The 72089-nt window shown below is 34.4% G+C and overlaps 2 protein-coding genes and 1 pseudogene across 2 annotated transcripts; 1 reads left to right on the top strand and 2 right to left on the bottom strand.

Annotated features, from left to right (window-relative positions):
* Nucleotides 1-15362: 15362 nt before the first annotated feature.
* Nucleotides 15363-16527, bottom strand: LOC131170649 (G-type lectin S-receptor-like serine/threonine-protein kinase SD2-5). The gene has a single exon (XM_058130208.1). It carries the CDS (start codon nt 16514-16516, stop codon nt 15530-15532), a length of 987 nt encoding a protein of 328 aa, XP_057986191.1. The 5' UTR covers nt 16517-16527; the 3' UTR covers nt 15363-15529.
* Nucleotides 16528-20540: 4013 nt separating this feature from the next.
* Nucleotides 20541-21215, top strand: LOC131170330 (uncharacterized). Its single transcript, XM_058129382.1, has 2 exons — nt 20541-20673; nt 20758-21215. Exons 1-2 carry the CDS (start codon nt 20541-20543, stop codon nt 21213-21215), a joined length of 591 nt encoding a protein of 196 aa, XP_057985365.1.
* Nucleotides 21216-45573: 24358 nt separating this feature from the next.
* Nucleotides 45574-46900, bottom strand: LOC110664550 (G-type lectin S-receptor-like serine/threonine-protein kinase SD2-5; annotated as a pseudogene).
* Nucleotides 46901-72089: the final 25189 nt, after the last annotated feature.

Genomic DNA, 72089 nt, shown 5'->3' with positions numbered 1-72089 from the left:
ATATATTTGAGTTAGCTAGCCTTGTGATGTGATTTCTCTTTAGCTTCTGGCTATTGAGATTCTATTTGTTTCGAATGGCATGAACTAACTGTGGGTTTTATGAAATGTGATTTGATACTTCAAAATGAAATTGTTTGGGATTAAAATCTCATAATGCATGATTTGTATTTAATTCTCATGTTCAGTCAAATTTTTGAATAAATGTGATTTAAGTTCTGCATAAAGATTATTTTAGTATGTTGTGCACCACTGAGTCCTAGTACTCAGCGATAGCTTTTATTGCTGTCGCAGATATAGAGACTAGAGGAGCAGCAGACTGAGCTGCTGAGGATTGAGGATTTATCAGATTGAAGTTATCGGGTATAATTTATACCCTGCCTGTAAATATTTATTTTGATGTATGTATTGCACATAAATGTATGGACATGTAAATTCGGTCTTGAGCAGTTTGTACAAAATTTGTATAAAGTTGTAATAAAATTTAGTGGAATTTTCATACTATAGATTTTGGTATGATGTATATATATATATATATAGTTTGTTGTCTTTAATGAATGAAAATGTTTTATTTTAATTTGAATGAGATTGATAGATATTATTTTGCTGATGATTGAATTTTGGAAATTGAGAAATGTTGACTATTGAATTTTGAGATTTGAGAAATTGTTGAGATTGATTGTGAAATTTAAGTAGTGGTTGAGAAAATTTTTGGAAGTGCTTTTTACAGGTATTTGAAGAACCATTTTCTCAAAATATAAACGGAACTTTATCAAAATTTTTATAAAATTTGTGGAAAAATAAAATGGGCCAAAAGTCTTAACTAGTTTTTAATTTCAATTAAATATTTTAAATACCTATTAGAAAATGCTCACCACTTATCAAAAATAAGAAAATTGTTTTAAAATCTCTTGTAAGGTACTTAATGAGTTATCGGTAGGTGAAGTGCAGTAGTTCATTAGGTATTCTACGGGATCATGTTATGCCTTACAGAGGGGTAAGGTGTGATAATGAAACTAGACACATAATGGCACAACTTTGATGAAGAAACCTTGCCCAGAAAACAAACTTAGGATGACCTAAAAATTGGGCAAATCCGGGTAACCAATTCTGGACCTGGTAAAAGTGACTAAATGAACAGTGTTTGTTCATTTGGTCATAACTCACTGTAGAAATGTCCAATTGACCTGAAATTTATATCAATGGAAAGCTTAGACAATTTGGAAAAACTTTTATGAAGAACACAAACTTAAATTTTGAATCTAACCAACTGAAATTTCTAGCCAAAGTTAAGACACTAAATCTGGCAAAACCAAATTCTGTCCAGAATTTCTGGACAAGACCAATCCGGCCAATTATGGTATTTAGGCCATAACTTAAGCTACAAAATTCCAAATGGAGTGATTCAAAAAAGGAATTAAAGAAGACACGTAAAGGAACAACTTTGATGAAGAGAATTTTGTCAAATTTCCACTGTAACAATAATCAATTGAACAGTAAACTTAAGGTATGAAATCTGAAAATTTTAAATAATATAAAATAAGCTTTGAAATGGTATTAGAAATCAATACCAACAAAAATAAAATGCAAAATGTGGCATCTTGGTGAACTTAGGTTCAACAAATCTATTATGTATTAAAAAGTCAACTTTTGTGTAGGAATAGTTGAGTGAATAGTAACCTCAATGAAATGAATGCAAAGGACCAAAACTTAAATTTCTAATGATACCTCACTTAAATGATTTAAGGTTTGTTTAAATCATGTGATTAGTTTGATGGGATTTGTAGGCTCATCACAAATAGAACTCAGGAGAAATAGTTGATATAATTTGAAATGTGAATTATAAATTACTATAAATGAGATATTAAATATATAAATGATGTGTAAATAATATTTGAGGACTTTTCCTTTTTATTGAATAAAAATAAAAATTTGCTTGAACCTAGGTACATGTGAATTGGTGTGATAGATTAGAGATGAAATTGTAAATGAACTATACAAATGAAATTTATGAACATATGTATTAGATAAAAATAAATTTGGACATTGTGTTCCCACTATGAAATAAAATAAAACTTATTGACACTTAATGGTACATGAGTGAAATTAAGTGTAATCATAAATACTTAGTAAGCAAAAACATTTCTTGAATTTCAAATGATAAATTATATAAAGAGTGTAATGAATAAATGAACCACATTAATGTATGAATGAGACATGAGTTCTCATTATTGTAGAAAGGAAAAATATTTTGAGTATAATGGTACATGAGAACCATTGTTTTGAATTGTGATCATTATGGATAACATAATGAATATATAAATTACGATGAATGCATAAATTATGTAAATATTAGACTTAGAGATTTATGTTTCTATTATGAAAATGATTAAAATGCTAGAAATTATAATTAGAACCTATAATGAAATAATGAAACTTATGAACATTTAATGGTACTATGTGCCCATGTATTGCCTAGACACGTGTGTCAGATTGGATAGATTGGCATGCCAATAGGGTATTATTTTCGCATTACTGTGAAAGGCTTTATGCCTATATTCATGGCTTTTTGCCCACAATCATGGCTTTTATGCCCGATTATATGTTATCATGGCTTTTTAGCCACACTGACTGCATACGTAGTTGATGTTCCGCGTCCCATGGTATGACGGCCCGAGGCACCGCGGTGTCCAGTGCCAACGACCCGTTATCCAGTTTAGTCAGCCTGTCATAGGTTACCTGGGCAGTGTAAATTATTGAAATTATTTAAACATATTAGCAATTAAAAATATTAGAAAGTATTAAATAAAATGTGAAAAAGAGATTAGCAATAGAAACATAACAAAAATACAATTTGTAGAATCATAGAGAGACCTCAAATACAATACTCCTAGAATAAAATGTATATTGAATATTATTACTGTAAGGCTATAAACTCAGTACTTCCAAAGATGAACGAATTAGCATATAAGATAGTTAATACTAGAAATGTCATTTTAAATCAAATTGATACTTGAATATTTAGAATGCTTGATTCTTTCTTTATTTGTATACATTATTTCTTGTTATATTATTGCACCACTAAGCAGTAATGCTTAGCACGATGGATTGTTTCCTTCGCGCAGGTACTGAAGATAAAGCCCAGTGGATATTCAACAGGGATTTTAGAGTTCTGATCTGCAGAGTGTCCAAGATTGTCACCTCCTCAGCAATGCATGTAGATAGGGCCTATATAAGTCATATTTTGTATTTTGTATAAAATGCTTTGTTATAGTAGTGTAATGTAGATTATGAAAATGTAATTAATATGTATGTAATGTAATTTATGAATTGTATGTTGAAACATAGATTATGGAATTGTAATTAATTTGTAGATCATGTAAATTATGAGTTTATGTAATCAGTCTGTAAATCATGTAAATTAATGAAACTTAAGAATTTCTATATATAAATTATGCATGAATAAAAATGCATGGAAATGAATATGAAATTTGAAATATATGGATGATATTTGAAATATAAGATGATTATGAGAATTATTGATGAGATTTTTATTGTAAAATATTATTAAAAATTTCAAGTAGGTGAATAGTATTTCACGTCAAAAATAAATAAAATAGGAGAAACTCTATTAGTTTTTTCATAGAATATGAATTATTTTAAAATATAACGAGTTCAAAATTATTAAAGAAATAAAGTAAGATAAGTTAGGGTGCTCCGGTATAGAGTGTGACATGCCTTGCTCGGCTACACTATAGACAGGTGAGGGATGTTGCAGCTTGAGGTTTATTGTTAGCCATAGATGGCGTTGTGTGACCTTGGCACCGCATGAGCATTGTGGTATTAAAGTTAGATAAGGGGGCTCCCAGCCAGATGATATATCAAAGCTCCCACATTAAACTAGAAGATGCTAATATTGAATCATTGTTTTCAAAACAAAATGAAGCAAACCAGGATATAGTTTTTTGCTTTAGAAGATTTTCCCTCAACAAATGATGTTAGCTCTGATTCGTCCAGCATAGACGAATAAGGTGAACTCCACTTCTTCAGCATCAATGCCTTGTAATTATGCTCTTCAGCTCAGTCTGCATTATTTGTCCATAAATTTTGGAAAAATTCCGCAGAGTGTCGTCTGTACTTTAAGAAAACAGTTCTTCAAAAACCTATAAAAACACTTCCAATAATTCTTTTTCCATCAAACTCACTACTACTTCAACAATATTCAACATCATTTCTCATTTCAATTGTCATAAAAAATAATACTAAATAATTCCATTAAAATAAAATCAATTTACATTCATCAATTAAACTTTACATTATCAGATCCAAAATAATATTATTACAAGCTCTATACAACTGCTCATGACTATTTATCCATGTACATACATTTACATACATCAAAATAAATATTACAATCAGGGTATAAAATATACCCGACAAAACTTTAGGGATCTGGCTCCAAGATCTTCAGCAGCTCACTCTGCTGCTCCTCTAGTCTCTATATCTGCGACAGCAATAACAGCTATCGCTGAGCACTATGACTCAGTGGTGCACAACTTACTAAATAACATTTATGCATAATTCAAAACACATTTATTCAAATATAGTACTGAAAATGAAAGACAGATGCAAAATATGATTTACAAACTTTTAGTCCAAATAATTTCATTTAGGAAGTCTCAAAATAAAATTCATAAAAATACACAGTTATATCATGTCATTCGAAACAATAATCATTTCAATAGCCAGAGGCTTATGAGAAATCACATCACAAGGCTAGCTAGCTCAAATATATGGGTACCCATTCAATTTCTTCCTCTACTGGCACACACCTCAACACTTCAGCCAAAGAGGGAATCAAAATTCGAAACTAATTTCTCCCACTAGTAATGCTAGTGAGACATTCAAATATATGATCATGACATTGTAGTTTCAAAACTATCTTATCAATTTATCAAATATTTACTGATAATTAAATCATATACCATCAAATTTCCAATAAATTAGATTAAAAGCATAGTGTACATTTCAATCATTATTTTGCAATACAAATAAACCACAAATCATTTCATGCACTTTGCAAAGGAATTTCACATAATGTTTATGTTGTGCACAAACCTTATGCGAGTTGTCTTTTGGCCTTGACTCGATGCCTCGGGTTCTTTTTCGGTATTCTTTTCAACTGAAACACACAATTTTACAGTATTTCAGTATCAAAACTTATAATAAATTCAAAAATATTTTCACAAATACTTATGTCTAGCCTTAATATGTTTAATTTAACGTTCTTAAAATTTTATCTTTCGGGGTTACTATTCACGATACTATTCAAGTCAATTTGTTGACTTTCTAATGCTTAATAGGTATGAGAATTCTAATTTCACCCACATACCACATTTTGATTACCTAACTTATTTTTTGGTTAATTTCTCAAATCTTAATTCTTTTAGGCACAAATTTCAAATTTTCAGTTTTGGTATCTTGTTTTGTACTGTTCTATTGGTTATGTTGCTGTTAGAATTTGGCTAAGCTTTCTTCATAGAAGTTGTTCCTTATTGTCTTAACTTTATTTCTCTTTTTTAATCACTCCATTTAGAGTTTTGTAGCCCAAGTTATAGCCATTTGAATATGGCTGGCCGGATTGGTCTAACTCAGATTTTCTGGGCACCTAATTTGGTTCTGGTATTTTTGGGTCACTAAATTTGGGTGGCCAAATGACTTGGTTAAGTGCAGAATTTGGGTTAGTGTTCTTCATGAAAGTTGTAGTACTATGTTATATCTTTCTAATGCCACAAAAATCAGGTCATTTGGACCTGCCTAGCACAACTTATGGCCAAATGAACAAACACTGTTCATTTGGTCATTTTTGTACAGGTCAGTGTGCCCAATTCCGGATTTGGCCTAATTGTTCACTAACTTATGGTCATTTTCTAGGCATGATTCCTAAATGAAAAATGTGTCATTTTGTGTCTATTTTCATTCTCAATTAGCCTCACACCAATTGGGTTAGTAAATTTTTAGTTTTGGTCCCTGAAAAGGACCTAGGTCAAGCTGCTTACAGATTGACCATAACTAATCCGAATTTAAACTTAGTTCCAACACTTCATACACACCACAAATGGTCACAAATGACCATTTCTCAATTCAAATAAGGTTAAGTATATCATTTGGACAATTCTCAAATTTTTTTTTCCCAAACCCTAAGTGCCAAGAATCCTAATTCATAAAATTCAAATCTAATGCATTCCAAACACCTATCCATAGTCTACATACATAATTCAACTTAAACAACCATTCAAATATATCAAATTCACACATTTCAAACCCTAACCTACTGCTGGCCAAATTCCCACTTCCTCCCCCAATAATTGTTTTTTTTTTTTCATTTTAAGTTAAAATCTAAGTTAATTAGACTAAACATAAACATTAGATTACAAATTCCAAGTTTAGATGACTAACCTCAATCTTTGATGTCCAATTCTTCAATTCTCTTCTTTTTTTCCTTTTCTTTGCTTTTTTAATCTTCTTTTCTAGTTGAGATAGCAAGTTTTTATGGTTTAGTTTGGGGTCAAGTAGGGTTAAAAGGTTAGAAGAAAGTTTAAACCCAAGCTTCAATGGAGTTTTTCAATGGTGAATTTGGGAGAGAGGAGCCGGCCAAGCTAATGGAGAAGACAAAAATAATGTTTTTCTTTTCTTTTTTTTTGTATTTTAACTCTTTAATTATCCATTTGACTTAGTCCAAGTTGTAGGGAAAAATTAAATTAATTTTGACATCTTCCATGATGTCATCCAAGTGATGTAATAACAGTTTTTCCCCTTTTTTTTTTCTCTTTTTCATTTATTTTTTTCCATTAGTTCTTAAATTTAATTCTTGGTCTTGAAATTTCCTTTTCTCCAATTTTATTAGACAGTTAGAACAGGAGTCAGCTCTAAGGGTGAATTGACCAAATTGCCCCTCGCTGGTTCGATCCGGTTTATAAGTAATTCAATATTTCTTCTGGATCTCTAACCTAATTATTTGACCTACTTAACAATTATTTTTCATGATTTTCTCTTTTCCATTGTGTTCACAATAGTCCTAAGGACCGCGGCGTCACATTTTACGGTTCGAAATTTGAGTTTAGATCGACCTTGCAGTCCTTCCCGAGAAGGTCACCCATTGCTGTGACTCCCGACTCATTTAACCTCTTATGTTCTGTTTTTCTTATTTATACTTAACTATTTGACAATTACTAACTATTTGTATTCAGGGCTTAACTAGATGTCTTAGACATGGTTCTACTTCTCTTAATTGTCCGGACCGACACCGGTCAACGGAACATTGAAATATACTAGGTTATGCAAATAGAGGTGTTACACTTTTAATTCCTATTCTTGATAAATTAGACTTTCTTGTCAGAAATCCTTTTCTGACTAAATCTATCTACCTTGGCTAGGAACTTGAATCATTAAGAATAATTAAATGAACATAGAATTTTATCCCTATTTACTTAGGGTAACGGATTCCATCTTGATCAACACCTATCTCTCTATATAACTAGGAAGAGCCAACACATGCCCATATACCCATACACAGTACGAGTATGAAAGCAGTATCAAACTCAAACTACTTATATACAAGATAACTATGTTATCTCAGGTCTAAAGATTATACGCACTGATATGATAAATGACAATGCATTGACAAGAGTAAACTCTACGTGCTTGTCATAAGCATCACTGGTTCGGCCTACTTATCATGTATAAGTTCCTACCATGTTTGTTATGTGGCATGAGACTCACCACTCCAACTTATTTATATCTCATATTAATACTTTGGAAATAAACATGATTACAATCTTTCTGGATAAGTAATGTCCTTTGTGAAGTATCCTCGATTGCGAACTAATTTTATGATACTTTGTGCTAGAAATATTGTCACTCATATTCTTAACAACTTAATAATATAATTTCTAACAAAATATCAATGGACCTTTTTAATTACACATAAATGGATTATGTAAATAGAAAAGTGAAATTGCATTTTATTAAAAAAAATGTACAAGATACGCACAAAATGATATGCTCTAGGGCATACTACTAACACTTCCTTCATTAACTGAGAGTCCTCATTCATGAAGGGAACTCTCTAAGTCTTAATTAACACATCCCTTTTGAATTGGAGTTCTAATTAAAAGGAATGAAAATCTATACCCGTATTGTTTCATGTATATTCACTGCACATACTGCACCCTCAATTATTCGGATGCCAATGATGAGGTGCATGATGAGTAAGCCGAGAGTCCTCCTTACTCAATATGAATCTCTAGAGACCAAGTAATACCTCTTCGAAATTAGAGTCCTAATTCCAAGGAGGGGGGGGGGGGGGGGAGGAGAATTCAATAAATATATAACAAATTAAACTAACATAACCTTAACTCACCTTAGGGTCTCCCATTTACTCGTGTTCTTAGGAAACCCAGACTAGTGAAATATCAAATGTTCATTTAATAAATAACGAGACTCAACATCATAATTCTAACCCCAAAGCTTATCGGTCTTAAGTTATAAAGAGCACATCGTTTAAATCTATTTGCACTCATTGAGGGACTGTGACACCCCTCACCCGTCTATAGTGTAGCCAAACAAGGCATGTCACGCTCAGTGCCAGAGCGTCTTAACTTAACTTATTACATTTCTTGTTACACACATTTTATTTTATTAATTTAGGGTCAATTTATTAATCGGAAAAACTGATGGAGTTTCCCCTAATTTGTAAATATTTTGACATTTTCCCACCTTTTAAAAGTCTCAATAATATAATTCCAAACATATAGATTTTTCATAAATTCAACATCATCTCAAAATTTTCAATCAATTATTTCATCTCTATTCACATTCTGAACACAGAATATCATCTAATCACATTCATCCATGAATAATTCAAAAAGAAAATTTTCAAATATTATTAATTTACATCATATACAAAATTAATGTACAAACATATATAAGTTACATTACATGTCCAAAATTTAAGTGCAAAGTCCAAAAAAATAAAATACAAGACTAGTAGAGTCTATCCAAAATATGCACTGCTGGATGAGGTGACACTCGGACCCAATGCAGATCAAAACTCTATCTCCCAGTCTATGGTCTACTGGCTCTCTCTCTGTATCTCCAGTACCTACACGTAACAAAAAGCGACGCGCTAAGTATAAAGCTTAGTGGTGCCAATATAATATAAAAATAAATAAAATAAATAAATATAAAGAAATTATGCTATTACTTTTCACATACTATATTTTTTTATTATTTATAATATATTTAATTTAATGGTTTTTATATTCATTATTTAGTTCTAAAATTTTGAGACTTATTTAATTGCCCAAGTAACATATACCAGTTGACTAGACTAGATAAATGGGTAAATTAGCACTGGGTACCAAGTACGTCAGGTCGTCACACCATCGGTCACATAGTGTTTGCCAAGTGTGTAACAAAATGGCTAACAAGCCATAAAATCAGTCGGGCATAAAGCCGTGTATATCAAAGGATAGCAAAATGGCCAAAGGCCATAATATCACAAAATGGCAATAAGAGTCATAAATTACGAAATGGCACGAAGCTATAGGCATTATTGCAATCAAAACCCTATTAGCATGCCAACCTATCCAAACCAATCATACTAGGCATACAAGGGCATATTAGTAAAGTTAGGTTTTGGTTCTTTGCATTTGATGTTATGATGGTTACTATTCACATTACTATTCATTCAAATTTTTTACTTTTTCATAAATAATAGGTATATAAATTCTAATTTCATGCTAGTACCACATTCTGGGTTATAAATTTGTTGGCATTAGTTGCCAATTGCAATTAAAAGCTTCCTAGAAGAAATTTCAAATTTTCAGTTTTTGTCACCTAAGTTTACTGTTTCATTGGATCAATCTACAATGAGATTTTGGCTAAACTTTCTTCATCAAAGTTGTTCCTTAATGTCTCTACTTTAATTCCCTTTTTTGAATCACTCCATTTGGAGTTTTGTACCTCAAGTTATGACATTTTTACCATAACTGGCCAGATTGGTCCATGTCCAGAATTTCTAAGCAAATTTTGGTTTTGGTAGTTTTGATGAGCTAACTTTGGTTAGCAATTTGATTAGGTTATGATCAGAATTTGGGCTTCTATTCTTCATGAAAGTTATTCTACTATGTCTAAGCTTTCCATGAGTTCAAGAATCAGGTCATTTGGACCTCTCTACAATGGCCATTTAAACAATCACTGTTCATATGGTCATTTTTCCAGGTCCATATTTTAGTTACCCAGATTCAAGTAAATTTTAGGTCACTTTGTGTTGGTTTTTTGGGCAGGCTCTCTTCATAAAAAATGTGGAATTATGTCCCTAGTTTCACCTTTAATTGGTCTTATATCAATTGAAGCTATACAATTCAACTTATGGCTGCCCAAACTTACTGGACTCAAAGTCTAAAATTTCCAGAACATCTAATTCTACAAAACTCAACCAACAACCTCAATTCTTCATCAGCACACATAAATTGGTCATAATTGACATTAATATCACTAATTGTGCATCATAATACCAAAATCCCTAATCTCATCAAACTCTAATTGGTCATAATCCGAATCTCATGCAAACTCATACAACTTCTACTCTAATTCATGTATACACATCAATTAGCATTAGTACACAAGTTTAATTGCATCCAAACCATCAAAACCCTAACCCTCTCAAGTGAACCAAATTTCCTTTCCTCTCCATAAGCATGCATTTCTTTCATTTTATGTGCAATTTCAACTCCAATAAACTCACTTGTAAAAATTAAACAACAAATTTAAAGTTTAATGGCACTTACCTCACTTTCCACAATTGGGAGTTTGTCCAAACTTTACTTTCTCTTCAATTCTTGGCAGCCAATCACTTCTCCAAGGTGCTCAAGCAAATATTTATGAAGAAATCTAGTGATTTTATGGTGTGTTTATATGAAATTTGTAGTGAGAAGGAAGAGAAATTGAGGAAGGTTCTTGAGAGAGAGTGGTTCGGCCATATGTGGTTCTAGGAAGAAGATGAGCTAAATTTTATTTTTATTAATTTCTTTTTATCCTTTTATGAGTTCTTGTTAAGTTTTAATTGGGTAGAGGTTTTTAATTGCATCATGCTTAGGTAATAATTCTAATTTTAATTTCATTTTTGTTTGATTTTTCTTTCTTCTTTCTTTTACTCATTTTTTTTTAATTTTCATCAATATTTATTTATATTTTATGGTATAATCTCACCTACTTAAATGGACAAGTTGATCAAAAATCATCTCTGATTGTGAAATAATCAAAATGCCCTTCATTTTGTTTACCGAGTTAAAATTATGTGTATTGATTGACATAATTTTTCTTGTATTTTCTCAGCATTATATTGTCATCTAAACCTCAATAATCCTTCACTTAAGTCCCAAATAATTATTTCACAAGGTTTTTCATGGGCCTAGGGTCGGCAACTGTCTTCACAGTCACTTCCCGTTAGGTTACCCATCGCCGTAGCTCCAACTCGTTTAACCTTCTTGCATTTCATTTCTTAAACTTTTTCTTAATTTTTCTTAGTCATTATTTAGGTTATTTATAGCTCCTCACTCTAGTTTAAATATAGTTCCAGACATTCTGGCTATCCGGACAGACGTCAGTCATCGGAATAGTAGAATGTACGGACTACCTAAAGTGAGGGCATTACAGGGATGATGTGGGGTGTCTAACACCTTCCCCACAAGTATACTGACCCCGAACCTAGAATCTCTATTTTAGAAGTGGTCAAATTCTTTACAAAATAACAAGCGATTTTCTTTAATTTCTCTCAAAATTAAAGTAGCGACTCCTCACTTTTCCACTTCAGTGAGAATCGTCCGGCGACTGCAAAACTCTTGCGACAACTCTATTCCTTTATTTCATGTTCACCTACCCATTATTTGTGTCTCTTTTTTATCCACCCAATCCATCACCTTCTCTCTCACCTCTCTCCCTCTTTTAGACCCTCACTGAAATTCAATAACCAAACTCCACATATTCTGAATTCATGGTTTCAAGCAATGATGATCCTAGAAGGCTTTGATCACAAGGTTGGTCAAGTGTTGTGAAGGAGGCTATATGCAAGTGGTATGGAGATCTTATGATTGCTAAGGGGCTAAAATGGAGGTGTGACGGGGCTAGGTTGATGGCTGTTTGATGCAAGCAATAGGGTGATTTTGGGTACTAGTGTTTATGTCATATGGACAAAAGGAGGCTTGGAGTTGGACCCAGCTAGTATTTATGTCATGGGGTGCGTGATTAGAGTTAGGTTGATGGTGTGGGGATCTAGATTCTATGGAGTTAAGGAGTGAGCAAACGTGGGAAAATGGGGTTTGGAGAAGGAGTGGGTAGAGGGTTGTGTGAGGGAGAAGGGCAAGGGGTTTAACAGGAATCTATGGATTTGGGAAGTGAGCATGTCTTGAACATCATGTCTACAAGTGAGGGAAAAGGATTGGGCTAGTGGTTGTGTAGAAGACTGTGGAGTTCTATGATGGCTGAGAGATATTATGAGGGAAAATGGGTTTGGGGAGTTTTATAATGGCCGAGAGAGAGACAAGAGTTTCATATATGCTATGGGTAAAGAGACTTATGCTTGATGCGGTAGACCTTCATCATCAGCAGCATGTTTCCAAGATTGTAAATTGATTCTGATTGTCATTGTAAATTGATTCAATCTATTTCAAAATTATGCGTTTTGAGATTATGTGATAGTAGATTTGGAATTGATTTTGCTGAATAATTTTGAATTTGGCTTGTTAATTGTTTATATTATTTTGGATTGAATTTGAATTATGAATTATTTTTATTTGTGATATATTATTGTTGGGATGATTAAACAAAGAAATGACAAAGTGTAAAAGAAGAAAAGTGTGAGAGAGTCAAGAGGAAGTGATAGAGAATGTTAGAGGGAGAGAGAAAAAGAGAGAGGGTAAAGAGATAGAGAGAGTGTGGGAAAGAGAATGACACACACACACATACACACACAGAGATACCAAGTGCATGAGAGAGAGAGAGAGAGAGAGAGAGAGAGAGAGAGAGAGAGTGACTAAGGAGAGAGGTAGACATACAAAGAGACAATTATGTAGAGATATTTAAGTTCTTTTCTTTTCTTTTTTACGGGCATTTAAGTCATTTTGGTATGTTATAATTGGGAAGCTGGTTATTATAAATCAAAAGGGTTTTATGTTAACTAAATTAATTTTGAAATAGTTTTATATTATAAATTAAAGTTTAAGGACTGTACTATTATAAAACTCTGAAGTTCAGAGACAACTAATGAAATTTATTATAGGGAAAGGCATATTTTTTTTTTAAATAAAGTATTTTTACTTTTCATTAAGGACAAAAACCTCAAAATATGAATGGAATGAATAATATGTATATTTTATCGAAGTAAATATTTTATTTTCTAAAACATAAAAATCAAAATATCAATAATAGTAAACTCAAGGATTGTATAGTAAATTATAATAAAGTAAATGAATTTGAATTTCACACAAATTTGCATATAAATTTAAAATTTAGGAATGATGAATTTCAAATGACAAGTTAGAGGGCATCATTTGAGTTGTTTTCATCGGTCTCTGTTCAACTTGGCTCCCACTGGTTTTGATTACAATTTTGAATTTTAATTTTAATTCCCACTTGAATTAGTTCTAGTTCAATCCAATTTGATTTTGGTTTTTTATTTTAATTCTAGTCTGATTTCAATTTCAATTCACATTTAGTTTTGTTTTGATTTTTAGTTCAATCTAATTTCAGTTTCAATTTTGTATTTTAGATTTAGTATCAGTTCCCACTCGGTTAATTTATAATTCAACTCGGTTTCGATTGCGGTTCCTACTCTGTTTGTTTCTAATTAAACCCAAATCCAATGTTGGTTTTGATTTTCTGATTAGTTCAACTTGGTTCTTTTCTTAGTTTTGGTTTTTGGTTTAACCTGTTCCGGTTCCTAGCTGGCAGGCCAAACTACTGGTTATAGTCCATTTCCATTTTAGGTTTGGCAGGGAATAAGCCAGTGATCGCAATTTCAATTTTAATTTAGTTTGGATTCAATTTTTATTTTGAATCATGGTTTGAGTTAGGACTCATTTGATTTCAGTTTCGAACTAGTCAAATTATTATTCTTTTTTTTGGAAAATTAACGTTAAATAATTAATTATTTAGTAATGAAAGGTGTGAAGTCATTATTGAAAGAAAAATTAAGTGTATATTTTTACTAAGGTTTTTATAGAAAAAATAAAATAAAAAAAATAATATTTTATTATGCAATTTTAAAAGTTAAAAAAAAAAATTACATGTAAGTGATTGCCCATGTTTGATCAAGCTGATTTGGTCCGATTATAGGCCTAAGCCAATCCATGGCAAGGCTCAGAGTAGGGCCTGCCTTGGAATGGTATACTTGTGGTGTGATTGGGAACTATGAACCATGGACCTCGAAAGAAAGAAGTGAAAATTGAGGGAGAAAACAGAGGAGATAAGAGAAAGAACAAAAAGAAAGGGGAAAGAATTATAGATTATATATAGACTAATTGATTGATTTGTATTTATTATGAAAATCACACCTATAAACCTACTCCGCAACAAATTTACTATTACCACTAATTATTTTTCTCCCTTATCACTCGCAAATGGTCTGGTACACGATCGCACAAAACTACACGGCTCTCACACTCGCAGACTTCTATTTGGTGGCCTTAAAATGCTGTCCCACCGAGCCACGCTCTTTCCAATTTTTGGCTCAACTCCCACGGTACCAACACATGCACTCACAGCACCTCTCTTTTATAGGCCATGAGAACGAGTCCAATTTCGGACTTCTGTTTTCTTCTACAAATTCAAATTTAAGTTGGACTTCTTTATCCATTTTTTTTAAAACTAATCTTCCTATTTAATTTAACTTCCAAATCCTAATTCAATATGCACTTGAATTCCAACCATTTTAATGACTAGGCTGTTGCCTAGCAGATGCTATGACTGTGATTCTTTCCAAAGCTTAAACTATCCAATTTGTTTTCAATTTCCATTTTCACTGAATCGATAAGTGAATTATGTGGTAGCAATTCACCAAGTTTCCGAACTTCTTCGCAGCGCAATCATTAGACATTAACCAACCTAAACTGCTGCAATCATATTCTGGTATTTTATGAAACCAAAAGTGGAGCCACCAATATCGTTGTAATAAGATTGAACATACTTATTCAAGATGATGAGGTTTAAATGATATTTACTTGGATTATTTTGACAAAAGGCACTCCACTATTTCTATTACGAATTATCAGTCACAGCAATAAACGCAAGAGAACTAAGCCAAATAACCTCTAAAGCTATGATGCTTTATAATTAATAACATGTAAAACAATAGAACCAAGCAGATTTACATATATAACAGTGGACAGATTGGAGAAACAATATAAAGCACAACAACTAAAATAATTAATAAGAAATAGAAAAACATGATTTCAAGCAAAATCATCATTCATCACCTTGGTCCCGATAGATAAGATGGCAATATTAAAGTTGTGGTTCCCTGCTCTGCCTCTCTTATCGTTGCTGCTATTGTTGTTGGATTATGCAAGGTGTAGTCTAGATCAGCTTCCACATCCAAATTACCTTCTAGGACTTTAACCACATCTGACATGGAAGGCCTCCTTTTGTAATCACTTTGCAGACACCAAATTGCAACGTTCATCACCTGAACAGCTTCTGAGTTATGCAGTTGCATATCCTGATTGCTTCCGTCAACCATAACCACCAATTGATCCTCCTCTGCTTTTCTCATGAAAATTGGGAGCAAATGCACGAATTCCTCAGGCTGTGACCTTTCTAAATTTTTCTTTCCACAAACTATTTCCATGACTACGATCCCAAAGCTATAAACATCTGCCTTCTCTGTGATTGCTGAGCTCAAAAATTCAGGGGCCAAATAGCCGGGAGTTCCTCTCATCGTGGTTACCACTTGGCTTTGATCCCTATCAATCAACTTACACAAGCCAAAATCTGATATCTTCGCACGAAGTTTTTCATCCAATAGTATATTTTGGGGTTTGATATCTAAATGTACTATTCTCTGTCTACATTCTTCATGGAGATAGGCCAGCCCCTTTGCTATGTCCAGGACAATTGTCCTTCTAATTTGCCAGTCTAAAGAAGCTAGCGATTCTTTACAGAAAATCCATTTGTCTAAAGACCCATTACACATGTACTCATATACCAGAAGCCTTTGCAATTTTTCTGCGCAGAAGCCAATTAGCTTCACAAGGTTAACATGGTGGATGCTTCCTATAGTCTTGACCTCAGCCAAGAATTCTTTCTTCCCTTGGCCCATAGCATCAAGGCGCTTGACTGCAATTTTATCTCCGTTTTGAAGAGTGCCTTCAAAAACTGATCCAAACCCTCCTCGTCCAAGCTTTTTCTTGAAATCTCCAGTGGCTACTTTCAATTCTTGGTAAGTGAATCTCATGGGCATTCCTGATAGAAAATAATAGATGTTAAATATAAACTATTAAATAAGTATACCTTACATAATTTTATTTATAATATTTTTAACATTACTAAAAAAATTATATATCTTTTACTTAGATTAATAAATTTTCCAAAGTAATGAAAAAGAAAACATCATTATACTTTGTTTTAGTCTAAGTAATCATAAAATATACTTAAAAAATTATATAATTCCTTAATAAAAGTAACAAAACTTGCTGGGTTAAATATATATATATATATATATATATATATTTTTTTTTTTTTTGAAATATGATTATTATATATTTAAAATGTGAAAATAATAATAAAATTGTTATATACGATGATGATGATTATTATTATTATTATTATTTTGCAGTTTTTGCTGATTTCAGTACAGGTGATGGTTGAATAATCGATCAATGTAATTAATGATGGTCAGAAAATAAAATGATATCCCACTGTTAGGGCAGATACATTCCGCAGTTGACAACTAGAGAATTTAACTCGTCCAGATGATGCAATTATTAAAATATTTAATGCAGTTGACAGCTACTTTTGAATTGCCAATACCCTAAGTTTCAAGAAATTTCTTATCAAATTTCTACGTTGATTGATAACTAATTAAGTTCAACATATATAAATCAAATTGATAATTCATTATTGATGCGTTGCTTTTTATAGTAGATTTGGTGTTATTTTCATTAGATTTTTATTGATACTAATTTTTTTTTTTTTTATCATGCATGGCACGTTATACACATCATATATATATATATATATATATATATATATATATATATATATATATATATATATAATTTTAGAAAAATTTTAATATTAATTAATTAATAAATATTAAAATATTTGAAAATTTTATTTCTTTATTTTTTTAAGAATTAGTGTATTATTTAAAAAAGTTAAGATACCTCTAAATTAATGAAGCCTATAATTATACACATATATATTATCAATCTTAAATTGAGCCTATAAAATATTTATAAATGCAATCACCTCATATTCTAATAATGTAATAATATATATAATCTATGAATTTTGCCTTAATTTTTTAATTTATTGTGTAATTTTATATGATAAAAATTAACAAAAATTGAAATAGTAAAAATTATCTAAGACATAATAATTTATTATTAAAAATATAAAATAGAATTTCTTTGCATTGACAAAGTAAATTATCAATATGGATATGTTATAAATAAATTATAGATACCAAATAATTATTAATTATTATAAAAAATTATTTCTCTTTTAAAAGTATTTATATCTTATAAGTTGAAATATAATTTTAGTAGAAAAAGACTTCTACTATTTGGTTGAAATATTTGTTTAATTTAAATTTTTTTAAAAATTTTATTTTATTTTTTAGCATTAAATTTATAATATTATAATTAACATAAATAAATAAATAAGAGACAACCTGTGAAACTTAAAGGCCTTGAAGAATCTCTTGGTTGAAAGAGTGGCCCTCAAACCCTTAGCCATACAAAAGGAAGACTCCTAAGGGCTTAGAAGCCTCAAAGAATTTTTGAAAAAAGGGACAACCCCTAAGGCTCAAGGGACTCGAAGAATCTCCAGGTTGGAAGAGTGGCCCTCGAGCCCTCGGCCATGCCAAAGGATGGCCCCTAAGGAGCTAAAAGCCTCATAGAATGTCGGAAATAAGGGATAACCCTTGAGGCTCAAGGGCCTCAAAGAATCTCCTAGCTAAAAGAGTGGCCCTCAAGCCTTCGGCCACACCAAGGGACGACCCCTGAGGATTTAGAACCTTCAAAGAATCTCTAGAATAAGGGACGGCCCTTAAGACTCAAGAGCCTCAAAGAATCGCCCCTAAGGAGCTAAAAGCCTCATAGAATGTCGGAAATAAGGGATAACCCTTGAGACTCAAGGGCCTCAAAGAATCTCCTAGCTGAAAGAGTGGCCCTCAAGCCTTCGGCCACACCAAGGGACGACCCCTGAGGATTTAGAACCTTCAAAGAATCTCTAGAATAAGGGACGACCCTGGAGCTAACTAGGAACAATACTTCCAGTATCATGCTACCAAACAATAGTCATCCTCTACTTTCCAATCTTATAATCTCTTGACCTGACACAATCTTCGTCCATTGGACTGTGGATTCTTAATTCTGGTGCTTCTTATCACTTCTTTGGTAATAAACACCTTTTTTTCTTTCTACTCTTGTTCCTTCTACTCTCTCTCTTATGTCCCTTTAGGCAATTGATCAAATACTGAGATTAAAAGAGTACAGGAGGCACATCCTCTTCCCTCTATTGTTAACATCAATATTATTTGCTCTTAGTGTCCATATAATTTAATCTCTATTAGCATACTAACCAAAAACCTTAATTATTTTGTCATATTCATAATTGACTTTGTTCTTGTATATGATTGCAGTATTACTCATGAACTGGATTCTGACTTAAGATCTCTATTATAGAAAATTTAATGAAATATAATAAAACTGAAAATTTAGTCATTTTAGGACAAAATGGTACACATACTTGACATCATTAAGCTGAAAGTTGTATCTGTTGAAATGAAATTTAGAGAGTGTTGGCCTATTAGCTTGGATAAATCTGTTGGGTTGTAATTATCTTATTCTTTCCAAATCTGAAAATGAAATGTTTTATATATATAATTAATTAATTAATTTCAATTAGGATTTAATAGAAGACATTACTCAATTGATTGAAATGTCTATTTAATTACTAATGGTACATATTGAATTGACAAAGCAAATGAGCCATTGTTTGGTTGGGCTTAGCCTGATATATACAAAAATGTGCTCTTCTTAAGGATGCCCAATTGATTAGGATATTTACAGAACAAAGAAACCTACCTTTGATTTACGGTTTTCCAATTACAAATTCTATTATAATTTCTATTTCAAAATTAATTAATTTAATTTTATACAATATTTTTAAATGTATTTTTATACAATATTATATATAATTAAAACTCGCAATCCTAAATTTACAAATATTAACTTTGCAAATTTATTTATTTATATTGTAAATAATTCTCCTGTTTCCCTGATTTCTAAAAGAATAACAATCCGCTTGTCCACATCCCTATCATCAATGAACAATTGCTCGACCACATGCATTTAGGATCAAAGCAATTAGATATATATATATATATATATAAGATCAACTTTGCAATTTTATTCTCATTTTGAAACTAGATTAATCTATTTTCTATTTTATTCTACTATAGATTAATCTTTGTTGATGTCACTTATCAAATGTGTAGTGTAATTCTTTAACAACTTTGCATGTGTATTGCACCTTTTTGCTATATGTTACCATTACTAATTAAAATTTATATTGCAATTAAAATCAGGAAATATTAAGAATATTCATAGGAATGCAATAGCAGCTTTAATTGCATATGCTGGATATTTAGCTTTCTTGCTTCGTGTTTATCGATATATTGAAAGGCCTATGGTGGAATCCAATATTAGGAAATATAATGTTTGACAAGAGTTGATGTGGCAAATAGAGAATAATACAAATGTTCGAGACATCTTACGTATGGGACCTAGTGCATTTAGAACACTAGTAGGCCTTCTAAAGCAAAAAAAATTACTTAAAGATACTAGTTTCAGTAGTGTTGAGGAACAAGTTGCTAGATTTCTATGCATTTTAGCTCATAATTTGAGAAATCGCTTTATGAACTTTTTCTTTCGTCGAAGTGGGGAAACAATAAGTTGTCATTTTCACCAAGTACTTAAAGTGATCATTTCTTTAGAAGATGAGTTTTTGGTGTAGCCAAATGGTTCCACGGTTCCTCCAGAAATATTGAATAGCGAAGGAAGATTTTATCCTTATTTTAAGGTAAACTTATAAATATTAGCATTTTAGTCAATTGAATTTAATTACATGGTTAGGATACTAATCAATTAAATTCAATTGTATAGAACTGCATTGGTGCAATTGATGGAACACATATTCGAGTCAAAGTTCCAAAAGCAGATGTATCGAGATATAGGAGAAGGAAAGGAATACCTACAATGAATATACTAGCTGCATGTACATTTGACTTGAGATTTACTTATGTGTTATCTGGTTGGGAAGGATCAGCTTCAGACTCAAGGATACTAGAAAATGCATTAACTAGGGAAGATAAATTGAAAGTTCCTAAAGGTATTTGTAAAAAAAAAATTAAAACATTATTATTACTTACCCATTTTTTAAGTAGTTATTTAAAATTTTTCAAATTTTCTATAGGTAAATCTTATCTAGTTGATGTAGGGTATCCTTTAAGGTCCAAATTTATCACTCCATATCGAAGTACTAGGTACCATTTGAAAGAGTACTCTCGTTGTCATCCAGAAAATATGAAAGAGCTCTTCAATCTTCGACATGCATCACTACGCAATGTGATTGAAAGGGCATTTGGAGTGCTAAAAAAGAGGTTCCCTATCATAACTAGTGGATCAGAGGCAAATTATGATGTTGATACAATTTCTGAAATTGTTTTAGCATGTTTCATTTTGCATAATTTTCTTATGTTGTATGATCTAGATGAAGATCTCTTACGTCAAGTTGACAATGAATTGATGCAAAATGACTTTGAAGCTAATGAAATTAGATATAATATTAGGGATGCAGATGCTCGACTAGGAGAGCAAATAAGAAATGACATGGCTATGTGCATGTGGCAAGATTATATGTCTAGATCTTAAGCCTGTTTTTATTTCATTATTCTTAAGAGACATTACTTTGTGTTAATTACTTTATTAAATTTCCTTTATGTTTATTTTTATTTCATATTATTTTTTTATTGTTTTATTTTTTGTTCTCTATGTGCTATAATATTGTAAATAGATGGCCACATTAACAAAAGATGATAATTGCTCCGAAAAAACTAAAAAGTATCTTAGATGGCCTAAGGAGATGGATAAGCTTCTTCTTGATCTTTTGAAAGAAGAAAAGGCAAAAGGAAATAAGGAAGAGAAACAATTTAATAAGAGAGCATGGGACAATGTTATTATTCTTCTTAATGTGGAGTTTCAGAAGAAAGGGAAGACAATTGATAAAGGAAAAGCAGTTAATAGGTTGAAGACTATCCAAAAGTTGATGAACCTTGCAATTGAACTTTTGGATAAAAAAATTGGCTTTGGGTGGAATGACATTACAAAGAAAATTGAGGCTATTCCAAGCGTTTGGGAAAGTGTCATATAGGTATTAATTTGTAACATGTATAGTTTTGTCTATGATGTTGTTGATATGAGTTTATATTATTGTGTACTTGTGCTAAACTAAGAAAAAAGAGGTTGTTTTGTATTCTTATCAATTTTTTCAGGTGAAGAATGAGTATAAATTGGTGCGAGATAAGGAACTTTATTTCTTAGAGGATGCTCGCGATTTATTTGAAAAGGATCGAGCAAATGGAGATGGTGCTACCAGTGCAAAAGAAAAGGTTCGAAAGTGGCAATCAGATCGAGGTTTGCAAATTGATGAAAGTGATGAGATCCAGGTAAATAATGAGATGAACCTTGACAATCAAGACCCCTTAACTCAATTTGCTCAACATTCACCAAGTCTTGATAGCTTTTCATCAGCTTCTTATCAATAAAAAATGACATCCAAAGAGGGTAAAAGAAAAAGACTTATGTCTGATATTATTAGTGATGAGATTTTGGAGGTGACATCCTCAATGAAAGAAATTGCACGTGCTATTACAAGTTCTAGTCAACGTTGATATAGTGTAAATGAAATTACAATAGAGTTGAAAAAACTAGGATTGAACAAATGGGAGGTCATGGAAGCCCTTGACTTTTTGCATGTGAAGGATCATGAATATTTAGTTGAAAGATTCTTTGCATGTGATGATGACATTAAACTTTCTTGGCTGAAGATGAAAATGGGATCAAGTCAGTGATAAAATTTATGTATATGGATGTTGAATATTGTTGCTATGTTTCCTTAGGAAATGTGAGGTTATAATGATAGGTTTTGAAGTAGTAGATTGACACTTTGCTTTTTGCTTTTTGTTATTGACCTGCTTCATTTATTATGAACTTTTTGAGACTTTGTTTAATGCATTATTAGCAGACTTTGCTTCTTTTCATTTATTGTGAACTTTTTGAGATCTTGTTTAATGCATTATTAGTAGACTTTGCTTCTTTTTTTATTGTAAGTTGATAAGGACATGTGGTGTGGTGGTGGTGGTGATAGAGGAGGAGAGGTGGTATTGGTGGTGATGGAGGGGTGGTGGTGGTGGTGGCGGTGGCGGTGGATGAGGAGGGGTGGTGGTGGTAGTGGTGTTGGAGGAGTGGTGGTGTTGGAGGAGTGGTGGTGGTGTTTGTAGTAGGGTGGTAATAGTGATAGATAGAAAAGGGCATTTTTAGGAAAAAAAATACATTGAATTGAATTTTAGAAAAGGGCATTTTTAGAAAAAAAAATATTGAATTGAATTCTACATTTATACCAAACATAAAATTCATTTCATTTAAAATGAATTCCAAATTTGATATACACCATACCAAATAAAAGAATTCATTTGCAAATGAATTCTGTCTTGAAATTCATTTGTAAATGAAATGAATTCCATGAGAGATTTTGAACCAAACAGGGGGTAAGAATTGAAAATTTACCAAAAAAATTAAGAAATAATCAGGTCCAATTAGAACCCTACTAGAGAAATTGCTTTGATAGAACTTAGGTGCGTCTATGATTCATGATGCAAAACTTGTAAGTTCTGTTTAGTCGTGGAAACAGTTTACTGTTTTTCTTTTTTTATTTTTTTTATAAAAAAGTTATAGTTTTTATTTTATATAAAAAAAATAAAATAAAACATAAAAATGCATTAACATATAAATAATAAAAAAAGATTTTCTAATTTAAAAGTTTTAAAAATTATTTATATTTTTTATAATTAAAAATAAATCATTGTAGAACATATTTAAAATTTTATTTTATTTTTAAAATTTTAATTTATTATTCATTTTTTTTACAATAATATGATTAATTTTTTATTATTATAAGTAAATTTTTTTAAAAATAATTATTCAATTTTAGATATAAAAAGTTATAGCATATCAATTGTCTTGCTCTGAGGTAGCAAGCGTCTTGCTTTGAGGTAGTAAGCGTTTTCATTCGTTTCTCCTTTCCCTTTTGTTTTGTGCTTTCACCATGGATGATAGCATGGCAAATCTTGAGAGTTCTGATGATGAAAATGAAGAGTTTGTGGTGGAAGACTCCGTTGATCAAAACTCCATCTGTGATAATGATTTGCGCTGGTTGTCCCTTCCTTACTTATTGTACTATTAAATTTGTAGCCATGCATGACACGATGGCGAATCTTTAGCATCCTGGTATGGGAGTTAACATCAAAGAAATCGTTCCTCAACTTTATCTATTTCGATTCTAACATTGTGTTGTTATTCATAAGGTAGAAGAGGGAGGCCCATGGACTTTGAGAAATCATTTGTTAATTACAACACGACTTTAGCCAGGTGATGTTCTCAATCAAATTGATCTTTTTGCAATGGCAATTTGGGCTTAACTACATGATCTGCCTGCTCTCTTCACTGGAAGTATTATATCACAGCTTGGAAACTTCATTGGTGATTTTGTCAAAATGGATACTTTGAACCCTAGTGGTATTTGGAGAAATTATGCTAGTGTTAGGGTTCTCATTAATGCCTGAAAACCTTTGAAAAGTTGGAAGTTAATTCGTACTCAAGGAGGAATAGCTACAAAAGTCCTTTTCAAATATGAACATCGCCCACCTTTCTGTTTCATCTGTGGAAGACTTGGTAACACAGGCATGGTTTGTAGGAAACTTTTTTGAGTATCCTAATGGTGAAGCTCCTCGAGAATAGGTCTTTGGTTGAAAGCTCCTACTCGTAAATCAGCTTCAACGACAGCTGCAAGGTGGCTACGTGATGGTTCTGGATATGGAATGGGCGTTAATGCAAGGTCAGCTCAAAGATTCTGAAACAACGTGCAGCTTGTAGAGATTGTCACAAGAACAAATATTTAAAAAACAACAAAGGTTTAATCCAAAATCTCAAGAAGAAAGAGATAAAAGTGAGCAAAGAAAATTATTGAAAATTGAATAAATAAACAAAGTTACAAAATCTAAATATAATGAGGGGTATTTATAAGGTTTGATAGTCCTAAACTAATTAGAATATTATCTACGAGTTTTAGATAAACATAAATATAATGGAATATCTAGATATAATAGGAAAATAACTAATCCTAATTGAAATTCGAACTAATAAATATTCCTATTAAAATAAAATAAAATAAAATAACTACAATGCTCTATATCATTCACTCCCACTTGTGAAAAAGACTTGTCCCGAACTAGTTTTCGGATACTCAAGTGCATAATCAGGTAGGTAGGAGTACAAATCAACCACATTAATGGTCTTAGAAATGTTCCCTATCCAATACGGAAGATCAACAGTATATGCATTGTCATTAATCTTCTTAGTGACCTTAAAAGGACCATATTTCCTTTGGTTAAGCTTATGGTATCCCCTAACAATCATTGCTTTGCTCATAAGCACTATGACTTCATCGCCCACCTTAAATGCTTTGAATCTTTTATGTCTATCTGTAGCTTCTTTGTACTTTTCATTAGCTTTCTCAAGCCTTTTCTTCACATCCTATTGAATGCACTTGTTCAGCAAGATTTCCAGCAGCTACACTCGAACTTGGAAGCTTTGGAAGCTTTACCAAGTCTAAGGCATGATTAGGAACTTTAGTGTACACAACAGAGAATGAAGTCCTTCCCGTAGCACTATGGACAACATTGTTGTAAGCAAATTCAACTTGTGCTATAGCAAAGTCCATTCTTTGGTCTATCCTTACAAATGCTCCTTATCAAATTCCCTAATATTCTATTCATCACTTCCGTTTAACCATCAGTTTAAGGATGAGCTGTGATACTAAACTTTAGTGATGAATCAAATAATCTTTACAAAGTGATCCAAAAGGGACTCAAGAACTTGGTGTCATGATCATATGTGATGGTCTTTGGCACTCCATGCAAGCATACAACCTCCTTAAAAAATAGTTTTGCCATAGAAGTCGCATATGCTATCTTCTTGCAAGGTAGGAAATGTGCCATTTTAGAGAACCTGTCAACAACAATAAAAACCAAATCCATACCTTGCTAAGTTCATGGTAAATCCAACACAAAGTCCATTGATAGGTCTTCCCATATGGCATTTAGCACGGGTAAAGGCATATAAAGGCCTATATTTTGTGATTGTCCTTTGAATGTTTGACACACATGACATCTTTAGGCTAATAGTATCTATTTTTTATAGCTTCAATGGTCTTATCCCTTTCAAGATGTCTTGCTAAGCCACCACTATGCAAATCCCTAATGACTTTCTCGTGAATAAATGTATGAGGAAGATAAAGTTGTCCACCTTTCATGAGATAGCCATGATGCACAAAATAATCATCATAGGACTAGTTTAGCATACACTTCCCCTATACTTCTTTAAAATCCTCATCATCCACATATAAATCTTTCAAATGCTCAAATCCCTCAATTTCCACACTAAGGGTTTTAATCAAGGTTACCCTTCGACTTAAAGCATTAGCTATTACATTTTGTTATCCTGGTTTGTGGACCATAAAAGTTGACCACCTAGCATGCATATCATTCTTAATTTGCTTTTGGCTTCCTAGGGACTTCAATGCTTGATGATTGGTATAAAGTATAAATTCTTTTACAACTAAGTCGTGTTCCTATGTCTTTAAAGCCCCTACAATTGCATAAAATTCTTTATCATAAGTAGGCTATTTTCTCCTAGGTTCACTCAACTTCTCACTAAAGAAGGCAATTGATCTTTTTTCTTGGTAAAGCACAGTGCCAGTTCCCATACCACTAGCATCACATTCAACTTCAAATAATTTCTCAAAGCTAAGAAAAGCTAGCACAAGTGCTATACATAACTTCTCTTTAATCAAGGCAAAACTCTTTTCTTGCTCCTCACACCATTCAAAATTCCCCTTCTTCAAACATTCAGTAATAGGTGCAACAATGCTACCAAAATGCTTAATAAATCTTCTATAAAAGGTGGCCAGGCCATGGAAACTCCTCACTTCGCTCACTATTTTAGGGGTAGGCTACTCTCTAATAGCCTTACCTTCTCTTCATCCCATCCTTACTCACCATAAATCCTAAAAATAACAAGCTACTAGTCATGAAAATTCACTTTTTCAAATTAGCATCTAGCTTGTTTTCCCTTAACACCTTAAGTATCTCTCTAATATGCCCCATATGCTCATTAAGGGACTTACTAAAGATAAGAATATCATCAAAATACACTACTATAAATTTACCAATGAAAGGTCTAAGTACTGGGTTCATTAGTCTCATGAATGTGCTTGGTGCATTGGTTAACTCAAAAGGCATGACTAACCATTCATACAATCCATCTCTTATCTTGAATGCTGTTTTCCACTCATCTCTAAGACAAATTATAATTTGATGATAGCTAGTCTTTAGATCAATCTTGGTGAAGATGACTGATCCCTCCAATTGATCAAGCATGTCTTCCAACAGAGAGATTAGGAATTTGTACCCAATAGTAATTTTGTTAATAGCTTGGCTGTTAATGCACATCCTCTAACTCCCATCCTTCTTTGGTGTTAGTAATGCAGGCACTGCACATGGACTTATGCTAGCTTGGATGTGTCCCTTTTGCAATAGCTCATTTACCTTCTCCTTTACGATTTCACTTTCTCTAGGACTCAATCTGTAATGAGGTAGATTTGATAAGCTTGTGCTAGGCACCAAATTAATATGGTGTTGTATATCCCTTATGGATGGCAACTCATTGGGTAATTCATCGAAAACCACATTATAAAATTCCTGCAATAGGCTTTTCACCTCCACTGGCAATTGTCTTGGCTCCTCCTCTTTCTTTCCTTCCTCACCCTTCATCACCAAAAGATGCACCTATTTAGTCTCCTTGCACTTGCTTGCAAATTTAGAAGGATTATCGCTAATTGAGGGAAAATCCCTTTCCTTCACTTTAGAAGCTTTGGTAGGTTTCTTTTCTCTAGTTGGTACAAAAGTGTAAATTTTTCCTTCCTTTTCCAGCTAGTATGTATTTTTTTGACCATAGTGCTTTGCATCAACATCAAACTACCAAGGTTTTCCCAATAAAATATGGCAAGCATCTATGTCAACAATATCACAATAAGCTTCATCAACATGCTTACCAATGGAGAAGGAACTTTGTAGTGCTTGTTCACTTGAATTCCTCTAACTTCCTTGATCCATTGTTAAGTTATGGATGTGCCTTGGGTGTCAAGGAGAATTTTTGGACACCTCTTCAACTGATGATGTTCTTTTGACTCCCACCATTAATGATTAACTCAAAAATTTTCTCATGCACTATGTATTGAGTGCGAAAGAGTTTCTGTCTTTGTATATTATCTTCTACTTTGGGTGAAAGCATTAATTTTCTCATCACATAAACTCTTTCCACTTGCTCATATTCTTCCTCTCAACATCATCCTCATCACGTCCACAAAATTTTTCTTCCTCATCTTCAAGCTCCCTTTCCACTATATTAACCGATGTCCTCTTAAGACATTCATTAGAATAATGCCCAATCTTATTGCACCTATAACACTTAATAGCAGCAGGTTTTATGTAAGGATTATAAACTTTAGGTGCATTAGAATCGGTACCTTTGCTACCTCCAATTGTTGGTGCTTTATTGTTGCTCTTTTCTGTATTGGTGCCACATGAACCAGAGGCTCCTTGTGTTATTTTCCCTTTCTCCTTTTCAGTTGCAAATTTATTATCTCCATCCTTTCTAAAAGGCTCTTACTTTATCAACATCTCAGCTTTCAAGGCTGAGTTTCTAGCCTCTTGAACACTTATCACCATCTAGATGCCAATTTTATCACGTAATTGTTAGTAGTATGCCCTAGAGCATATCATTTAGTATGTATCTTGTACATGTTTTTATTAATAAAAGGCATTTCTACTTTTCCGTTTACATAAGATATTTATGTGTAATAGAAAAGGTCCATTGATATTTTGTTAGAAATTCTATTCTTAAGTTGTTAAGAATATGAGTGATAGTATTTCTAGTACAAAGTATCATAAATAGGTTCACAATAGAGGATACTTCATAATAAGGACATGACTTATCCAGAAAGATTGTATTCATATTTGTTCCCAAGTTATTTATATGAGATATAAATAAGATGGAATGGTGAGTCTCATGCCATATAACAAACATGATAGGCACTTATAAATGATAAGTAGGCCGAACCAGTGACACTTATGACAAGCACATGGAGTTTACTCTTGTCAATGTTTTGTCATAAATCATATCAGTGCATATAGTCTTTAGACCAGAGATAGCACAGTTATCTTGTATATAGGTAGTTTGAGTTTGATACTGCTTTCATACTTGTACTATGTATGGGGTATATGGGCATGTGTTGGCTCCTACTAGTTATATGTGGAGGTAGGTGTTGATCAAGATGGAATTTGTTCCTCTAAGTAAATAGAGTTAAAATCCTATATTCATTTAATTGTTCTTGATGTTTCAAGTTCTTGGCCAGGACAGATAGATTTATTCAGAAAAGAGTTTCTGATGAGAAAATCTTTTTAATCAAGAACTAGAATTAAAAGAGAACATAATATCCATAGCAAATAGAGTTTGACATAAACCTTGACTCCAGCTTGAGTTAGAATTTTGTAACAGAGAGATTCGAGTGCATGGTAAAAAATGATTATAGGTTCATTTAAGGTAAACCTTATTACTAATTGGGTGTCCATGGCATGCTATACTAGATGTTAACCATGATCTATGAGATGCATAAAATGATTTAGAGAAATCACTTATGGTAAGAAAGAGTTCCGATGATATTAAGAGTTGATATCATGTCTCATTGCCAATTAGTGATAAGCCTAGTAAGTCACACACATACACAAGTTATCGCCTAATTAAATATGATTTAATTAATTAATTAAAGAGTTTAATTGATTAATTAAATAGGTTTGGTTTGCAATTAGATTGCAAAGTCCCTAGCATGACTTGAAACCAAATCTAGGTTATTGGATGTACAGTATAAGTTAAATTTATATTTAAAGTATTTAAATATGAATTTAATTAATGAGAAATTAATTAATAAAGATTAATTAATTGATTTATATTTGATATAAATTGATTAGAAGAAGAGAAATAATTATTTTGGGTTGAGAACTCAAAATTAACACACAGGGGCATTTTGGTCATTTCACAGTGTGACACGTGGCACCATGAGATGGTGACACATGGCATTACACACAAGCTTACCAAATGTCTTTTAATCATGTAAGATGATTAAAATTAAGATTAAATATAGGTTTGACACTTGGCACAATGTGATTGGGTCACTTAAACCTAGAGCTAATCAAAAGGTGACATGTGGCAAGGGTTTAATATGTTAACCTAGCTATATATGTGTTGTTATGAAAAAAAAAAAAAAAAAAAAAATATATATATATATATATATATATATATATAACCAGCAGCCACTCCTCCTTTGTCACGCCATTTTGAAGCTCTCCCTCTCTTCTTCTTTATCTCTCATCAATTCAAAGAGATTAGCCATCAATCTTTTGAATTAAAAATACTAGAAATCGTTTCTAATGTCCTGTTTACTTCTCTAATCTTTTAAAAGGTAGAACTTGATTTTCTAATTAATAGAAAAAGTTTTAGAAGCTGTTCAAGGACTGCCATAGGTGTTCTTGGTGTGGACAAGCTAGAGGAACAACATTTGGTGTCCTGAAGACGAATCTCAAAGGTGCAAATACACTGCAGTGCATCAAGAGATTAGTGTGTTTGTTCTTGATTTAATCTAGGGTTTTAAAATTAATCTGATTAATTTTAAAATCTTAAATGGCAAATACAGATCCAAAAACATATTAAAAGAGTTTTAATATGTTGTTTATCATTGAAATCAAATAGATAAAAATAAATACTGCATGATACATGTGACCCTAAGTGAAAATTTTTTAATTCAATGGTATAAAATTGTGTTTTTCACGCTTCTGCTCCTTCAAATGGTATCAGAGCCACTATATTTGCCATTTAGATTGTTGATTATATGATTTAATTATGTGTTTTGATCATGAGATGATTTATCCATTGCTGGTTGCAATGGAGGTGTGGTGGCATGCTTGAAAAAACAACATTAATGATGCGCATGGTTTGGCTTCCATGGGTGGTTCAAGGTTTGGCTTTTAATTCTGCAATTATTGTATTATCTAAGGCCTATTCTTTGACTAATTAAAGTGTTTAATTAGTAGTTTTAATCACACAATTAAATTATGATTCAAATCAGAATTTTAAAAATTGTTTGAATGAGATTCAAATTTGAATTTTAAAAGTTGTTTGAATGTGATTCAAATATGAATTTTTAAAGTTGTTTGAATCATATTCAAATCTGAATTTTTAAAGTTGTTTGAATAATATTCAGATATGATTTTTTAAAAAATGTTTGAATGTGATTCAAATATGATTTTTTAAAAAATGTTTGAATGTGATTCAAATCTGAATTTATAAGATTGTTTGAATGTGATTCAAATCTGAATTTTTAAATTTGTTTGAATGAGATTCAAATCTGAATTTTTAAATTTATTTGAATCATATTCAAATCTGGATTTTTAAGTTGAATATGAGATATTCAATTTAATTTAAGTATGTATATTTTATTTAATTGTTAAATAGTGATATGCATGATGGATGACCAATGTGATTGGATTTATTTCTTTTATGTTTCTTTGGGATTGTAAATTAATTAATTTATTTTAATTTATTTTAATTTATTTTGGGCATGTATTATTAAGTTTGTAATAATTTTTGAGTTGTAATTTCATTTATTTAAGTTCTTGTAAATTCACCTTGGTATGCCAAGGATTACTATGTAATTGGATTGCAAGAAGTTCAAGGAGGTCAAGAGCATTGGTGGGACCAGTGGGAGGAATTCAAGATCAAGTGTTGATTATGTACTCCTTTAGTAACTCTTGTAAAATGAACGAATGAAATGCACCTAGGAATGCCCTGATTCAATTCTTGGTGGCTCAGAATTGAATCCCTTAGAAAGTCCATGATCTTACCATATTTACTGCTTATCCATGAATGCATGAGATGTATGGGAATGTATGCAATTATATGATATATGCATGCTAAATGGATAATGTGCAAAGTGAGACCTAAATAGTAATTAGGATGACCATAAAATCTTCCAAACAAATGATTAAGTTGGAAATGCTATAATTAAAGTAATTATAACATAGGCCCTCCATTGGGGCAATTATTTTAAGAAATTTTAAATAGTTGTATAAGATGCAATTAATTTAAGAGATTTTTTTAAGAATAATTGTTAAGCATGAGATGTTATAAATATGTAAATGGTTTGGTGGCCAATATTGGATGTACCTGAGGACATTAAAATTATTTGCATAATTACTGTGTCAATGAGATCAACTTAACTAATCCAAGATAAGTTAATAATGGATGTACCTGAGATTTTGAGCATTAAGGGCTAGGTAAAGGATTGAACCTCACATGAGATGTGATGGGCAAGGAGTTGCTCACTTATAGTTTATTGTAATTCCAATAACGGATGTACCTGAGGATGATCAATAGAATTATACGAATTCAATCACCCACTAGGAATCCATCCAACTAGGATTTCCATTTTCTACTTTGGAAGTGTAGGATTCGCTAAGTTAGTGGGAGGACCAATTTGATTAATAGACCATAATCATTTTGGTTAATTACATGATACATTTACTAATTAATCTGGTTATTTCTGCAATTAATTTTCCGATAATAATGAGCACAGAACAACCATCACCATCCAATATCCTTGCAAGCATACTTGATCGCAATAGGTTGACAGGACTTAATCTATTTGATTGGCTAAGAAATTTGAAACTTGTCCTGAATTTTGAACATATAGGATATGTTCTAGATTCAAATGTTTCTGGTCCCTTATCTCTAGAGGCCACTCAAGAGGAACATGAAACTTTGGATAAGTGGAAGGAGCATGATATGAGAGCTAAGTGTTACATGTTTGCTTCCATGAGTAATGAGTTACAGAAGCAGCATGAGAACATGCAGAGTGCGAGTGAGATCCTCCTTCACCTATAATAGTTGTATGGTGAGCACAGCAGGAATGCTAGGTATGAGATATCTAGGCGGTATTCGCATGAAGATGTCGAGGGCGAGAATGTTGGGGATCATGTCCACAAGATGATTCGGCTGATTGAGCAGTTGGAACATCTTGACTTCAACATGGATTTCCAACTACAGACGGATTTGATCCTTCAGTCCCTTCCTGAGTCTTTTGGGAATTTTGTGACAAATTTCCATACAACTAAACAGGAATGCACCTTAGCTGGTTTACTCAATATGCTGGTTATTGCCCAAAATAATATGCCGAGCAATAAAGGAAAAGAGGTAGCTTTGATTGCATCTTCTTCTACTGGAAAGTCCAACAATAAGAAGGGCAATAAAAAAAAAAAAAAAACCTCAGATTCCTAATCCTTCTAAGAAAATAGCTAAATAAAAAAGGAAGACCAAAGCTGACAAAGGCACAGGAAAGTGTTTCTATTGCCAACAGGAAAGTGTTTCCATTACCAGTAAGAAAGTGTTTCCACTGGCCAGAGTATAGCAATCTAAAAGAATGCAATGCCATGGTAAAAACTAACTCAAGTTCAAAATATATTTGGCACTTAAGGTTATGTCATGTTGTAGAAGATAGGATTGCAAAAATTGGAGAAAATGGGGATTCTATCCTCATTGGGCTCTGAGCCTACTCCAACTTGTGAATCTAGCCTTCAAGGCAAAATGACTAGATCACCCTTTGTTTGACAAGGGCTAAGAGCTGAAAATATTTTGGAGTTAATACATAGTGGTGTATGTGGTCCATTTAAGGAAATGGCTAGAGGCAGTTTTTATTACTTTATTACCTTTACTGATGATAAATCAAGGTTTGGGTATTTGTATTTGATGAAATACAAACATGAATCTTTTGAAAAGTTCAAAGAATTTAAATCTGAAGTAGAAAATCAAACAGGAAAGAGTATTAAAGCTCTTCGATCAGATCATGGAGGTGAATATTTGAGTACTGAATTTGATGAATACTTAAGAGAGCATGGTATTGTTTCCCAGCTAACTACTCTAGGAACACCACAGCTGAATGGTGTATCTGAAAGGAGAAATCGTACCCTATTGGATATGGTACGTAGTATGATGAGCTATACAGATATGCCAATCTCCTTTTGGGGATTTGCATTGGAATCAGCTTTGTATATTCTGAATAGGATTCCATCAAAATCAGTTTCTTCCACACCTTATGAAATATGGCATGGAAGAAAATCAAGTCTTAAGCATGTTAAGATTTGGGGTTGTCCAGCTTATATAAAAAAGCTGAACACTGATAAATTGGAGACCAGATCAGAAAAGGGTCGATTTGTTGGATATCCAAAAGATAGTTTTGGTTATTATTTTTATTTGCCTACTTCAGAAAAGGTTGTGGTAAGTAGAGATGCTACATTTCTTGAACAACGGTTTATTCAAGAAGGAGGCAAACAAAGGCAAATAGAGTTAGAATTGGAGAATTTTGACCAATCAACAGATCAGATGGATATAAATCCATCTAGTCAACCTATACCCGTTGATGAAACATCTACAGCTATTCCTTGTAGAACAACCAAGGTATCTCACCCACCAGTGAGATATGGTTTCCTTCATGAAAAAGAATAAGAGTTGTCTACTCATGAAGAAGTAGATCATGGAGATGATCCACTAACCTATGAAGAAGCTATATCAGATATAGACTCTTCAAAATGGATTGATGCTATGAAATCTGAAATTGATTCCATGTATAAGAATCAAGTTTGGGATCTTGTTGACCCACCTGAAGGTATTATACCTATAGGGAACAAATGGGTTTTCAAGAAGAAAATTGGTTCTGATGGAAAGGTAGAGACCTATAAGGCAAGGTTAGTAACGAAAGGGTTTCACCAAAGGCAAGGAATCGATTATAAGGAGACTTTCTCGCCTGTTGCCATGCTTAAATCAATTAGGATTCTATTAGCAATAGTTGTATACTATGATTATGAGATTTGGCAGATGGATGTCAAAACAACTTTTCTCAATGGATACATTGAAGAAAACATTTTCATGGAACAACCTAGGGGTTTTGAATCCCAAGATGGTTCCAAGGTATGCAAGCTAAAGCGATCCATTTATGGGTTGAAGCAAGCTTCGAGGAGTTGGAACATCCGTTTTGATGAAGCCATTAAATCATTTGGTTTTATAAAAAATGAGGATGAGCCATGTGTATACAAGAAGGTTAGTGACAGTGCTATCACTTTCCTTGTCTTATATGTGGATGATTTATTGTTGATGGGTAATGACACAGGTATGTTGACAACTATAAAGGTATGGTTTTCAAATACATTCTCCATGAAAGACTTAGGGGAGACAACCTATATTCTTGGGATTCGCATCTATAAAGATAGAGCGAAAAGAATAATTAGTTTATCCCAAAGTCTATACTTGGAAAAGGTGTTAAAGAGGTTTAACATGCTTGATTCCAAGAGAGGATTGTTACCAGTGAGACATGTTATCCATCTTTCTAAAGAGATGTCTCCAAAGATACCTGAAAAAGAGAGAAGATGGCCAGGATTCCACATGCTTCGGCTATTGGAAGGTTAATGTATGCAATGTTGTGTCCTAGGCTGGATATCGCATATGCTGTTAGTTTGACTAGTAGGTATCAATCCAATCCAGGTTTGGAACACTGGATAGCTGTCAAGAATATCCTTAAGTACTTGAGAAGAACTAAGGATTTATTCTTGATTTATGGAGGTGGAGACTTGCAATTGGATGGTTATACTGATTTTGATTTCCAATCAGATATCGATGATAGAAAGTCTACATCTAGATATGTGTTCATTTGTAATGGAGGTGCAGTCAGTTGGAAGAGTTCCAAACAGAGCACGGCTGCAGATTCCATTATAGAGGCTGAGTATATTATTGCATCAGATGCTGCAAAGGAAGCTGTTTGGATAAAAAAAAAAAAGTTCGTGACAGAACTTGCAGTAGTTTCTTCCATTGAGTTAGCAGTTCCACTACACTATGACAACAATGGAGCAGTCATACAGGCTAAGGAACTAAGGTCTCACCCAAAATCCAATCTCATAGAAAGGCACTACCACATTATCAGAGATATAGTTGGGCAAGGCGATATAGCCATGCAGAAAAAATAACATCAGCTGAAAAACCAGCTGATCCATTCACTAAGCCTTTGTCACAAGCTCAGTTAGACCGACATCTTGAGAAGATGGGTCTAAGATTTTGTAATGAATGGCTCTAGTGCTAGTGGGAGATTGTTAGTAGTATGCCCTAGAGCATATCATTTAGTATGTATCTTGTACATGTTTTTATTAATAAAAGGCATTTCCATTTTTTCATTTACATAAGATATTTATGTGTAATAGAAAAGGTCCATTGATATTTTGTTAGAAATTCTATTCTTAAGTTGTTAAGAATATGAGTGATAGTATTTCTAGTATAAAGTATCATAAATAGGTTCACAATCGAGGATACTTCATAATAAGGACATGACTTATCCAGAAAGATTGTATTCATGTTTGTTCCCAAGTTATTTATATGAGATATAAATAAGATGGAATGGTGAGTCTCATGCCATATAACAAACATGATAGGCACTTATAAATGATAAGTAGGCCGAACTAGTGACACTTATGACAAGCACATGGAGTTTACTCTTGTCAATGTTTTGTCATAAATCATATCAGTGCATATAGTCTTTAGACCTGAGATAGCACAGTTATCTTATATATAGGTAGTTTGAGTTTGATACTGCTTTCATACTTGTACTGTGTATGGGTATATGGGCATGTGTTGGCTCCTACTAGTTATATATGGAGGTAGGTGTTAATCAAGATGAAATCTGTTCCTCTAAGTAAATAAAGTTAAAATCCTATGTTCATTTAATTATTCTTGATGTTTCAAGTTCTTGGCCAGGACAGATAGATTTATTCAGAAAAGAGTTTCTGATGAGAAAATCTTTTTAATCAAGAACTGGAATTCAAAGAGAACATAATATTCATAGCAAATGGAGTTTGACATAAACCATGACTCCAGCTTGAGTTGGGATTTTGTAGCAGAGAGATTCGAGTGCATGGTAAAATATGATTATAGGTTCATTTAAGGTACACCTTATTACTAATTAGGTGTCCATGGCATCCTATGCTAGGTGTTAATTATGGTCTATGAGGTGTATAAAATGATTTAGGGAAATCACTTATTGTAAGAAAGAGTTCTGATGATATTAAGAGTTGATATCATGTCTCATTGCCAATTAGTGATGAGCCTAGTAAGTCACACACATACACAAGTTATCACCTAATTAAATATGATTTAATTAATTAATTAAAGAGTTTAATTGATTAATTAAATAGGTTTGGTTTGCAATTAGATTGCAAAGTCCCTAGCATGACTTGAAACCAAATATAGGTTATTGGATGTACAGTCTAAGTTAAATTTATATTTAAAGTGTTTAAATATGAATTTAATTAATGAGAAATTAATTAATAAAGATTAATTAATTGATTTATATTTGATATAAATTGATTAGAAGAAGAGAAATAATTATTTTGGGTTGAGAACTCAAAATTAACACACAGGGGCATTTTGGTCATTTCACAGTGTGACACGTGGCACCATGAGATGGTGACACATGGCATTATACACAAGCTTACCAAATGTCTTTTAATCATGTAAGATGATTAAAATTAATATTAAATATAGGTTTGACACTTGGCACAATGTGATTGGGTCACTTAAACCTAGAGCTAATCAAAAGGTGACATGTGGCAAGGGTTTAATATGTTAACCTAGCTATATATGTGTTGTTATGAAAAAAAATATATATATAACCAGCAGCCACTCCTCCTTTGTCACGCCATTTTGAAGCTCTCCCTCTCTTCTTCTTCATCTCTCATCAATTCAAAGAGATTAGCCATCAATCTTTTGAATTAAAAATACTAGAAATCGTTTCTAGTGTCCTGTTTACTTCTCTAATCTTTTAAAAGGCAGAACTTGATTTTCTAATTAATAGAAAAAGTTTTAGAAGCTGTTCAAGGACTGCCATAGGTGTTCTTGGTGTGGACAAGCTAGAGGGACAACATTTGGTGTCCTGAAGACGAATCTCAAAGGTGCAAATACACTGCAGTGCATCAAGAGGTTAGTGTGTTTATTCTCAATTTAATCTAGGGTTTTAAAATTAATCTGATTAATTTTAAAATCTTAAATGGCAAATACAGATCCAAAAACATATTAAAAGAGTTTTAATATGTTGTTTATTATTGAAATCAAATAGATAAAAATAAATATTGCATGATGCATGTGACCCTAGGTGAAAAATTTTGAATTCAATGGTATAAACTTGTGTTTTTCACGCTTCCGCTCCTTCAGTAATAAAGGCTTTAAACCCCTTAAATACTTTGCAACTTGTTGGTTATCATTCTCAGCTAAGTGATTTCTTGTTGCCAATCTCAAACATTTTGGAGTATACTCGTTAACACTGTAGGTTCTTTGTGAGCAATTTTGGTAAGATTCAAAGAGTATTGCTCATAATTAAGAGGTAGGAACCTTCCCCTCATCAATTATTGCATTATCCTCCATGAAGTGATCGGAATGTGCCCTTCTTATCGTCTAGCTTCCTCCAATCGATCCCACCATACGGAAGCTCCACCCTTTAGTCGATAGGCCACTAGTTTGACCTTTCGTTCCTCCAAAATTTCAAGATATTGGAAAAAACGTTCTACTTTGGTTAACTAATCAACAAAACCTTCAATATCAAGATCTCCATTAAAGGTAGGGATATCCATCTTCAATTTGAACTCATCATCCCTCCTATAATTTTGTAGGAAATTTCGACTAGCTCTCCTTTGTCCTTGATGTGCACCATACCCCAAGTCTATCTCCTCATCATCGCTTGTATCATCATCCATCATGGCTCTTCTCCTTGGATTGACAAGATCATGATTAAATTCAGCTCTACCGGGGTTAGCTCCACTTGCTTGAATAGGTTCTTGATTCTTATTTTCACAAACATTCACCCTAGTGCGCAATTGCTCTTGGATCTCTTGCAATTATTGCATAATTTGTGTTATAGAGTTTTGCTGCTCTTCAACTGCTCTCCAAATAGCTGATAACCCCTGATCTCCATCACAAGGTTGATTGCCACAACTACCACTAGTATTGGCCATCGTAATGAGGGTAAAATCCCTACTCTAATACCACTTGACGCAGCATGTAATGTGTAGAGATTGTCACAAGAAAAATCTCCAAAGAACAACAAAAGTTTAATCTAAAACCTCAAGAAGAAAGAGATAAAAGTGAGTAAAGAAACTTTATTGAAAGTTGAAGAAATAAACAAAGTTACAAAATTTAAATATAATGAGGGGTATTTATAGGGTTTGATAGTCCTAAACTAATTAAAATAACATAACTATCATCTAGGAGTTTTAGATAAACATAAATACAATAGGAAATTTTGTAGATAAACATAAAAATAATAGGAAATCTAGATAGAATAGAAAAATAACTAATCATAATTAAAATTCGATGACTAATAAATATTCCTATTAAAATAAAATAAAGTTAAATAACTATAATGCTCCTCATCTGATTCATCAGTAGAGATGGAGGAACCTGTTATGGAAAATCAATCTCCAACTAATGTTGATACTAAAGGCAGGAGTACAAATGCTTTTAATTTAAATATTTCAAGTGTGAATCTGGTCCCACAGACAACCAGCGCTTATTCGCAATCACAAATTGTTTCTTTTAATTCGGCTACTGGACTCAACTCTTCTACTATTGGGCCAAATTCTGCTTAGTTACTAGGCAGGGTTCTATTGCATCAGATAAAAAAAAGAGGCCCAGAATTGAATCTAGCTCCTCTTCCTATTCTTTATTGGATGATCGTATTATATATGGTGAAATTATTTAACATAATGACAAGTTACCTCAGTCTACAGAGCACGAACTTTTTTTTATCGGCAGAGTCTATGTTGCAAGCTAGTCGACAACAATGAGCTGCCTCAGTTGGAACTACCGAGGGCTTGGCAACCCTCGTGCGGTTCTCGCTCTTCATGAGCTTGTCCGTTCTTCTAAGCTTGATATTGTATTTTTAATTGAGACGCTTGTTATTTTTCAAAAAATTAAAGAAATAAGTATTAAACTTGGCTTTGATTGCTGTCTTTCAGTAGACAGAGATGAAAGAAAAAGAGGTCTTGCGGTCCTTTGGCATAAAGCTTCTTATGTTTCCATTACTGCTTTTGCTTAGAATTTTATAGACATGAATATTGACCTTGGTGATGGCAACTTTCGGGTAATTTTCGAAGTAGAATTTCTTCAATGAAGTGTGCTATTTCTCTTGCCAAAGTTAATAATGCTGAAGTTGAGGATGTTGAGTTAAATCAACTTTGGCACTCTCTAAATGCGCTTTTATTGCAAGAAGATTCTTATTGGCACCAACGTGCAAAGAATTTTTTTGGCTTTGTTATGGTGATTTGAACACTCAATATTTTCAGGCTTCGGCTTCTAGTCGAAAGCAGAAAAACACAATTGCAGAGCTTTAAAAGGATGATGGCTCTTGGGCTGATAATGTAGATGACATTCGTAGTGTGATCACATCTTATTTTTCCAATCTATTTACCAGCTCTTCACAGTTTATGGATCTTGTTTTGAATTATGTCTCCAGGAAGGTTACAGATGCTGGTAATGCAGCCTTCACTGTCCTTTTTGCAGTTGAAGAGTTTCATTGTATAGTCTTCCAAATGCATCCAGATAAATCTCCTGGACCTGACAGCATTAACCCTAGTTTCTTTCAAAATCTTGGAATATTATCAGTGGTGACATAGTAAGCAGTTGTTAAATTTGGCTATCTTTAGGTACTCTTCCCCCTGAGTTATTTGATACAAACATTGTTTTAATTCCTAAGTTAGATAATCCAGTCTGCATGCATGATCTTTGTCTTATTTCTCTTTGCAACATCATTTATAAAATTGTTGCTAAGGTTCTTTCCAACCACATGAAAAGAGTGTCTGACCATGTTGTCTCTTATACTCAATCAGCATTTGTCCCTGGGCGTTTGATCACTAACAATGTTATGGTAGCTTTTGAACTTCTCCATTCTATGAAAAAGAAGTCTAAATCTAGTGGTGAGGTGAATGTGCTATGAAAGTTCACATTAGTAAGGCTTTTGATAAAGTTAGCTGGGTTTTCTTGCAAGGTATAATGGCTAAATTGGGCTTCTTTGACCAATGGATCAATTGGATTATGATGTGTGTTACTTTAGTTTACTATTCAGTTACCTTTAATGGTGAAGTTACTGGTCCTATCTTCCCTTCAGGTTGTCTACAGCAAGACGATCCACAATCGCCTTATCTTTATATTATTTATGCTGAAGGCCTGACCGTTATTCTTAATTCGTCAGAGGCGAGTGATCTAATTCATGGTTGTAGAGTTAGCAGAGGTGCGCCGAGTATCTCCCATCTTTTCTTTGCTGATGATAGCTTCTAATTTTTCTGAGCTATTTCTACTAAAAGTGCCCATATTAAATGTCTTCTTCCTGTCAATGAGCTAGCTTCGGGCCAGGCAGCTAATTATTAGAAGTCGGGGATTTTTTAGACTCCAAATGTGTCAGCTCAGATGAGATTAGATATATATCTAATACTTTGTTTGTTTCCTCGCCGCTTAATCGTGGTAAGTATTTAGGCTTTTCCCTTGCTTGTCGATTGCAACAAACGCCTTGTTTTTCCCTTTCTCCGTGATAGGCTGTGGTCGAAGTTTCAATCCTGGGAAAGAAAATTTCTTTCGAAGGTAGGCAAAGAAATTTTCATCAAAGTTGTCGGGCAAGCAATTCCCTCTTACTCTTACTGTATGAGCACTTTTTTGTTGCCTGTGTCTTTCTGTGAGGAGTTACAGCGCATGATAAACCACTTTTGGTGGGGTATGAAAGAGAATGGGCAGTGTAATATGCACTGGCTCTCTTGGGATTGGCTCTCAGTGCCCAAAGACAAGGGTGGCTTAGGTTTTTGCCATCTTTACAGTTTTAATTTAGCAATGATTGGTAAGCAAGGTTGGCGTTTGCTAACAAATCAAACTTTTATTCTTCACAATGTCTTGAAACCTAAATATTATCCTCAGGGGGATTTCCTTGGTGCCCAGTTAGGGAGAAACAATTATGTGTGTAACAATAAAATATCTTCGCCCGCAGAGATCATTTCTCGAAGCTCCCTCTTCCTTGATGACTGGAATGCAGGTAAGTCCTTAGCCTTTGCAGCTCCAAATGCTAGGCCAGACAACGATGCTGCTGTTTAGTCATCTTGGGAAAAGCCTCCTTCTGGATATCTCAAGTGCGACATAGATGTTGCCATTAAAGATTCTTTGAGTGCCTCTTCTTTTGGTGCAATTATAAGAAATGGACATGGTGTTTTATTTCTGCTTTCTCTGGCCTCGTCCCTGTAAGTCGTTGTGCTAGTGAGGCAGAAGCATTTGCAATTCATGAAAGTTTGCACTAGTTGTCTGAGCTGCATTACTCTAATGTCATCGTTGAAACTAACTCTAGAGAGTGTTGGCAGGGCATTCACTCTTCTAATTCTGGTCTCATTGAATGGCACTCTATCCTGTCCGACTGCAACAATTTTCTGAACCGCGGCAATGGCCTTTCATTACACTGGATTTGCAGGACGGCATATGTTGTTGCCTACGCTTTAGATAGGGATGCTTTTCATGTTGCCAATCCTACTATTTGGAATGAGCTTCAGAGATCTATCGAAACTTTGTTACTTTGTGATTTGGTTTAATGTGTTTCCCAATTTTTCTAAAAAAAAAAAAATTATAGCATATATGACTTTGATTATTAAAAAGTTATGGTTTTTATTTGAAAAACTGTTGAAAAATTGAATCTTTCTTATAAAGAAAAATATGAAAAGTTATTTTTTCAAATTTTAATTATTATTTCAATTTTTCAAATGAATAATTAGTATATGTAAATACGAAATTTTATTTTTTAAAATTTTTTTTCAAAAAATTACCTAATTTTTCGAAAGTGACGAGACCACAGTAGCTTCCAAATCAAACTCCACTGCAATTTACTGGGCACAACAATAAAAAATAAAGAATATTTTCAAAAGGGCAGTAGCGAGACAGGAGAGGAAGCAACAGTAAGGGATGGCTTACAACGGCGATAGGTGGGTATGGATGAGTGTCAACAACGAAAGAGTGGGTCGACGAGAGTGGGCCGCAAGCAGAGAGGGGGCTACGGGTGGAGATGGACATAGAATTAAAACTTCGAGAGTTCAAATCATTATTAAAAAAATATATATAACCAAATTATATATATATAAATTTTAATGCTTATGTCATATAATTAATAAAATTTTTACGGATAATATATTTATGTATAACATTTTTTAAATATCTATGCTCTATAAATTCACAATAAAAAATTAATTAAAGAATTAAAATCTTGAAATTAAATTACTCTATATCAAAATTACTCATTAAATGACATACATGTATTGGACTTTAAATATTAGAATAAATTTCTTTATTTTGAGGGAGGGAATCTTGGAAATTTGTCCACTCGTATTAAAAACAAAATTTGTTAGCCTCTTTCTTCTTCCTTTTTTTTTTTTTTTTTTTCACAAGCCAAAGGTTACCATAAATTTAGAGAGGGAATGGGTCATTGTTGGCCTCTGCATTTTTTTTTTTTTGCAAGTGGATCAAATTAGAAGGGAATATGAACCGGGTTGTGCAAATCAGTTCAATTTTAAATAAATTAAAATAACTAAATAATCAAAGTTTGAAAAAATAAAAATCGAAATAAATAGAAGCTGTAATCGAATTATAAAATTACTACTATTTAATTATTTTTAATTAAACTTACAATAATGATTGACGTAGAAGACTAAAAACAGAAGTCTTCTATAATCCAAGTAGCAGAAGTCTTCTATACAAAATTTTATAAAAGGAAATTAAGTAGATTAATTTTTTAAAAAAGGAAATTAAAAGAATAAAAACTACCATTTGAGTTTTATTTAAAAAATTTGAAAAGCATTTTCAATAGAAATTTTAATTTAAAAAAAATTATAATTTTAATAAAATTTTAATTCTAATCTCATAAACATTCTTACAGTATGATATAATTATAATTAACATTATAAAAAATATGTATATTGAAATAAAAAATTTTAAAAAATATTGTCTATAACAATAATACATATTAAAATATAAAACCGTTTGACAAAACATATAATATTAAATTTATATATTTTCAAAAATTTTAAAATTATAAACATTTAAATTTAATTTTAATTATAATTTATTTATGATATATAAAATGAAAGTTCTGCCACACGAAATAAATTAAATATGTGACTTGCCTAAACACATATATTTATAATATTCTTTCAATTATTTTATAACTGGTGAAATGAAAAGTTTTTTTAAAATTTTTAAATTTTAGTTAAACCTTTTTAATTTTATCAATTTAATTCTTAAATTTTTAAGTTAGTTTCATTTTTGGACAATTAACTTAATTGAATGATTCAATTAACAAAAATAATTCAAATATTTGCTTTACATTATCAATATTAGCCAATCCTTTTAATACTTAATTTTTTTTATTAATTTTAGCAAGTGTTCTCAAATGGATAAAAAAAAATATTACTTTAATTAATCAAATAAAATATTATTTTAATTAATTTATCTCCCCTCTTTCTTTATATGTGTGTATGCGCATGGAAGTTGTACATTTCTTTCTATTATATTATTTATACATTTTTTTGGTAGATTATTTATACATATTTTAAATTTAAATATCTAAAAATTTTCTTTTGTTAGCTTTAAAATTGACATAAAATGATGAAGAATATGTGAATTAAAAATATAAATAAAAAGGGAATGAGAACAAAATTAAAAATTAAGATCACAATATTAGATATATTGATTAATTATTATATTTTTCTATTAATATAAAGTTTGTTTATTGAATAAGTTAACAAAGTTAAAATGATTAGCTAAAATTGATAATGAGTGAAAATAATTTTGAACTAATTATGTCAATTGATGATTTTAATTTTTTTAATTAAATTTAATATGAAAATTGGAAATCATACATAAATTTTAGAATGAAATTGATAAAATTAAAAATTTTGACTAAAATTGATAATTGATATAAAAATTTTTATTTTTTTTAATCATTTAACCTTTTATAATTATGTTTTACCAAAAGTTAATATTATGCAAGTAGCATTATACCACATATTACCACGTATTGAGTGTTATCATTTACATTATAAAGGATGAATATTGACATATTAATTATTATTATTATTATTTTGAGAACTGATATCATGTATTTTTTTACTTTATTTTTTTTTAGTAAAATCTAAATTAGAAGTATGCACAGTGTAAAATTTTTGAATTTGAAAAAAAAAATCTATATTGATAGTAATGAAAATAAAAAAATATTGATATTAATAGACAAAATTGGATCAGATAAAACTTATTTGACCATTTTGATGCAATTTTGATTCTTTATAAATAACTAAATTGATGTAGAAATAAAAAAAAAATTAAAATTAATTTTGCACATATATTTTTTTTATTAGAATATATTATATAATTTTAATGTATTCATTATATTTATATATAATTAAATATAATAAATAAATTATATATTTTTTATATTATATATAGAAAATTCGAAATATAATAAGAAACACAAGTTCAACCGCTATGCTAGATTATATATGCATACAATTATTTATTATAATTCAGTCACAACAAACACAAGAGAACTAAGCCAAATAGCATCTAAAGCTATGCTGCTTTATTAGTAGAATCAAACAGATTGAAATATATATATAAAGCACAAAAACTAAGATAAGTAATAAGAAATAAAAACCATGATTTCTAACAAAATCATCATTCCTCATCTTGGTCCCGATAGAAGAGATGGCAATAATGGAGTTGTGGTTCCCTGCCCTGCCTCTCATCTTGTTGCTGCTACTGTTGTTGGATTCTGCATGGTGTAGTCTAGGTCAGCTTCCACATCCAAATTACCTTCTAGGACTTTAACCACGTATCTGACATGGAAGGCCTCCTTCTGTAATCACTTTGCAGACACCAAATTGCAACCTTTATCACCTGTACAGCTTCTGAGTTATCAAGTTGCATATCCTGATTGCGTCCGTCAACCATATCCACCAATTGATCCTCCTCTACTTTTCTCATGAAAATTGGGAGCAAATGCACGCATTCCTCAGGCTGTGACCAGTCTAAAATTTTCATTCCGCAAACTACTTCCATGACTACAGTGCCAAAGCTATAAACATCTGCCTTTCTTAGTGATTTCTGAGCTCAAAAATTTAGGGGCCAAATAGCGAGGAGCTCCTCTCATCGTGGTTACCACTTGGCTTTGATCCCTATCAGTCAATTTACACAAGCCAAAATCTGATATCTTGGCACGAAATTTTTCATCCAATGGTACATTTTGGGGTTTGATATCTAAATGTACTATTCCCTGTCTACATTCTTCATCGAGATAGGCCAGCACCTTTGCTATGTCCAGGACAATTGTCCTTCTAGTTTGCCAGTCTAGAGGAGCTCGCGATTCTCTACAGAAAATCCATTTGTCTAAAGACCCATTACACATGAAATCATATACAAGAAGCCTGTGCAATTTTTCTGCTCAAAAGCCAATTAGCTTCACAAGGTTAACTTGTGGATGCTTCACAAGAATTCTTTCTTCCCTTGGCCCATAGCATCAAGGCGCTTGACTGCATTTTTATCTCCGTTTTGAAGAGTGCCTTCAAAAACTAATCCAAACCCTCCTCCTCCAAGCTTTTTCTGGAAATCTCCAGTGGCTACTCTCAATTCTTGGTAAGTGAATCTCATGGGCATTCCTGATAGAGAATTATCTTCCATACATTCCTCTTCATCCCTTTTGTTCCTTAAAGCCACATAACAGAAGCCAGTGACCCGACCCACAATAATGAAGGCTCCAACCATTATGAAGGCTGTGGGTCCTGCTACGAAAAACATAGGAAGTAAGATGATGACGATGACGATGATAAACAGCGTAACAGCTTTCTTATTCCTCCAGATAGCCATGAGTTTATGAGTTGCAAGGATGCAAGAAATAAGATGGCGAGAAACGGCACAACAGCTTTGAAGGCCCAAATAGCCATGAGTTTATGAGTTACAAGAAGTCTGAGATCAATTATCCATATAAAAAAATTGATAAAAAAGATTTAATTTTCCATAATTTTTTCTGACAAGACATTTTCCATAAATTTGGAATTCTTTATCTCCGTGGAATAGGCCTACAATGGCTACTATTTTAACAATTTTGGCATTTGGGATTAAAATACTTCGAAAGTCAAGTCCATTTGGAAGGGTGGGAACCAACCCTTCTAAAATATATATATATATATATATATATATATATATATATATATATATATATATATATATATATATATACACACTCCTATTTTATTTTAATTATTGCCTGCAAAGTAATTTTTATTATTTTATTTTGATATAGACAATATGAAATATTAATTAGAATTCTTTATCTTTTATATATATTTAATAAATTTTTATAGCATTGACATTTTCAATTTTTTTAATAGTGATTGAGAGAGGGGAATTGAATATATAATATTTGATTGATTCATTATATAAAGAATAAGTGTAATTTACCCCTTTTCAAAATATTTTTTTATAAAATTTCTAAAATAATTTTATAAATAACATTGGTCCATTTTTTTTTCTCCCCCGAGGGGCATGAATAGTCAGCAAGAGATTAATATCATTATAAGAGAGAGAGAGAAAAAAAAAAAATTGACTTCATTTTTCACAAATTTGGAATTCTTATCCCCATACTCCATAAAATAGGTCTATGTTAATCATTTTGGCATTTTGAAAGATTTGTAAAGTCAAAGTCCATTTGGAAACACGCATAAATATATGGATGCAAAGATAAAGTGCAGTCTATCTCTCAGACATTTTCCAAACATTTGTATTTGAAAAAAAAATAAAAATAAAAATAAAACTAAAAATAAAAGGGGTAATTTAGAAACTTATATTACTAAATATCAAATTTATATTACATGTACCTAAATAAAATAATGGTAAAAAAATTTAATATTATGACTTTTTATTTCGTAAGATTTATTTTTTTTTTATCACTTTTTTACCTTATCAAATTCTAAAAAAAAACAATCTTTAGCATGATCAAACCCCATTAATAGAGATTGAGGACTTATTCGGTAATATTAATTGTTCTAATAATTATTAACTATTTTTATAACCTTTAGCTATTTTACTAACTATTAGATATTAACTGTTAGTGATTAACTATTTATATAATAATTGAAAGCAGAAGTGTATAGTAAAAATGATTATTAAATTAATTGTTAATGTAAAATAATGGTATTATCTTGTTAATTTTAGTTAAAATATTTCATCAACTTTTAAAAGTTAAAAGGGATAAATTTTTATAAATTATTCTCTCAACCTTTAAATACTAATATAAATATTATGCTACCATATTGGCAGCATTTTGAACCTGCACACCAAATAATATAAATAAAAAAGATAATATTTTGACTAAATACAAGTTAAAAATAGGGTCAATAGATCCCTTGTTTTAATAAGAAGTTATATAATTCCTTAATAAAGGTAACAACATTTGTTGTGTTCAAAATATGATAATAAATTCCACGCAAATAAACTCTAAGCGATAGGATTTTGCATTAATCTACAAATTGTGTGATCATGATTATATATATATATATATATATATATAATGTGACGATATTTATTATAATTTACACAGTCCAACTACTGTTCAATATGATTTTATTATTATTTTTTATGAGCAATACGATTTATTATTATTATTTTGCACTCTTTGCTGATTTGAGTAACAGGTAATAGTTGAATAATCGATCAATGGAATCGATATTAATGGTTGGAAATTAGAATGATATCCAGCTTTAGGGCAAATAATTTATATTCTGCAATTCACAACTGTCGCAAGGGTTTTTGTGGTCGCCTGGACGAACCTCTCACCGAGGTGGGAAAAGTGAGGAGTCGCCACTTTAATTTTGAAGGAAATTAAAGAAAACTATTGGTGAAAATAAATTAAAAAGAAATCACTTCGAAAAACAGAGATTCTAGGTTTGCAGTCCGTATACGGGCGGGGAATGTGTTAGGCACCCCGCCTTGTCCCTCAATGAGGGTAAATAGATTTAATGTTATGCTCTTCAAAAATTAAAATTGGTAATCGAGGAGTTGGAGTGACGATGTTAATCCTTCGTATGGATAAAAGGAAATATTTGATTTTTCACTATTTAGGGCTGCCCAAGAACATGAGTATGTGAGATGGCCCTTAGTGAGTAGGTTTTGTGTAGCGGACTTTATTTGGGGGTTATTTTGTGTATTGAAGTTGTGTTATTTTAATTTGGATTTTTAGTTAAGAGAATCCGAGTAAGAAATTTCTCCCGATCTCTTGATATGTTTTATTAAGGGTTTAAGCAGGAGATTTCGGATAAGAACTCTCTTCCGATCTCTGCATATATTATTAAGATTTTTGATGAGATTCGGGTAAGAACTCTCCCTCGATCTCTTAAAGTGTTTGGTTTAAAGTTTTAAGTGAAGGATCTCGAATAAGAACTCTCTTCCGATCTCCACGTTTTTTTTTTAATTTTTGAATGAGAATCAGGTAAGAACTCTCCCCCGATCTCTCCCCCGATCTCTTAAAGTATTTGGTTTAAAGTTTAAAGTGAAGGATCTCGGATAAGAACTCTCCTCTGATCTCCATGTTTTATTTAAATTTTGAATGAGAATCAGGTAAGAACTCTCCCCCGATCTCTTTAAAGTTTAAAGTGAAGGATCTCGGATAAGAACTCTCCTCCAAACTCCATGTTTTATTTAAATTTTGAATGAGAATCAGGTAAGAACTCTCCTCCGATCTCTTAAAGTATTTATTAGAATGGCATTTTTAGGGACTTTGAAACTAAGGATTCAGATAAAGGGTCTCTCTTGATCCCCCTTTTGGGAGTGAAGTACCAAATGCATAGGAAACTCGTGCAAAGCTTTTCCTAGCTTACTGAGCCTTATAACTAGGAGGACGACGAAAGACCAAACTCCTTGCCGATCTTTCGCATAATCGCTTTATCCGACCTCTTTGGTCCGATCTCTTTTAGTTGCTCGCTAGGGATCCGAGCTTATTTTGGTTCCCGATCTATCATAATCCTATTCAACCCTTTTGCTATATCTATTTTCCATGATCATTTTTATTTGTTCAACCCCAAAAACTCTTGTTAAGATACTCTTACCTATACTCTTTAGCATATTTACGAGCCACTGAGGACTCGAACATCTACTCTCGACGGGAATAACAACTAAATGTCGATAAATGGATTTTACGAATGAAATAAAAGAAGACACTGGAAATAACTATCAGCCTAGGTAATCTACCTTGAGATGTAGTGCGACTGGATATAAAAGAAATTTTAAAGGTGAGTAGAAGAAAACAAAATGAGGATATTTGACAAAATAACAGTTTAGATGCTTACCTGTAGGGAGTTGAGGAGACGAATGAGTTAACTCCAGTGTCCACAAGTCTTGGAGAGGTGAAAGTAGACGGCAGAAGGACTCGGACTTGCCCGATGTAATGGAACGAAGTTGAGCTTGGAGAGTAATATACTAATGCTAGGGCAGTGAGAATGAAACTGAACGAAAAATGGCTTCACAAAGTAATGAACAGGCACTGAAATTGAGAATCTCAGGGTTCAGAACTCCTTTTGATGAAAATACTTAAGAAAATTGGTTTCTAAAGTTTCTCCACACAACGAAAGCTCAGAATGACAAAGTAGCAAGACTGAATTAAATTTCAGAGTCTTTCCACTATAATCACTACCACCTTTTTTTTTACTTGTCCCTTTTACAGTATTGCATGCAGGTATTTATAGGGAATGGACGCTCTTAATGAAGGGTCAGGATCTCTCCTGGGGAGACGGAGGATTTGGATTCAACAGGACATAATCTGACATTTGAGAATTAAAGAGAATCAAAACGGAGGGTTGGGATTCCAGTCAGAATATCCATCCTTTCTTCTTTCAATCCAATGGCGCAGGGTCTTGCCTTACAAGATGGATCCGAGGGCTGGGAATAAAAAGCGTCGAACCTATCGTCTGCTTTTTGATCCAAGGGCTCCGGGTCTGTCCTTACAATTGTGATCATCAGTGGAGATCGAGATGTACAGGACTGCCGTAACTGTTTTGCCGTCTGTCAGCTAGGTAGGTATTTCTGCAAATGAGGCGTGCGGTGAAGATTTGATCTCGCCTGTAATGCTTTAACTAACTCGGCTCTAATTATGAAGAGAGTTGAAAATTTTTTTTTATTAACTTCTCTGTGCTTTCCAATCTCTATTCCTTCCGATCTCCCTATGATGACCCTCTCCTTTTCCGATCTCTATTTCTTCCGATCTCCCTATTATGGCCCCCTCCTCTTCCGATCTCTATTCATATCGGGTCTTGCCTCATTTCCCGATCTCTTCCCTTCTAGATCTTTCCTCTTCATCTGACTTGCCTTGGTCAACGCAATTAATTCTTTAATTATCGATGCATCCACTTCATTTTCTGTATGCAATAACTGCTTAGGCCCTATATATATGCATCATCCGGAAATCTCCTTCACACTTTGCTTTCCTCCTTCAGTTTTCCATTTCTCCAAATCAAGTTTCTTCGGTAAAAATTCTGATTATAGTGATTACTTTTGATCTTTTCCCGACCGTTTTCTTCGCCTTTCTCCTGAAAGTATATGACCACGGTGATCGGAGGACGTTATCTGATGACAGTGATGGAACCGGACTAATTTACCAATCAAGCTCGAAAGTGACGATCGTGCCGAACTCAGATCGATCTACCGGTATAATTGGTGGACCGATCTCGGACAAGAGGACTGCTAATTTCAATCTTAATGTCAGTGATCACCTCTTAAAGTTCATTTGGCCCCTCACCATATCGGGCGTCCCGACTGCAGCTCGATTCCGGTCGATGACATCGGCGATGACTTCGCTCATTATCATGAGAGTCATAATCACCCTATCTGAGCTGCACATCTATCCAACACTTGTGGCTGGCTTTCTAATCAAACACATCTTTTGATTCAGTCACAAGACTAGGCTTTGACATAGGCCACTACTAGGTAAGATGTAGCGCTGATCGTTAGAGATCTCTTGAATGATGTAATCCGATCTTTAACGATTCCCCCAATGATGTAATCCGATCTCTTGAGATCGCCTATCTGATGTAATCCGATCTTTTGGAAATGAAATGAAATTTTATTTAAAAGCTTTTGTTGTTTTTTTTTTATTTTATTTTTTCGATCTCTGACAAGTGTATCTAATCTGATTGCTATTTTTCGATCCCTGAGTTTGGACATTTATTCGATTTGATGACTTTAGTTAGCCGATCTCATTTATTTATTATCTTTTATTATGTTTCTAGATCCTTCTAGCAACGTGTCAAGGAAGCAACCCGATTCCACTAATCGATGCGTCGCTTGGGACTTTGTAAGCATTTAATGCTCAGACGGGTATAAATAGGGGTGAGGTGAGTCAATCATTTTTTATGTCATTTTCAGAACCTCTCTAGCAATCCCAGCGTTTTCTCTTGTTTTCTCAATGTTTCCGGCACCGATCACATTCCGATAAGGATTTTGATTCTTTTATTAGTTAATTTCTTTTGTTTTCATGAAAATGAGCGGCACTGAGGGTCAGAGAGCTGCCAGCCCACCTTCCGTCCATATTTCATGGACCTCTGAAGAAGGCGATGTGACAGGGCCAAGTGGACGTCCTAGCACAGCCATCATTCCGATCACTGGTCCAGCTGCCAGACCGAGGCGTGGAGGATCTTCTAGAAGAGAAAACTTGCCAGTTAACGAGTTGCTTTCGGTCCTGAGGGAAACCGATCTTCAAACTTAAAACCAAGAGTACAATCTGCGGATCGACTCTTTCGAGCTAATCAAGTGCCATGGCAACCTTCAAGTCGATCACTTCTTTGATGAAGGTGATCTCCTCATAGTGTATGAAAAACAACTGAAGGCTGGACTCCGTTTTCCCTTGGACGAGTTTTACATGGCCATCCTAAAGCTTCACCATGTCTCGGTAGCTCAAGTGCACCCGAACTCCTGGCGGACTTTAGTAGCCTTCCGGGGGCTCTGCCAAGCTAAAGGACTAGAACCCACGGCTAAAGTCTTTGCTGAGCTGCACAGGCTTTCCCGAAGGAAGGATGAAGAGTTCTAGTTCTTTCAAGCTAAACCGAACTGCTCACTCTTTACTGATCTCCCTTCTTCATTGAAGAATTGGAAGGACTGATTTTTCATATTGAGGAGCAAGATTCCAAACAGTTTTGAAGGTTTCCCTCGGAGTTGGCAATACTTGGTCGCTTCGATTCCAAAGAAGATCACCTTAAATATGGACGAAGATGCCATGGTGAAAGAGTTAAAGACTCAAGCATCCACCCACAAATTTTCGTGTTAGACGCGGTTATAGCCGAACTGAAGTGGTGGATGATGTGGCTAGTCACAGATGAAGAATACGAACTTCAGCTCTCTAACCTCGGTCCCGGTACATTCTCGATCTCTAGCCTTTGAATCTTAGCGAACTCACTAACTTCTTCTCTGTGCAGGTATGGCGGGTGGTGACACTTCCAAGGACAGCCGCAAGGGAAAAAGGGAGGTCTCCTGGAAGGTGCAGGCGATGAAGGGAACCACCATTACTGAAGTTCAGACCCCCCAGCGGGAATTGGTAGAAGTACCGAGCTCGCCTCCCCGACCTCAGGAGCAACCGATCCTAGAAGTAGAGGTCGTTGTTCCTGCTCGACAGCAGGTCTAGCTTCCGCCTCCCCCTCCTCCTTCGATCTCTTCCAACATGGAAGGGGAGTCCTCTGGTCCCTTTGTCAGATCACTCTCCCAAGGAGCCTAACTCCTCGTTCAGTCGCTAGAGAAAAATCGATCTGCCTGAGGGAACCCTGGACTTGCCAAAGTCATAGGCGCTTCGATTTGCTTCCAAGATGATCGAAGCCGATTGGCAGAGGAAAGCGTAAATGACATCCTAGCTCAGACAATGAGCTTGTACTTAGAGGCTATTGCAAATCAGCATGTGCTCAGAGAGAAAGCCCCCACCTTAAGGAGGGAGATCCTTAAGGCGGTCCAAGATACGTCGGCTGCGAAGACTCAGCTCTCCTTTGCCAATGACTATATCACTAAGTTGGAAGATCGGATGAAATATTATGAAGAGAAAATAGCCGAAGTGGAACGGGAACTTGAAGACTCCTGAGCTGGTCGATCTGCCGATCTCGCTCATTTTGAAGATGTACTTCGGTCGAAGGAGGAGGAACTCTAAGCGAAGGATGAGGAGCTCCGTGCCAAGGATGAGGAAATCCTAGCCAAAGAAGAGGAAAGCACGACAAGAGAGGTTGGGGCATATGTGAATGCCCATAATGACCTTCTAGCCAAGCTAAAGAAGCGGTATCCTGAAGAAGACTTCTCCTGGATGGACCAGCTCGCTCCAGAGGCCGAAGAGGAGAGTGATGAGGAGCCAGAGAGGGAGAGAGGGGGAGAGAATCAGAGAGTGGACGATGTATCTGGGGAGCAGGCTGGGGGTGATCCACCTGCTGAATGACTTGTATATATTTTTTCTTTGAAATGAATAGAAGTCCTTTTGTTCAATTTATTGATGAGATCAGAAAGCATCCAAATTGTATGAGTTCTTAATTGTTTGAATGTTATTAAAACATTAAACTTGAAAACAACCATTAATTAGAGTATATGAGATCGGAAAATCATTATATGTAAGCTTGTAATCGAACTAAATGTAAGCTTGAGATCGGACTAAACACGGGGTAAAAATTTAGAACATTAGAATCGAAAAGCTTGACATTGATTTGAACTTTTGAGATCAGAACCATTATTAGATCGGATAGAAACCTTAAGGAATATCTGAGGCATTCAAGTGAGAAGCCCAATCATAACATTAGTTAAATGAAGTTCCACAATATTTGTAAAAAGAGATCGAAAGCAAGACTGAATGGTTCGGAGACCCAACATTGATTCGAACCCCTCTGCTAAGAGATCGGACAACAATTAACTAAGCGTGGGATCAGTTTATTCCACGGTCGAACAATTGGTGAGTTCAGAAAAAGTCATTTGTGACCGAATGACATCGGTTGGGAGCGAATAGCAAAGTGAAAAGGCCTAATAATTCCTCAACTTTCAGAGGTCGACAAAAATATAGTGTCTACAGCTGCCCCTCTTTACATAATGTCTATTAAAGAGAATGAAATTCTTTTGTATAGGAATTATGTAAAGATTCTGACCCATTTTTTGGGCGATTGGGGTATGGAAGATTAAAATGCTGAGAATCAAAATCAACCTGGATCTAGGAACCGGAGGTTGATGACTGGAAATTAAAAATGCTGAAAACTAAAGTCAACTTGGATCAAGGAACCAGAGGTTGATAACTAGAATTTAAATGCTGGAAATTAAAATCAACTTGGATCAAGGAAATTGTAACGCCCTCACCGTAGGTAGTTCATACATTCTACTGTTCCGATGACTAATGTCTGTTCGGATAGCTAGAATGTCTAGAAACTGCACTTAAACTATAGTGAAGAGGCATAAATTGATGGAATAAATGTTAAGAAAAATTTAGAGAAAATAAAAGAAATGAAATATAAAGAAGTTAAAGGAGCCAAAACCACGACGATGGGTGACCATACTGGGAAGTTACTGCTAAGACAGTTGCTGACCCCAAACCCACAAGGGACACTAGGAAATAATTTTTTGGACTTAACTAAGGGTTTATTTAGGTAAAAATGACATTAAAAATGTCACAAAAAAATTTGAGAAAATTATTTATCGGTACAGATAAAAATGACCCAATAAATGCAACGAATGGCATTTTAGTCATTTCACCCTCAGAGGTGAATTTTGACCTAAATGTCAAATTAAAATTTAGAGAATAAAATAATTAACATAAATTAAAATTTATGAAATAAATTAGGAAAATGAAAAGAGAAAAAAAAAAGAAGAAAAGAAAAGAGAAAAGAAAAGAAAAGAAAAGAAAATGGCTTAGGGAAATTAAAAAATAGAGTACACAAAAATAGAATATATAAATAGCCACATAAGACAAACCCCCACCAACCTTCATCTTCTTCCTCCACTTCTTCTCTCTCTTTCTCTCCCTTGTGCCACCCACCTTGGTCCCTCAAGTCAACCATTTTTGTCAAGCTTCCAAGCTTGATTTCCCAAGCTTCCACCCCCCAAAACCCATAGTACCCTTTACAAAAAATACTCCTCACACCCTAAGGAAGCTATAGACACCCATTAGAAGCAATAAAATTGAAGTTAGGGAAGCTCAAGTAAGGCTAGTGCACTAATCCCTTTTCTTCTCTTTATTAAACATGAAAAACATGTTTAGCCAAGCATAAATATCATGAAAACAAAAAGAAAATCTTGAGGAAATAACCCTTGAATTTTTGGCAGCCATGGAACTTGAGGTTTGTTGCTTTTAAGTGATGAAAAAAAAGGTTCCATGAGAATGTGTGATGAGTTGAAATAGTTGGGAGTTTGATTGTGTAGTGCTTGTGTAAATTTAAAACTTTGAAAACTAGGGTTTGTGTAAATTTTGAAGACTTTGTGTAAAATATTGAAATTGACCTATTGAGTTGAGATTGTTGCTTATAGAAGTGTATTGCATGCAAATTGAAGTAAGGAAGTTGAAGGAATTGAGATATTGGGAGTGTTTAATTTTCTGCAGGTTTGAACTCAATGAGTCCATCATGAGTTTTGAACCATAACTAAAAATATGTGACTCCAATTGGTATGAGGCCAATTTGAGGTGAAACTAGACCCAAAATAGCTCATTTTCCATGAAGAAACCATGCTCAAATTCTGTCCAAAACTTGACCTAAATACTGCCCAAATCTGGATTACCCTACACAAAACCCAGAAAATGACCAAATGAATAGTACATGTTCATTTGGTCATAACTCCCTCTATACTGGTCCAAATGACCGGAATTTGATACCATTGGAAAGCTTAGACATAGGGCTATAATTTTCATGAAGACCACCGAACCTAGAAATGCCAAGAACCAAGCCAAATTGCTGGCCCAAATTGGGTTACAAAACTGTCCAGACCTGTGTTGCACAAAAATTTCTGGACATGAACTTACCCGACCAGTTTTGGCAAAATGGCCGTAACTTGGTCTACAAAAACTTAAATGTAGTGAAACTAGTGGAAAAATTTCCACAAGACACATACCTACAAAATTGGTATTTTGAACAAAACCCAGAAATTAAGAGAACTAGGTTAAATAGTTAGAACAAGTTACTGCATCAAAACTTGGAATTTGACCAAACTTCACTTGACCCCAGAACAGTCTTTTAGTCATAACTCCCACTAGAGAAATCCAATTGAGATGAGCCATACCTTTTCAGAAACCTGAGAAATAGGGCTATAACTTTGTTTTAGGAACCTTCCTCAAATTATGAATTTAAGAATCTCAAAAAGTGACCTGCAGTCACTGTACTGAACTGAGCCCCTATTGGCACAGGGTACTTGAACCCATGTCAGTTAATTGGCCATAAATAATTCCAAAAAACTTGAAAAATTATGAAATTGTACCTGGGTGTTCCTAAGACATAGAGGAACATATCTTGTGAAGGAACCTAAGTCTAAAAATGACCTTAAAATGATCAAATGACTGGTCAAATTTTATTGACTAGGAATTATAAATTCTGGACAGCTTAGAGGCAAAGGGACCAATTATGGTATTTTGACCATAACTTGAGTTTTATAACCCCAAATTCAGTGATTCAAGAACTAAAATTCAAGTTTAAACATAGAGGAGCAATTGTTATGAAGGAAGTGTAACCAAATAGACATCCTAACCTAGTCAAATTCCTAGATAAAAATAACACATCAAAATGAGCCTAAAGAAAATTTCATAGGAAAAATGCTATACATGGTGATTAAAATACTCATAAGGCTAATTAAATATTAAAAATGATATGAATATGTAAATTGGGACTAATTTCCTATTAATATGAAATTAATGGTACCACTAAACAATACTAGAAAATAATAACAGTGAATAGTACTAAAATAATTAAAAATGTTTAACTGCCCATAGTATACCTAGACTTATTTATTTAGTTTGGATAAATTGGTATACCAATTAGGGACCACAGATAGCAGTACTGCTTATAGAACAAATCATGAATTGACAATATTTGTCTGATATGATTGTTCTACAGGCTATATGCCTACCCATTGGCCATTGTGCCTAACTTTATTTCTGGCTTTACAAGCCTGACAACGGGTTTCGTGCCTGACAGCTGGCCTCGTGCCTGACAGATGCATACTGGACAAACATATGGTTGTCTAGCCAGTATACACCCATGCATCCAGCTTTTATAATTTGTTACAGGTTTTTTGGATGCTGATAAAAATTAATTAAGACTTAAAATGCAATAAGTAATCATAAAAGATCCCGATAATGTTAATTGTTTCCAAAGAGCAATAAAAATGTAAAAGACCCAGAAATTATGATTTGCAATATAAATTCAATTGTTTAATTATTGTTATTATAAATTATGCACCACTAAGCGTTATGCTTAGCGCGTTGGTTTTCCATCGCGTAGGTACTGAAGATCAACTGCTGCCACAGTAGAACCCGCCATAGTAGTGTTCGGACAGAGTTTCGATCAGATCTGTCACCGACCAGAGTCACTTCGCCAGTCTTTTGTATTTTGGTAGGGCCCATGTATAGACTAGTATTTTGGTTCATTATGTCTAGTCATGATGTATTTCATTTTGGACTTGTAATTAAGCTTGAGATTGAAATGAAAACTTGTAATTTATTATCTATGAATTTCCATATGAATGCAATAGATGATACTTCATTTTGAGATCTCATAAATAGTTGTGAATGATATGATAAAAGAGAATACGATATGGAAATGTGTGAAATGAATATGGACATGTTAATAGGTGATTAGTGGAACCTGCTAGATGCTAATAGAATAGAGGAGGCTCTGTCCGGGTCACCACAGAAATAAGATATATATAAAAAAAATTCTACACATAGAATAAATGTTTTAAATGATATCAAAAGTTTATAATAGATATGATAAAACAAGATAGGGTGCTCCGGCACTGAATGTGGCTCTTCTTGCTCGGCTATACAGTAGATGGGTAAGGGGCGTCACATTTTAGTGGTATCAGAGCAGAGGTTTAGGCGGTCCTAGACCTAGATAAATGGAAAGAAATAGTTGCATCACATGCATGGGCCTTTAGATAGAGTCGAGGTGACATTAATGCAGATCCATACTTTTTCTGTTTTATAGGATCGATGGCATCCGATCCGTCAGAGCACGGGTCTCCAAAACCAATAGAGGAAGAGGTAGAGAGTCATGCACCTGCAACTACGTCTAGTCAAGGGCGCAGTAGCAGTAGAGTAGAACCATCATTGGGTGCTTTAGTAAGGACACAGCAGGCCTTCCTAGAGCAAATGACATAGCTACTTCGTCAGGTCACCAGAGCTATTCCTCAGCCACAGCCACCTCCACAGCCACAGCCACCACCACCACCACCACCTATACAGCCACCACAGCCCCCACAGCCTCAACCTGTACACAAATCCCCACTAGAGAGACTGCTGAAGTATGGGGCAGTTGACTTCAGGGGTAGGAGGGATGATGATCCAGCTGCAGCAGAGTATTGGCTGGAAAGGACAGAGAGGGTCTTGTAGTAGCTCCACTGCACCCCAGAGCAGCAGTTGGAGTGCTCTTTGTCACTGCTACATGAGGATGCTTATAGATGGTAGGTGACAGTATCGAGAGCAGTACAGCCTGCACAGATCACATGGGAGTTCTTTCTGGCCGAATTCAGAATGAAATACATCAACCATGTGTACTTAGAGGCCAAAATGAGAGAATTCTCTGCACTGAGGCAGAGGTAGCTTACAGTCTCCGAATATGAGTGAGAATTCGAGAGACTTAGTGGATATGCATCGGAGTTGATGCCCACAGAAACTGCTAAATGCAGAAGATTTGAGGATGGATTGAATGACAACATCAAGTTGATAGTGACATCTCATCACTTCACAGACTTCTCCTAGTTGATAGCATCAGCCCTAGATGTGGAGAGAGTCAGAAATGAGGAGCAGTCCAGGAGGGATAGGCAACGTAAAAGAGGTTCTAGACAGGGCCAGTTTAGTGCATCAGCTACTAGTAGTAAGAAGCATAAGGGTTCACAGAGCCAGACACAAGGCCAGAGGGGCCAGTCTAGAGTATCTATAGCTAGTTCCTTGGGTACAGTAACAAGAGAACCAATTCCAGTGCCAGAATGTACCCACTGTGGTAGGAGACACAAAGGGGAGTATCGACTATTGACTGGGAAATGTTTTAAATGTGGATCTATGGATCATTTCTTACAAAGTTGTCCACAGAGGAGTGCTCCCACTGCTCTACCACCGACTGAGAGGTCTGCCCCAACAATGTAGAGGGGTAGAAGACCTATGAGACCTGAGACAGCTGATACATCACAGAGGGCATCCGAGGCTATAGAACGACCCGAGACTAGAGTAGCACCCCGTGTGGACGATATGGCTCGAGAGGAACCAAATCCGGTAAACGTTATCAGAGGTACATTTCCTACTTTAAATATGTATTGATAGACCTTAATTATGTTCACCCCTATATATGCATTGTACCTTCTGTTGAAAGAGGATACCGATAGATGGGTCAGAAGATGACATACTTGTCATCAACCCTTTAGGTCACCAGGTGATAGTAGATTATCAACTGAAAAAGATCATGTTAAAGATCATGGATGAAAATAAGAAAGAGATTGTATATGAGATGAAAGAGGATGAGTACAAAACTGATTGAGGATAAGTGTAGGAAAAACCTGATCTATTGGGATATACCATGGTAACTACGCAATGTTTTCGATGTTTGTGCTGTAAGCTGCAAATTACAGTATCAACTTGGGACTATTATGTAGAGCTATGTATTTCTGATAGTAAATCGAGATGAGGATAAGATTGTAGAGCTAAGTCTAGTAAGATGGACTAAAGAAAAAGTGGAGTATTATAACACGAAAAACTGGAGAGACAAGGAAATAGCAGTTTATCGATTGTTTAAATCGAGTAAATTTTGAGGAAAAAATTTTATTTAGAGGGAAAGAATTGTAACGCCCTCACCTTAGGTAGTTCATACATTCTACTGTTCCGACGACTAATGTTTGTTTGGATAGACAGAATGTCTGGAAACTACACTTAAACTATAGTGAAGAGGCATAAATTGATGGAATAAATGTTAAGAAAAATTTAGAGAAAATAAAAGAAATGAAATATAAAAAAGTTAAAGGAGCCGGAACCACGGCGATGGGTAACCATACTGAGAAGTAACTGCTAAGACAGTTGCCGACCTCATACCCATGAGGGACACTAGGAAATAATTTTTAGGACTTAATTAAGGGTTTATTTAGGTAAAAATGACATTAAAAATATCACAGGAAATTTTGAGAAAATTATTTATCGGTACAGATAAAAATGACTCGATAAGTGCAACAAATGGCATTTTGGTCATTTCACCCTCAGAGGTGAATTTTGACCTAAATGTCAAATTAAAATTTAGAGAATAAAATAATTAACATAAATTAAAATTTATGAAATAAATTAGGAAAATGAAAAGAGAAAAGAAAAGAAAAGAAACGAAAAGAAGAAACGAAAAGAAGAAAAGAAACGAAAAGAAAAGAAAAGAAAAGAAAAGAAAATGGCTTAGGGAAATTAAAAAATAGAGCACACAAAAATAGAATATATAAATAGCCACATAAGACAAACCCCCACCAACCTTCATTTTCTTCCTCCACTTCTTCTCTCTCTTTCTCTCCCTTGCGCCACCCACCCTGGTCCCTCAAGTCCACCATTTTTATCAAGCTTCCAAGCTTGATTTCCCAAGCTTCCACCCACCAAAACCCATAGTACCCTTTACAAAAAATACTCCTCACACCCTAAGGAAGCTATAGACACCCATTAGAAGCAAGAAAATTGAAGTTAGGGAAGCTCAAGTAAGGTTAGTGCACTAATCCCTCTTCTTCTCTTCTCTTTATTAAACATGAAAAGCATGTTTAGCCAAGCATAAATATCATGAAAACAAAAAGAAAATCTTGTGGAAAGAACCCTTGAATTTTTGGTAGCCATGGAACTCGAGGTTTGTTGCTTTTAAGTGATGAAAAAAAAGGTTCCATGAGAATGTGTGATGAGTTGAAATAGTTGGGAGTTTGATTGTGTAGTGCTTGTGTAAATTTAAAACTTTGAAAACTAGAGTTCGTGTAAATTTTGAAGACTTTGTGTAAAATATTGAAATTGACCTATTGAGTTGAGATTGTTGCTTATAGAAGTGTATTGCATGCAAATTGAAGTAAGGAAGTTGAAGGAAATGAGATATTGGGAGTGTTTAATTTTTTATAGGTTTGGACTCAATGAGTCCAGCATGAGTTTTGAACCATAACTGAAAATATGTGACTCCAATTGGTATGACGCCAATTGGAGGTGAAACTAGACTCAAAATAGCTCATTTTCCATGAAGAAACCATACCCAAATTCTATCCAAAACTTGACCTAAATACTACCCAATTCTGGATTACCCTGCACTAAACCCAGAAAATGACCAAATACATATTCATTTGGTCATAACTCCCTCTATACTAGTCCAAATGACCTGAATTTGATACCATTGGAAAGCTTAGACATAGGGCTACAATTTTCATGCAGACCACTAAATCCAGAAATGCCAAGAACCAAGCCAAATTGCTGGCCCAATTTGGGTTACAAAACTGTCCAGACCTGTGTTGCCCAGAAATTTCTGGACATGAACTTACCTGACCAGTTTTGGCAAAATGGCCATAACTTGGTCTACAAGAACTTAAATGTAGTGAAACGAGTGGAAAATTTTCCAAAAGACACATACCTACAAAATTGTTATTTTGACCAAAAGCCAGAATTAAGAGAACTAGGTCAAATAGTTAGAACAAGTTACTGCATCAAAACCTGGAATCTGACCAAACTTCACTTGACCCTAGAACAGTCTTTTAGTCATAACTCCCACTAGAAAAATCCAATTGAGATGAGCCATACCTTTCCAAAAACTTGAGAAATAGGGGTACAACTTTTTTTTAGGAACCTTCCTTAAATTATGAATTTAAGAATCTCAAAAAGTGACCTGCAGTCACTGTCCTGAACTGAGCCCCTGTTGGCACAGGGTACATGAACCCATGTCAGTTAATTGGCCATAAATAATTCCAAAAAACTTGAAAAATTATGAAATTGTACCTGGGTGTCCCTAAGACATAGAGGAACATATCTTGTTAAGGAACCTAAGTCTAAAAATGACCTTAAAATGATCAAATGACTGGTCAAATTTTATTAACCAGGAATTATAAATTCTGGACAACTTAGAGGCAAAGGGACCAGTTATGGTATTTTGACCATAACTTGAGTTCTGTAACCCCAAATTCAGTGATTCAAAAATTGAAATTCAAGTTTAAACATAGAGGAGCAATTGTTATGAAGGAAGTGTAACCAAATAGACATTCTAACCTAGTCAAATTCCTAGATAAATATAACACATCAAAATGAGCCTAAAGAAAATTTCATGGGAAAAATGCTATACATGGTGATTAAAATACTCATAAGGCTAATTAAATATTAAAATTGATATGAATATGTAAATTGGGACTAATGTCCTATTAATATGAAATTAATGGTACCACTAAACAGTACCAGAAAATAATAACAGTGAATAGTACTAAAATAATTAAAAATGTTTAACTGCCCATAGTATACCTAGACTTATTTATTTAGTTTGGATATATTGGTATACCAATTAGGGACTACAGAATGCAGTACTGCTTACAGAGCAAATCATGAACTGACCATATATGTCTGATATGATTGTTCTACAGGCTATATGCCTACCCATTGGCCATTGTGCCTAACTTTATTTCTAGCTTTACAAGCCTGACAGCGGGTTTCGTGCCCGACAGCTGGCCTCGTGCCTGACAGACGTATACTGGACAAACATATGGTTGTCTAACCAGTATACACCCATGCATCCAGCTTTTATAATTTGTTATAGGTTTTTTGGGCACTGATAAAAATTAATTAAGACTTAAAATACAATAAGTAATCATAAAAGATCCTGATAATGTTAATTATTTCCAAAGAGCAATAAAAAAGTAAAAGACCCAGAAATTATGATTTGCAGATATAAATTCAATTGTTTAATTATTGTTATTATAAATTATGTACCACTAAGTGTTATGCTTAGCGCGTTGGTTTTCCATCGCGTAGGTACTGAAGATCAACAGCGCCACAGTAGCAGCCGTCACAGTAGTGTTTGGACAGAGTTCCGATCAAATCTATCATCGACTAGAGTCACCTCACCAGTCTTTTGTATTTTGGTAGGGCCCATGTATAGACTAGTATTTTGGTTCATTATGTCTAGTCATGATGTATTTCATTTTGTACTTGTAATTAAACTTGAGAGTGAAATGAAAACTTGTAATTTATTATCTATGAATTTCCATATGAATGCAATAGATGATACTTCATTTTGAGATCTCATAAATAGTTGTAAATGATATGATAAAAGAGAATATGATATGGAAATGTGTGAAATGAATATGGACATGTTAACAGGTGATTAGTGGAATCTGCTAGATGCTAATAAAATAGAGGAGGCTCTGTCCGTGTCTCCACAGAAATAAGATATAAAAAAAAAAATTCTACACATAGAATACATATTTTAAATGACATCAAAAGTTTACAATAGATATGATAAAACAAGATAGGGTGCTCCGGCACTGAATGTGGCTCTTCTTGTTCGACTATACAGTAGACGGGTAAAGGGCATCACAGAAACAAAGGTTGATTGCAGAAAATTTAAATGCTGAAAACTAAAATCAACTTGGATCAAGGAACCAGAGGTTGATAACTGGAATTTTAAAATGTTAAAAATTAAAATCAACTTGGATCAAGGAAACAGAGATTGATTGTAGAAAATTTAAATGCTGGAAACTAAAATCAACTTGGATCAAGGAACCAAAAGTTGATAACTGGAATTTTAAAATGCTGAAACTTAAAATCAACTTGGATCAAGGAAACAGAGGTTGGTTGCAGAAAATTTAAATACTGGAAATTAAAATCAACTTGGATCAAGGAACCAAAGGTTGATAGCGGGAAATTTAAATGCTAGAAATTAAAATCAACTTAGATCAAGGGAGCAGAGGTTGATAGCAGGAATTTAAATGCTGCAAGTTAAAATCAACTTGGATTAAGGAACCAGAGGTTGATAGCAGGAAATTTAAATGCTGGAAATTAAAATCAACTTCGATCAAGGAACCAGAGGTTGATAGCAGGAAATTTAAATGCTGCAAATTAAAATCAACTTAGATTAAGGAACCAGAGGTTGATAACTGGAAATTAAAATGCTGACAAGGCAAGGCAAACCTGACACAAGAAGTTCTTCCGATCGAAGTGTACTTAACAAGGTTCTAAAGATGAATGATTAGTGGAGGACGGGTCCCAAGACTTGGCCTATAGTTTCTTCCTTTTACTCACTTTTCAAGATGTCCTTTTGGGTTTTGGCTCCTCACCCCCTTTTGCAGAAAGCGCCCTTGCGGGTTTTCGCTTTCTTTTAGATATTTTGCTATGAGCGCCTTTTTGGGTTTTCACTCTTACCTCCCTTTTTTTTTTTTTTTTTTACCCTGCCATCGTTCATTTCCTGCAAATCTCATAGCAAAGTACACGAGGTTATCAATATTCAATTCCTAATCTTATTATAAAGTTTTAACAAATTAATAGCGCATAAATGAAGGTATGTAAGAAAGATAAATTAGAGTGAAAGAATGACTTTATTATGGCTTGAGAATAAAGGTATAGTTTAAAAGAAAAAGGGTACAAGAATGGATCTCACAAATTCCTAGCAGTCAACTTTGAACTCCCTTAACTGCCATTATTTCAAGTAATCTTTTGATGAATGCTCTTACCATGGTGACTTATTTCCTTTCTTGGTCCCGTGCTCCCTTCCTTATTTCTCCGTTTTTCGGTTCTAGGGGCGCCTTTTAGTGTTTTCACCCCTTTTATTTTATTTTTTGCTCGCTTTTTCAGGATGCCTTTTCGGGTTTTCACTCTTTACTCATTTTGCAGAGAGCGCCCATGCGGGTTTTCGCCCTCTTTCGCACATTTTGCTAAGAGTGCCCCTTCGGGTTTTCACCCCTACTCTTTTTTTTTTAAAGCATAATACCTTTTGACGGTATTTGTATTCACGGATCTTGGGAATTCTTCACCGTCCATATGAGTTAAGATCAGTGCGTCGCCAGAAAATGCCTTTTTAACCACGTAGGGTCCCTCATAAGTTGGTGACCATTTGCCCCGGGAATCATTTTGATTTGGTAGGATCTTTTTCAAAACCAGATCTCCCGGTTGGAATTTGCGCTGGTGAACACCTTTGTTGAATACCCTAGCCATTCTCCTTTGGTACAATTGCCCGTGACACGCAGCTGTTAGCCTTTTCTCGTCTAGTAAATTCAACTGGTCCAACCTTGATTGAATCTATTCTGACTCATTGATTCCCGACTCTTTCAGAATTCTCAAAGAGGGAATTTCTACTTCGATAGGCAAAACAGCTTCCATTCCGTAATCCAAAGAGTATGGAGTTGCCCCAGTCGATGTCCTTACGGAGGTCCGGTAAGCATGAAGGGCAAAGGGAAGCATATCATGCCAATCTCTATAAATGACGGTCATCTTCCTGATTATCCTTTTGAGGTTTTTGTTAGCAGCTTTCACCGCTCCGTTCATTTGGGAAGGGTTTGGTGAAGAATTGAGATGCCGGATTTTATACTGGTCACATAAACTCCGGATCTTTGGACCATTCAAGTTCTTAGCATTGTCAGTGACAATTTTGCCGGGGCCGTGTCGGCAGAGGACATTATTCTTGAGAAATTTGATAAATGTATTTTGCGTGATATGAGCATGGGATGCTGCTTTGTTACATTTGGAAAAGTAGTCGATAGCCACTAATATGAACCTATGCCCATTGGATGCTTTGGGATTAATGGGACCAATTACGTCAATGCCCCACATTGCGAAAGGCTAAGGTGAGACAAGATTAAACAATTGATGAGGCGGGACATTTATCGAATCTGCATAGATTTGACATTTATTATACTTTCGAAAATATTCGATGCAGTCTTTTTCCATAGTAGTCCAGAAGTATCCCCGTCTCATGATTTGCTTGGCCATCATATGCCCATTGGCGTGAGTAGCATAATTCCCTTCATGAGTCTCAAAAAGGATTCTCCTTGCTTCTTTTACACCCACGCACCTCAATAATTCGCCATTGGAGCTCCTTTTGTACAAAATTTCACCACTGGGGAAGTATCCCAATGCTAATCTTCTGATCATTCTCCTTTCGTTTCTAGGGTATTCTCTAGTTTTGATGTAGACCTAGATATCATGATACCAGGGCTTACCATCTGTTTCCTCTTCGATCATGAAGCAGTAAGCCGGCTCACCCCTTGCTTTGATTTGCAACACCTGAGTCGTCTGTGCCTCTTCCATCTGAGCCATGACAGCTAGAGTGGCTAAGGCATCGGCGAATTGGTACTTATCGTGGGTGAGATGAGTGAAAGAAATCTCTTCAAATTTCTTGACCAATTCCAGGAGATACTTTTGATATGGGATCAGCTTTGGGTCTTTAGTTTGCCATTCTCCTTTGACTTTGTAAATGATCAAGGCCGAATCTCCATACACCTCTAACTTCCTGACCTTCATTTCGATAACTGCTTATAAATCCATCACACAGGCTTCATATTCCGCAATATTATTGGTGCAGTCGAATCTCAGCTTGATAGCTATTGGGAAGTGTTTTCCGTCAGGGGATACCAACACAGCTCCGATCTCATTACCAGAAAAATTGATCACTCCATCGAAATACATTTCCCATACATTAGTCGATTCCTTATCCTCGCTGCCGACCTCATTAACATGCTCATCAGGGAATTCGAAATCCAAGGCTTCATAATCTTGGATCGAGTTTTCTGCTAGAAGATCAGCAATCACGCTTCCTTTTACAACCTTTCTGGTCATATAGACAATGTCATATTGAGAGAGTATGACCTACCATTTTACTATCCTTCTTGGCATGAACGGGCTTTCAAATATATACTTGATGGGATCCATTCGGGAGATGAGCCATGTCTTATGATTCAACATGTAGTGTTTGAGTCGATTTGCCGTCCAGGCCAATGCGCAGCAAGTTTTCTCCAGGAATGAGTACCTCGACTCGCAATCATTGAATTTCTTACTCAAATAGTAAATGGCTCTTTCCTTTCGCTCCGTGTCATCGTGCTACCCCAGAACACACCCCATCGAACTCTGTTGAACTGCCATGTATAGAATCAATGGCCTTCCTGCCATTAGAGGGACCAATATTGACGGATTTGACAGGTATTGTTTAATTTTCTCGAAAGCCTCTTGACAAACTTGATCCCATTGAGTGGTGTTATTCTTTCTGAGTAACTTAAAAATAGGCTCAACTTTAGCAATGAGGTTGGAAATGAATCTTGAGATGTAATTCAGTTTTCCTAGGAAACTGCGCACCTCCCTTTTTATATTTGGAGATGGCATTTCTTAAATGGCTCGAACTTTATCTAGATCCACTTCTATCCCCTTCTCACTTACTATGAATCCCAATAGCTTTCCAGACCTAGCCCCAAACACACACTTAGCTGGGTTTAATTTCAGTCGATACTTCCTGAGCCTTTCGAATACCTTTCTCAACACTTGTACATGACTCACCCCCTCTCTAGATTTGATAATCATATCATCCACGTACACTTCCAATTCCTTGTGCATCATATCGTGGAATAATGTGATCATAACACGTTGGTAGGTAGCCCCAGCATTCTTTAATCCAAATGGTATGACCCGATAACAAAATATTTCCCACTGGGTGATAAAAGCAGTCTTATCTTTATCTTCTTCATCCATGGGGATTTAGTTATATCCTGATGCTCCGTCGATGCATGAACATCTTCCCAACCCAGCAGCATTGTCCACCAACACGTCTATGTGTGGGAGAGGGAAGTCATCCTTTAAACTTGCTTTATTGAGATCCCTGTAATCAACACATACCCTGACTCTCCCATGTTTCTTCATTACCGGGACAACATTAGCTATCCACTAAGGATATTTGACTACTTCCAGGAATCCAGCATCATATTGCTTTTTGACTTCATCCCTAACTTTGAGCAACGTGTCAGGGTTTATTCTTCTCAACTTCTGCTTTACTGGAATTGTCCTAGGAATCAGGGGAATCTTGTGCGTTACTATTTGAGGATCCAATCCGGGCATGTCATCATAGCTCCAAGAGAATACATCCAGGAATTCTTTGAGCAAACTGACCATGCTTTCTAACTCTCCACTTTCCACAACCTTAAGTTCCTTCTTCATTTCTTCAGTGCCTAGATTTATAGTGTGCATTTCATCCTCACAAGGCACTAGGGAAGGCTTATCTCTTTCACCCCTTTCTTCTACAAGCTCTTCTTCCGAATCACTTGAAGTAATGGCAGTTACGGGAGTTTCAAAATTAACATAAGGAACTTTTGAGTCAATTGAATTATTGAGCGTGAGTTGGTCAATGGTCTTGAAGAAATGAAATTGGAGTATATTAAAAGAATGGATTTTAAGGAAAAGAGAGTTAGATGCAAAATGCGCTATCAATTCATTAATTCATTTATCATAAAAAAGGGTCCATTTACAGTACTACACTTGTCACCATGGACAAAATGATCAAGTGTTGATAATAATGGTACTTTACTCAATATTGAGCACAGGAATGCCTTTTGCTTCCCAATTATCCAGCTCTCGCCCCTCAATAATCAGCGAGATCAGTGCCTCGGATAGGGAGTCCAGTTGTATAACATCAACGGATGGTTCTTCAGGAGATTCTTCACCTTCCTCTGGATCCTCAATGATTGGTTTGGTGAAGACATCCGTGATTTTCAGGACAGTTTTTGTTTTCCTGAATCTCTGGTCAAACCTTTGATCCCAGAGCATGTTCCTCATCCAGAATCTTCCTTCCATGACGGCATCTTGCTCATATCCCAGGCCGAAGCGACCTATCCTCTGTATCGCCAGTATGGGTTTAACAATTCCCTACAACGCGACGCCCAATCCCTTTCCCTTTTCATAGCCGCTCTTGAGCATCACCTTCGCAACCATAGCTGCAGCCCCTTCATCCCTCGGGGTAGTTTCTTGTAACTCTAGTGCCTGGAAAAAACTTTCCAAGGACTTTTCAGTTGTTTCCACGTAAGGAACTAATTGCGGCTTAGTGACTAGCATAGCTTCCTCCCCCCTTACTGTGATGATTTTATTGCCTATGATGTATTTAATTCTCTAGTGCAGGGTCAAAGGTACAACGTTTGCCGAATGGATCCAGGGTCTTCCCAGCAGCATGGTGTAGGCAGGCTCAATATCCATCACTTGGAATGTGACGTTGAAAGTGCATGCCCCTATTTGCAGCGGCAAATCAATGTCCCCAAGTACTTCTCTCTTGGTACCATCAAAGGCTCTTAACACCATGGCACTTTGGCGTATATTTGATCGGTCAACAGGTAGTCTTGCTAAGATGGCATTGGGCAAGACATTAAGGGCATATCCATTGTCAATCAGAACCTTAGCAACTATGCACCTTTTGCATTTGACTGTCACATGTAGAGCTTTTGTGTGCTTTAAGCCAGCTCGGTCTATCTCTTCTTCTGAGAAAGTGATAAAACTGGATGCCTGAATTTGCCTAACTATTTTCTCAAATTGCCCTGGTGTGTTATCAGGGTTCACAAAGGTCTGATCCGGAATCTTCTGCAAGGCTTGGCGATGCACCTCCGAGCTCAAAATTAGTGACAGTAATGAAATCTGAGTAGGCGTTTTTCTCAATTGCTCAACGGCATCATACTCACTCTGCTTTATTATTTGAAGCAATAATTCTTCCTCTTCCTGTGGTCCAGCAGGTTCTCCCTTCTCGACTCTTACAGCCCCATCCTCCATGTTCTCTAATGGCTCTCTCATTTTTACTTTCCACTTCTTCTATTCCAACTCATTATTTCCATAACATCTCCCACTTTGGGTTATAAATTCCACCTCTTGGTCTGGTGGGGAGGGGTTATTGGCTATTTTTGGGTTTGATTGGGGAGTAGCATTGTTTGATAGTCCGGCATAAGTTATTTTGAAGTATTCATGAGGAGCGAAGCCGGGCTTAGGAGGGGCTATGGGTTGAGTATGTGTATAGTTGAGGGTAGGGGCTGAAGTACTGTTGGATGCCTCTTGAGTAAAGACTTGAAGATTGTAGTTTCAAGGAACTGCATGGGTGTTTGTGACCGGGAGTTGAGGCGGGGTTTGGATGACTGTTATTGGTGGTATTGGTGTTGGTATGCTGGGAGCAGAAAAGGTTAATCTGGGATTAGGGGTCGAGGCATTCCGGCCAAACCTAGCTGTGTTCACTTCTCCCTCTAACCCTTATCTCCGTTGACATCTCAAAGTTTTGAGTGACAGCATCCTCCGGACTTTTTGTTTGAATCCCTCACATTTGTGCAACCCATGATCAGCTGCTCCTCCATGATAAGGGCATCCTGTATTATTTTTCTACCCCGGTGTCTGAGGGCAGAGGTAACCTTCTCTCACTACCATTGCAAAAATTTCCTCGAAGTGAGGAACTAGTTGATCTACCTCCAGAATTGACCCTTCTTCTTTAGGGTCTATCATGTTCACGCCATTGCCCGTACCATGATTGGGCAATGGGTTTGAAGTGACATTAGGGAGGGAACCATTTTATTCAATCATTAACCAACCGTTTCTGATCAGGGCCTGTACTCCTCCCCTGAGAGCTCCATAGTTGTTAGTTGAGTGGCCGAGTGCCCAGCCATGATATTCACATCGGGCATTGGCATTATACCATCTGGGATATGGTGGCTGAATCGGGTCAAAGGGAATAGGCACTATTTGATTAATACCGAGTAAGTACCGATATATTTCACTGAGTGGAAGGGGGACAGGTGGATCAGGGTTCCTTTGTGGTCTCGGGTTGGTTTGGGGAAGAGGTGGTCATGATTGATTCAGTTAGGCTGGCAATCTGGGGTTGTAAGCTACTTGCGGTGGATATTGTGGGCGAGGATAAGGATAATTTGGGAAAGGGGGCAGGATGTTCGCTATTGTCAGGCCTTGAGTAGGAGGGTATGGCCAAAAATTATTTTGAAGGAATGGAGGTTAGGTTTGTCGAGTGATGGAGTACACATCACCTT

Source organism: Hevea brasiliensis, chromosome 11, assembly GCF_030052815.1.
Source record: "Hevea brasiliensis isolate MT/VB/25A 57/8 chromosome 11, ASM3005281v1, whole genome shotgun sequence".
In the NCBI taxonomy this organism is placed as follows: domain Eukaryota; kingdom Viridiplantae; phylum Streptophyta; class Magnoliopsida; order Malpighiales; family Euphorbiaceae; genus Hevea; species Hevea brasiliensis.
This window is presented reverse-complemented; position numbering and strand designations above follow the sequence as displayed.

What these genes read in the sequence shown, in the direction of transcription:
- LOC131170649 (XM_058130208.1), bottom strand. Translation starts at nt 16,516, where the DNA reads ATGCCCATGAGATTCACTTACCAAGAATTGAAAGTAGCCACTGGAGAT.
- LOC131170330 (XM_058129382.1), top strand. Translation starts at nt 20,541, where the DNA reads ATGAATATACTAGCTGCATGTACATTTGACTTGAGATTTACTTATGTG. An exon ending in TAAATTGAAAGTTCCTAAAG is followed by an intron (nt 20,674 to 20,757) that starts GTATTTGTAAAA and finishes AATTTTCTATAG; the next exon opens with GTAAATCTTATCTAGTTGAT.